This window comes from Brassica napus, chromosome A9, assembly GCF_020379485.1.
Source record: "Brassica napus cultivar Da-Ae chromosome A9, Da-Ae, whole genome shotgun sequence".
NCBI lineage: Eukaryota > Viridiplantae > Streptophyta > Magnoliopsida > Brassicales > Brassicaceae > Brassica > Brassica napus.
The window spans coordinates 8,949,380-9,011,579 of NC_063442.1; the positions used below are offsets into that span (position 1 = coordinate 8,949,380).

The window sequence follows — 62,200 nt, forward strand, 5'->3', positions numbered from 1 at the left end:
AGGGAACCCGGCTGCCTGTAAAGTATCTTCCAAAAAATCCCAACGTATTTTGTCGAAAGCTTTTTCGAGATCCAATTTCAACAGCATCCAACCCTTCCTGCCCTTCTTCCGGCGCATCGAATGGACGGCTTCTTGGACTACCACTATGTTATCTGTGGTAAGTCGACCTGGAAGAGAACTTGATTGCGCTGGCCCAATGATTTTGTTCATGATCCCTTTCATCCTTCCCACCAATGTCTTTGTGATCGTTTTAAATAAGACATTGCAGAGGCTTATTGGTCTGAATTGCATTATTCTCTCAGGTCTCACAACCTTCGCGATAAGCACCAAGACTGCATTGTTTGTGTTCTGGGGTAATTCCCCCGTTCTAAAGAAGTCGAGCACAAACTGAATCACCGAGCTTCCAACCGTATCCCAACATCGCTGGTAGAACACTGGTTGAAATCCATCCAGCCCTGGGGCTTTGAAGCTTCCCATGTTTCTGATCGCTGTCTCTATCTCATCTGTAGTGAAAGGCCGCTGCAAATCATGTTTATCTGCATATGACAGCGTCGCGAAGCTCCCCCGAGGTAATGCTTCCACTGATTGTTCCACATCATCCAAAGAATAAAGTCTCCTGTAGTAGGCGATAGCCAACTTCTCTAGCTCTTCTCCATCGGACAGCCACTGCCCCTGCTCATCTTTTAGCATCTCAATCCTGTTCTTCCTCCTACGGATGATCGTGGAAGTGTGAAAGAATTTTGTGTTGCGATCTCCTTGTGTAAGGAGCTTCTCACGAGATTTTTGATACCAAATAATCTCCTCCTGCTCCAACACTACATCAAACTCATTTGTCAAACTACTCTCCTTCTGTATTAGTTCATTCGTTGGATTACCTTTGATCCTCTTTTGAACTTCCAGAATCTCACTCAAGAGCTTTTCTTTCCTCCTCTGAACATTACCAAACACTTCCTTATTCCATCTTTTCAGAACTCCTTGTAACTTCTTTAGCGCCAGTCTCGTATCCAGATTACTATCCCACGAGGCTGTCACTAGATCCTTAAACCCCTCATGAGTTAGCCATGCCGCCTCAAAGCGAAATGGACGACGACTCTTGTTCGTCTGTAGTATGGGCTCCAAATCAACGTACAATGGAGCATGGTCAGACGCAAGAAAAGGTAAGTGTGTTACTGTTGCCTCCAGCCATTTGAGTCGGGCATGAGGGCAACAGAGAACACGGTCCAAACGTTTTCCAATGAAGAGACTCTCCGTTCGTCCTCTCTTCCATGTAAATTGCTGACCTCGAAATCCCATATCGATGAGTGAACTGGCGTTTATCCAGCTCCCAAACTCCAAGGAATCTTGAGAAAGTCGTCCGCTTCCGCCCATCCTTTCATCCAGCCGAAGGATCGTGTTAAAATCCCCACCAATAACCACTGGCTCGCTCGCAGGCTGAACTACTTCCTTGAGTTGTTCCCAGAGCCCACTGCGCCTGGTTGCAGTCGGTGCTGCATATACAGCCACCAAGTTTAGAGTATCCACTCCCTTCCTGATTCTGGCATGAATAAACTGATCGGAGTGTTTCACGATTTCGACATCTCCCACATCAGATTTCCACAACAACCATAGACCTCCACTCTGGCCCACCGAATCCACACGAAAATTCTGATCAAACCCTAAGTTCTTACATATGCGCCCGGCACGATCACCTCCGGCGTGGGTCTCAAAAACTGCAAGAACATCAGTGCTATATTTCTTCAATAAATAACGGATCGGACGTCGGAAATTGGGTTTATTTGCCCCCCCCCGGCAATTCCACATAAGAATCTTCATCATTAACAAACACGAAATAGTAAGAAAAGCCGGGGACAACTGTTACGCCTCCTGAGACTCCATTGTCTCCGATGGGGCCTCATGCATACCTGCATCGCTTCCCAAATTCGCATCCACCACATCCAAGATCGGGTTCGACTCCGTACCCTTATCAGCCAATTGGGGAAGAACTCCATCTACTCTAACGGGGCTATCCTGTAGAAAGAGACCACCGGCTCTCCCCAAATTATCTTGCTCGACTCTCAATCGTTTTCCATTGCTTGACAGCTCGATCCCTCCCCCGGTTGGACCAAACACGAGCCCTCTCATGGGCTTTGACTTCGGGACTGGTTTGGGCCTTGTGTTTTTGTTTTCCGGGCCTTTATATCCTCCTATTTGCTTCTTTATTATCGGTGGGTTTGCTTTGGGTCGACTCCCGTTTGAATTTCCCGCCGAAAAAATCACTCCTGATTCGCGATTCACACTCTTCGTTTGATTTTTGTGAATCTGAATATTCACATTTCCCTGAATAATCTCATTCTCCTTATTCTCATCTTGCCCAACCACTTCTTGCCTTATCTCCGGGGATTCCAAATTTTCCATCAACCTTCCAAAACTGTTCGAAACCATAATATTCGAGGTTTCCTTAATTCGAGGGATCTCCCGGAGGTTTCGGCCAGAACTCTCTCTCTGGTTCCCTGTCACCGTCTGACTTCTCGAACTTTCCCCTCTCCTACCGGAATGACGTACCAGCGTAAACCCGTCCTCCTCCTGGCGTGCTTGACCAGAGTTACCATTAGAACCTTGAGGTGCTTCCGCCGGATTGGTTCTCTGAACTCTAGGGGTCTTGTCAATGGCCGTTCGCTCTTGGATTATACTCGGACACTTATGCACCAAGTGGCCAAACATCCCACAGCTAGAACAGATTTGCGATAGACGTTCATATGATACAAAGTATCTGTCTCCGTTTATCACAATCGAGCCTTTCAAGGGTTTTCTCAGGTTCACCTCGACACAAATCCTGGCGAATCTGGCCCTTTCGAAGTTCAACGTCGTCAAATCCACTTTGACCGGTTTTCCTAGCCCCTTAGCGATACCCATCAAGATGGATTTGTGATAGAAATTGATAGGGATATTTGCCAATCGTATCCACACGGGGTCGTTACGATATCATCATTTAGGGGATCGAAGGATGGTGTCCATGCTTGAACCACAAGGTAACTCCCGAACACTCTCCAAGGCCCCCCTGCAAGCGCCGCCAAATACTCATCTTCATCTCCAAACCTGATCATAAAGTATTGTCGCGGGAGGTCCATTATTCACATCGAGCCCTTTGGCTTCCACATCTCCCGAAGCTTCCGGGTTAATACCGCAATGGGAGTAACTCGCCCTAGAACTTTCACAATCATGCAGTGTTTCCACAGCCCGTTCATGGCTTCTAGCACCTCTTGTTCAATCGTGATCACCGGTTCCCCCTCTTCTCCATTCGGAAGTTCCAGCCTGACTCTTTCTGAAACAAAAGCCTCGTCAATCAACTCCTCCGGATTTGGCATCCCTCCGGCGCTCGAGCCCGTAACCTTCCTCACCCACGAGCCCGACATGTCCGGTGGATCCCCCGGAGGACGTCCTTGCTCCACGAAATCATCCATGGCCGTATCGTGCTCGCCGCCCCCCAAAACCCTAAAAACGCCCTTTTCGCTCTCCATCTGCATTTGCGGGATAGTTATGACTGGTTAATTACCAAATACAACAACGGTTAAATAATAAATTAATAATAATTATATTTTATATAATTATAAAATATCAAAAATCATAATATTATAATAAATATAAAAATTATTTTATTTTAGAAAATAATTATAGAAATATTTTTTATTTTAAAATTTTATAATTTCAATTTTATAATATTTTTATAATTCCAATTTAAATTTTTTTATTTTTATATTTGTATTTATATATATATATATATATATATATATATATATTTTAAATTATATCATCCCGCAACCGCAAACGCAAGAAGAAACCAGCTTTTGAATTTATAAAGTTTATAGCGGTTTGAAGCGGTTTAGAGCGGTTTGAGTGATTGTTGAAAAACATCAACAACCGCTACCAACCGCAAAAGCTGCGTTTGCGGATGGTAGCGGGGAAACCAATCATACCCTAAACGTGCATGTGTAGACACGTCGTATGATACTGATGGAAGTGTACACATCTTTACATTACTAAGGGTCTGACTGGTTCAAACGTTTGCGGATGCGGGTGATTGCGGTTTCTTGCGGTTTTTAGAGATTTATATGACTCGTTCTGTGGTTAGAAATTGTTGCGTTTGTAGGATATTTACAACTGGTTAACTATCAAATACAACAGCGGTTAAATAATAAATTAATAATATTTACATTTTGTATAATTATAAAAATGTCAAAAATCTTAATATTATAATAAATATAAAAACTATATTTAAAAAGTATAGTTTTAAATTTTTTTAAAATTATAGAATATATTTTTATTTTTAAATTTTATAATATTAATTAAAATATAATAGATATATTTTAGTATTTTTATAATTCCAATTAAAATTTGTATTGAATATTTTTATTTTATTTATATTATTAAAAAAAGGAAAAAAATTATCTTCCCGTAACCGTCCGCAAACCGAAAACGCTAGTTGAAACCAACTTTTGAATTTATGAGATTTGAAGCGGTTTAGAGCAGTTTGAGTGATTATTGCAAAACGCCAACAACCGTTACCAACCGTAAAAGCTGCGTTTGCGGATGGTAGCGGAAAAACCAGTCACACCCTAATTTATAAGATTAGTCTGAAGAAAATAAGACTAATAGAGTAATAGTAATATTTATGTACTCGGAACTAATTGGTAAACGTTCGAGAAGACATGATACAATAGAAAGCTACATAAATGTAAACTTTATTTTAAAACAAAAAAAAACTTTTAAACAACTTTTTTTTCAAATAAATAAACACATGATAATAATAAATGTAAATAATTATCTTTTTTTTTATCAACAAATAATTATCATTAAAAAGCCACTGTACTACTTATTTCAACTAGGGCCGGCGTCCGCGCTGCGCGCGGATTACATGTTTAATAAAAATCAGGTGAATTAAAATTGTTTTGTTTTTGGTTTCTGAAAGGATAAGTTAAGTTTTGTTTTTTTAGACAGGGTAGAAGTTCAGTGCTATTTTTTTTTATTAAAAAAAACAACTGTAAGAATGAATAATAAATAGTTTTGAGGAATTCGATACTTGAATGAGAAAATAATCTTTGTGTGTGACAATTTAATTAATGAAGGAAGTTGTAACGTAAATGTTTTAAAAGTAGACTGGTGGCGTTTGCTATGAGGCTTAGGATAGCAGTTTATTCCTCTTTTGGAAGCGCTGGATGATTTCAATTTCGTTGTTAAAGTAGAAGCGCGTTCCAGGTGTTGCTGTGAGTGATAGTTTTCCTGAAAAAGGTGAAATATTTGTTAGCATTTTGTTTTTTGTGAAGTTTATGTTTAGTTTATTACCTTCATGTATCCGTGGAATGATACTTGTGATGATTGCGACATGGTTTTTCCTTGTTGATATGCCATTTAACTCCCTAAAATTAGACGCCTCCTTGTCCCATAAAGTTAGACGTACCAAATTTGATCTACAAATAATTATTGTATTAGATTTTGTTTAGTTGTAAACCAATTATTACTTTATTAAAAGTTTGTACCTGTCTAAACGCAATCCAATGATGATTTTTGAATCTGTGTAGTGGTTATATAAATCACTACCTTGGATGAGGCAAATGCGGCCGACAACATCTGTAGGAATAATTTGGTTGTTTTTAAAAAAAGTAGGATTTATTTTTAATGTGAGAGAGTTTTTGTGGTTTTTTTTTACCTGGTAGGAAGCCGGTTTCACTTGCTGAGCTGAACAACTGGGTGTAGCGTTGGGGGTGGAATATGTATGAAGGGATCGGTGGAATGTTTTCTTGAATCAGTGTAATAGTTGTTGTTTCTTTGATATTGATTATGTATGGTTGATCGGTAAGCCTGTAACGTTGGTTATTGGGGAGGAGATTAAAATAACTAATGTGATAAATTTTCCCTTCCTCGAAGCGTTGGTACATTGTGTCAGACGTAGAAGTAGGCACCCTCCCCTCCATTTTTTGTTCCTGTTGAGTGGTTAGAAGCAATTATTTGAAATATAGTTGGAATAATTGAAAATATGAAATTTAGACAAACCTGGATGTCAAGACAGATGAAAGTTGTTCCTAGGAAAGCATCTTTATTTTTGTGATTTGTGATGGGCCAGACCCTAAGGATCCTAACGATTATTGGATGAGGTCTGAGGGTGTTGCTCCAGTTGCTTTGATCTTGTGCTGGATGTGCTGCATAGATAAGGATGAGAATTATTTTTTTTTGATCAATTTTTTTTAAATTTTTTTGAAGTGAACATAGTTAGGGTGTGTTTTTTTTTTTAAGTATTGTCATGGTTTTTAAAAAATTTTAAGTAGGCCGGGCAATAATTATAGGTGGTAGTAGTAAATTAGTTTGGTGTGTTTGAAAGTGTAATTTAGTTATTTTTAGTAATTTACAGGGACTATGTGAAATGAGGAGGTTTTGTTATCTTGGACGTACTAATTTAGTTCGCACATTGTTATAGAAAACAATTTAAATTAAAATTGTCTGAAATAATAGAAAATGCAAAAGAAAATAGTTCGACAGTTGAAATAAGTAATTCTCTGAAGGAAATAGTAATTGGTAGGTAACGAAAAAGAAATAAAATAAGATAAGCCGTAGACGATGGCTTGTAGGGTTATTGTGGATGGTCTTGTAGGGCGGCCACTTTCTATTGCGGGCGGACCTATAGATTAAAACAATTTTGTTAGCACAGGTTCATTATTGGGTTTGAAGAGTTTCAGACCGGAAGACTTACTGGTAGCTTGCATCTTATGGTAAAGGAAGTTGTTGAAGATTCTGGGAATCCTGCTCTGGGTGATCATCGGATCGTGATTCTGGAGTAGAGAGAGAAATGAGGTGAGTATTTATGGATGATGTTGCGAACTGGGTTGCAAATAATATTTGATTACCTGGTAAACAGTTGTATATTTCTTTGTAGACAATGTTTTTGACCCTTCCTATCTTTTGATCCTTTCCTTGTATAATTTTGAGGCCTGACTTGGTAGTAACTCGGGAAAGACCAACATAGAGCTGCCCATGGGTGAAAACGGGCTTGGGCAAATACAGTACGACACCTTTCAAACTCTGACCCTGACTTTTGTTAATTGTCATTGCGTAACATAGCCTGATCGGAAATTGCCGCCTTTCTAGAGTGAACGGATGTTTAGTTACTGATTCCGATAGTATGATTCTTGGAAGGTCCACTTTATGTCCAATATGGGAGCCTGTAACTATTTCACCTCTAATAACACGCTCACCTAGGTAAGTGACAATCAGACGTGTTCCGTTGCATAACCCCTTCTTCTGATTTAAATTCCTTAGGAGCATGAAAGGGGCACCCACTTTCAATGTAAGCTTATGTGCAGGCAGGCCTGGAAAGCTCAGTGAGTTTAAATACTCTACTGGGTACAATGTCTCGTTGTTCGCAGAGTCGGTGTCTATTATACCGAAGCTATCGGAACTGAGATATTCCTTTGAAACACCGTCAGCTTCAGATATCATGTATTCATTGATCTCATCCACCGTTTCGTTCCTTGGTGTGAGGATAGCCCTTTCTGTATAGTCTTGTTTGGTTCCTTTCCACTGGTCAGTTCTCCCGTAAGTAGCTTCTAGAATTTGTTTGAGAGGATCTGAGCTGACCTCCTCGACCAACGTTCGGTCAATAGAAATGAGCTGATCTTCTTCATCTTCATCAAATTCATTGACCTCAGTAGGTAGGGGGTTCCCATCGCCAACTCTTAGGACGTAGTTGGAGAATTCTTTCTCATCTTCGCTGAGGCGCATATTCTTCTGGAGGGTGAATTTGTGGCATGATTCCCATAAATATGAATGACTTATGGAGGCAGAGACAATTTCAGCTCTGGTGCCTTGTGGGATGACTGGTAAGATCTGTCTGAAATCACCTCCTAGAAGAACAGTTTTTCCGCCGAATGGGAGAGTTTTGGCTTTGGGATCATGTAAAGAAAGAATATCTCTTAAGGATTTATCGAGGGCTTCGAAAGCATGCCTGTGTGTCATAGGTGCCTCATCCCATATGATTAGAGCTGCCTTTTCTATTAACTCTGCGAGCATAGTTCCAGGTGTAATGTGGCAGGTGGATGTGGCCTTTAGATCGATTGGGATATTGAAACGGGAGTGGGCAGTCCTGCCGCCTGGTAGTAGTAGGGCTGCTATTCCAGATGAAGCAACGGGAAGGACTATCTTTTTCTCTGACCGTAGTCTCGAAATGATTGTCTGGTATAAAAATGTTTTGCCTGTGCCCCCAGCCCCATAGACAAAAAATAGCTTCCCGTAGTCTTCTTGAGTCGACTCGATAATAGCCTGATAGACGTCCAATTGTTCACGGTTGAGCAACGTGTACTGGGTGTCATGTCTACTCTTCTCCTCGGCGACATTATACTGTAGCTCTTGCTGCCACAAAGTATTACCTAGCTCTTTAAGTAGGAGAGGATCAGGAGTAGGCATTCCTGGAAAATCCGTAAGGGTGTGTTCTTGGTTCCGCAAAGCCTTCTCGAGTTCAAGTAATGTATACAGCTCGAGCTTAGCATCATCTATTTCTAGCTGCGGGTGTTTGAATTCCTTACGTTTCTTGTAGAGGATGTCCTCACTCAGGGTTTTCCAGCACTTATCCCACAATTCCTTAGGGTTAGCAACATGACAGTAGATAAGCAACGTGACAAACATTTCTCTTAACTGAGAAGGTGTACCCCATGTGTTGAGTTCGGCCATACTTTCGTGCCATTCAGCATCGTTAGCGAGAAGACCTCGTGCGCAGCAGGTGCTTTTGAAATCGGGGTATGTGACACCGTTGAAAGTTCTAAGCTCTGTGTAACTTCTCGGGCCCTTCACTTTGTTTATTAGTATCCTCAAATAGTATCGATCCCCTGAAGCGGGATGTACAGTAACAACCCGACCAATTGAAGTTCCTCTCTTTCTCTCTGACCAGACTTTTGAGCTATTGTTCCATGTGAAGAACTCAGGAATCTGGACATACGTTAAGGTGCGGGCGAATGCGGATGTTCTGCATAGAACCATCCACTCGGTGAACATAGTCTTTTCGATGCCTGGCTTCTGTATAACTCTTCCTAGGTTATCCGTATCTTTGATAGTGATATTATGTTCACCTTCCAGATGGACAACCAACTTCATGACGGATGGTTGGCGTTTATGTATAGAATAAGCGAAAGTCCTCCACATGGATTCGCAAGCGGATAAGTATCGACAGTCCTGATACTCTTTTATCTCATTCCTTGCCTTCTTGACCTTTTCCTTGCCTTTCTCGGATGTCTGGGGGTCGCTTCCATTCTCGGATGGCGGTGGGTCGGGGCCTTTCTCAACCAGAACTGTCGCCCTGTCGACTCCTTTTGTGATGTATTTGAAAAGGTATTTGATAGCGGATGTCCGATTGCACCATTCCACGTTTATATGAGCTGCATACTTCTTCAGGATTTCTATGTTATAAGGGATGACAGAAGCATTGTCTAGAAGAATTCCATCCTTTAAAACATTCGCATTTTCGTTCTTCCGGCGACGATATATTATGTACCCAGACTTATCAATTGATGTAGACTCAGTAAAGGGGCGGGGAAATTTCTTCGCACATACATGATTCTCCATACATGGTGATTGAGGTCTATCGAGTCCACATGGCCCATGGATCATGTGCTTTGCAACCAATTCATAGGCTTCGGGGTCTTTCTGCTTGTCCGGAAGCTCCGCCGAAATAATCTTGTCGATTTCTTCTGGGCTGGGTGTCCTAGAGTGGTCTCCAAACCACAACAAAATATGTGCGTGGGGAAGACCTCTTTTTTGGAACTCAATCCTATGAAGAGCTGGTATAAAAAGAGTTTAATTATTTATATGAAGATTAATGTGAATTAAATTTTCCAATTAAAGAGAATACCTGCTGTGTATGGGGCGAAGAATGTACCCTTCTTAAAATCATCTAGCAGCTGGTCTAGTTTCATTTTGAAAACTCGACACTCAATGTCTGGTCTGTCATTCGGGCTATCACCACCGTATGCTGCTAGATGGTCTTTTATCTCCTTCCAATTTGGGTTTGCCGTCATTGTGATGAATAAATCTGGATTCCCAAACTGTCTGCATATCGCCATTGCGTCATGATATTTCTCAATCAGATAACGGGGCCCACCAGTAAAACTCGGTGGTAGAATAAACCTCTTACCAACCGTCCTTGCATCGGTGTCACCTTTTCCGACTGCATCACAAACATTACTGTATAATTCAGCCCTTAGAACGTCTTGATTGAGCCTATGCCATCGAAGACGATCTTCCTCGATTGAAGAATATACATCGACCACATATTGGTGGAGGAGGCGCCCAGACTTAATGAGTGTCATTCCTTCTTTTAACCGAGTTTGTATTTGAGAGGCATAAAATTGCCGTATACTGACAAATTTTCTTGTCCTCGAGCTTCCTTCCTCTAAATGCAACGGAATTTCGGTATTGAAACCATACTCACCATAAGGAAACAGAAGTGGGTACTGGAGGCTCATGTAGAGTGGATGATCATCTCGTATCTCTGTCAAATTAGTTGACTGAAACTTGACGACTATATCTCTCTCACATATAGTGTCTGACATTTCGCCGACAATTAGTCCAACAACCTCAGATGATTGGGGTAAGTCATATTGTTTGCCTTTCCCTTTATCAGATATGAGACTGATTGTAAAATCTTCTTCAGAGTTTGCCTCGTAACGATCTCGAACCCTCCTAAAAACTTTTGCAAGGCAATTGTTGGTATCCACCATTTCGATTAGGACTTTTAATGTTGCTTCGGTTGCTTTTCCTTCAGAGGTTGTTTGGCCCAAAGCTTCCAACCGATTCTTAACTTCGTTTGCCGTATCAAAAATATAGAGCTGCAGGTACTTGGGTGGTAAACCTGGCTTAGGAATGAGGGATCCGATACGGTGGTAAGTTTGCCCTTGAATACGGAATGTAAATGGCCCCCTCCCGAAAACAACACTGTAATCTATATTCGCCCCAATAGATGTAAAAGCTAGGAGGGCATTGTAGACTCGGATGGTCTCGCGAAATTGTTTACATTGCAGTAGCTTTTCTAACACGGGTGGAGGTTGTCTCATAGGCGGAAGCTTTATCTGTCCTTGGTTGCAACAAATGGTGAAGCGTAACTCCTTCGTTCTAGGGTCTCTTCCGGTGCTCTCGGATTGCCAGACCAAAGCACCACACGATGGACATTCTAAAATTGGGTTGTTTGTTGCTTCAGAGGAGGATGACGCATCTGAAGGGGCTGTAAAATTTAAATAGTCGAGACACGACTATTAGATGATTAATAATTATTGGGAATAAGTGGCAACTCCCTTATCAGGTAAGTGGTTAGTTGACCCATGAATTTTTTTTTTTTTTTTTGTGTTCAACAGATTTCTCTAAACGATTCCTTAATTAAAAAGAATTTGTACCTATCTTCATATTTAAATCACAGGAAAAATGTTTCATTAGAAAATAGGCATGTAAATATATTCATTGGGTAACCTAATTTGAAACTTATTGGTAAGAATCAAGAGGTCAGTATTGGGGATCGAAGTTTAAAATTATGTAAATTAATTGATAAATATCAATAGGTGGGAAATCAATATTTAAAATAATTTGTTAAACTATTGTCAAAGCGTCACAATTTACAATATATATATATATATTTTTTTTTTTGTAACTTCAAATATGAGAACATGTTATTGTAAAATAATGGTTTAAGATAATTTGTTTGATTTTTTTAAATAAATATTAAGGGTATTAGACAAAGTATGTAAGAGACATGAGAGACATAGGAGACTCCATGACTCTTGATGATATTTTGGTGATTTTCCTTGTGGGGTCAATTTTTGTGACCAAAAGTCGAAAATATTCTATATATGAGAATTGTCCACTTTAATTTACTTTAGTTGTGCTGGAGGTTTAATAGGTAAACATATAATGTATCTAAAGTAGGAAAATATGTACCTTTTCCTTTAGCTCTGCCGATTCGATGATTTCGTGCGGGCGTAGCTGCGCTGGGTCCTATTAAAAAAACTTGTTGTTGGTTACTCCACATAATTTATTTATTTTATTGTGAAGTTGTAGTTGTATTATTTTATGGTTACCTTCTATCCTTCTTGATGTACGTTTCGATAGTAATATTGCCCTTCGCATGGCACGGGCATTTGTTCTTGCCACTGCATGTATTCACATTTAAATTATGTGTTAATAATGAGATGGTATATTTAACAAAAAGGCAAATGTTATCATTTTGAATCTTGTACCGTATAACGCGCAAATGTCGCAGCCACCTATAGAGGGTAAAATGTTTACCCATAAAAGCATTGTTAGTAAAATATTTGTGTCAACTTAGCATAATCACAAACCATCATAAATATATTAATATAGAATTTGTTTTTTTGTGTGATATAGCTGGATAACTCACAGTCAAAGTATTGTGGGGCAAAATGTTGTGGCATCATTCCTGCAGCTGGAGCTGTTCGGGAAGAATAACAATAAATAGATGAAATCATAAAAGTTGGACCAAGTAGTCGAGACATGTCGCTATTATGTTTGGGGTTTTAATAAGTAAATTATATAGAACATTGATGAATTGAGTGTTTAAATTTTGTACAAACCTTTTACTTTGTTTCGTACTCCTAGCGGCCGTCCACGTTTACGCTTCGTTGTGTTTGAACTTGATGACTCTGATATTGGTGAGAAGATTATATTAAAATATTAAGTTATGATTATAAAGAGTACACAATATATTAAATAATTGTATTACGTACAGAACTTGATAAATTAATAGGATGTAAATTAGAATTATAAAACTAAAAACATCTTCTACGTAATAGGAAAATCTACATTTGCAAACACTTATAAACATCTTCTAGGAATTATAATACTAATAATTTTAGGAGTAATGTCAACATGTGTTAAAATAGTTATTTATTATTCATTAAAATTTAGTATTGTTCGAATAATAAGTTCTGATGATGTGTTATTTTGAAAATTAAAAAAATAAATAAAATTTTTTGTTGTAGGATTTCTGTTGTCAGTCTGAAAATATTTAGTTATTTACTTTTTAAATATTTCACTTCAAGACATCACCTTCATTATTGTTTATTTTTAAAGACTACGAAATTAGCAAAATAACTCTGCTATATTTTGTTCTGTAAGACAATATTTTTTTGCTCGAACAACACGTTTTTATAATAATACATCTACCAAAAATCAATACACTAAAACAACTTCGAGCTGATTAAAGCATTCGAAGATTATTTGGGAATATTTACTGACCTATATTCAAAGAGAGTAAATATTAACATCTTAGATCTAAATTCAAAGATTATTTGGTGAAAAAGTTTATTGACGTTTGGGCAAAAGGTGATAACCATTCGCATTTATATCATGATACACTCAATTATATATAAAAATACAAAGCCTTTATTTTGAGGTACACCGTAACATCATTTCATGGAGACTTGTAAAAATATCATTATAAAGAAAAAATTTAAAAACAATTCTTGTCAATTTGAAAACAGACAGACTATCTTGAAGCTTAAGTAGGAATTAATAACGTTTGTTAATGTTTAAAAGGTAAAAATGATATAGCAACAGTAACAATAATACACCATTTGTTTCAACCTCTATATTATATCTTAACAATAATACATTTTATTTGACAAAATCTAGCTAGCCTCGAGACCTATATGCTGTAAAGAAAATCCTTTGGTTATTATTAGAGATTTGGATTAAAGTATTAATTAAATATATCAATAATAATAAGGTCTTAATTCAAAAATGAATTTATAAATTCAAAATACCTCCTAGAAGTGGAGGATCTTTGGAGGTTGTTTTGCCCATGGTGTTGAGGGAACTGTTCCTTTAACAAAAAGAAGAATATCAAAACAAATAATCTTTGCACTTTCTAATCATCTCCTCATAAAAAAAAAATCACTTACGCGGATTACTTTTTGAAGATGAAGAACTTCCACGGTTTGATAGAAATGAATCTGCTTAGTGGGTCGTGAATTTTTGCAAAGTAAGGGGAGATGGACTTGTGTTTTTGAGATTAGAATAGTTGATGTTATTTTGACTAAGCGCCTAAACGAATCAAATAATTAAGCGCTTAAACGAATATCTCATATGTTAAATGTCGACATTGATTTAACTTAATGGCAGAATATATGAAATTAAATTCTTAATAAATGCAATAGATACTATTTGACTCATAACTGACATTCAAAATATGACCATACGTATATGAAATGTCAGCTAAAATTACAGTTGTCCTAATTTGATTAAAATGTAGACCACGTAGAAGAATAATATAACAATTGAGTATGGGCATTAAACAATCCATGATCCATGCATGCATTTGGTTCTTACGAACGTGTACGTATGAAAAATGCATGCTGACCAAACAACTCAAAAAAGTTAGGAATGAAAATCAAACCACTTTAATATGATAATGTTGATCATTCTTAAACTTCATAACGAAGTTGTGAATAAAATCCAAACAACTCAAATAAGAAAACCAAACCAACTCCAATACTAAACTGTCTCAGCAAGAAGCAAAAACAAACTGTTTAAAGAGAGATAAGTAGACTGTTATTAGAGAATCATCCTGACTGGGCAGTCTGTACCAGCCACTGATGGAGTACCAGTTCTGCATGTGATCTAGCCACTACGCTTGGTACGCTTTGCTTCCTTCTGGTCGTCAATAGCTGAAGGACCACCACCACTACTCTCAGCCAACTCTGTGTTTGCCACTTCAGTTACTGGTGGCGTCTGGAGTGGGGGATTCTTTGGTGGTAACTCTGCTGCTGAGATGATCTTGGTAGCTGTGAAAGACAGTTTGGTAGAAGTGAAGTTGTAGTCAGTCACCTTGATCCTGAATTTCTTTGTCTGGCCTATTGTATCAATGAAACACTGTGGAACGGGAACTTCAAGCTCAGCCGCAACTCCACCATTTTCCTAATATAACAGAACACAATCATCAACTTCGAAGACGTTATGATTAAAATAAGTGTCAAGACTATAGAAATTAACATTAATCATTAGAACAACCATTACCTGAACATAAGCGTCGATCAACTCTGTTGCTTTCCTGCCTGTGAGATCCTTCCCAGCATCTCCGAGAATGATGAACGTGCATTGCTCATCATTATCATAGACAGACAGCTCCACCCGATAGCTGGTTAAAACCAAATGCTTAGTATACACATTGTCGCTTGAAAACATATTTGAGGAGAGTAACTTACTTGGCTACTGCAGTAGCATCTTCATTCCTGCATTTTGGACAAACCAACGTTGTAGGCCCACGGTTTAACTTGGTCTGGCAATCTTTGCAAGCAATGTAGTACCACTCAGTGCCAAGCTTGACATCATCAATTGTGGCAATGCAGTCAAAGTAGGCAACCTGAAATCACATCCTAAGGATTGTTAGCAACTATATTGAGAAAAGCGTGTGATTGTAATGACCTAATGGGATTACCTGAGCAGGCTGATGCTTGAGGAAGGCGGCAATCTCACCTATGGTGAGAGTCTCAGCTTTGACAACCTCAACAGGGTTGACCAAAGAAGTTATAGAAGGGTTCGTGGCCAACCTTGCAAAGAATTCCAAAACAGGAGATTATCAAAGCTGTTAAACACTTAATAGTCTAAGGTATAGAGTGTTTATAAAAAAAAAAAATAACTAACCACGCCAAGTATTCCTTCGTGTGGTCAACCTCTTCATCCAAAAACACTCTTGAAGAGGACATTGAACTTAGGCACAATTTCCCTGTCCATATAGAAACAGTTAGTGGTAGGTTTATCAAAATGGGTGTGAGTCATGAGGAATTCGTATTTTGAGTGTGAGAGATTACCACCGAGCCTCTTAGGATTCACCGTTGTGACCAATAGAACAGTTGGAGTGACTGCACTTCCGTCAAACTTGAGGCGGAAACTTTCAGCGGCCTCATCCCATAGATAGACGTTCATCACTGGACCGCTGCATTTAACAAATAATTGATTTTTAATTTATGAAAGAGCATAAATTAGGAAATGAAATTTCTATATTGGTAGAACTACAATAGCTTACTCTTTAAGCTGCAGATGGACCATCACTTTCCGAGAAGCTGAGTCATCATTGGTGCACAAAACAGGACGCTCATGGAGAGCCTGGCCATCAACCAGCTTAAGGTGGCCAACCACATCTACAACAAACAGTTACACGTCAATCAAAGTTAATCGATAGTAATGGTTGAACATGTTAACAAAATATTTAAACCGTACCGTGAAGATCGCCTCTGAGATCGCAGTTGGCTTCAAATTCTGTGAAGGAACGGACCCTGAACCGCTGTCTCAAGATGCCTTCAATGTCTTTTTCATCCTTCGACAGGGCAGAAGCGTGTGAGATGCAAATGACCAGCCTCTGATCAGCAACATGGTACATCACCTTGTTGTTGGATGCATAGTAGTTTGTCAGCGTGTAGATGCTCCCACGCTGGAGCTCTTTCTCATACTGGTTGCGACGGTTCTGACCGATGAACCCCTGAGCCAAAGTACCCTACAGAAAATAGATACAATATCAAGTCAGAGTGATTAAGATTTAAAGCGTCTAAAGCAACAGAGCAAATCTCCAGTTCAAACGAATCAATCAATTTTTTTCCCAAAAAAAAAGATCTAAGTTTTTATTTCTTCAACCAACTTGTTTTACGTATAAGCTAAACATAGTATTTTTCAGAGTGATTAAGATTTAAAGCGTCTAAAGCAACAGAGCAAATCTCCAGTTCAAACGAATCAATCAATTTTTTTCCCAAAAAAAAAGATCTAAGTTTTTATTTCTTCAACCAACTTGTTTTACGTATAAGCTAAACATAGTATTTTTCAGAGTGATTAAGATTTTAAGCGTCTAAAGCAACAGAGCAAATCTCCAGTTCAAACGAATCAATCAATTTTTTTCCAAAAAAAAAAATCTAAGTTTTTATTTCTTCAACCAAGTTGTTTTACGTATCAATGAAGTTGTTATTTTAATCTAGCACTCTAATGAATCGAAGATACGCTAATACAGTTCAAACGAATCAAGCAATTTTTTTTCCCACAAAAAAAAACTCAAAGTTTCTATTTGTTCAACCAAGTTGTTTTACGTATCAATGAAGTTGTTATTTTAATCTATCCCTCTAATGAATCGAAGAAACCCTAATACAGTTCAAACGAAGCAATCAAATTTTTTCCCAAAAAAAAAAGATCAAAGTTTTTATTTCTTCAACCAATTTGTTTTACGTATCAATGAAGTTGTTATTTTAAAAAGATTGAAGATTTTAATTTTAATCAGTCAAGTTTCTTACGAATAAATTAATTTTTTATAAACAACCTAGTAAAACGATTCAATAATTTTTTCACCAAAAATAGATCAAGTTTTTTTTTTTAACAAACGTGTGTTCAACGAATCAATCAAGTTTATATTTTAATCAATCAACGTTTTGTTTAACATCTCAACCAAATGGACGCTAATCTAATTAAAAAAGAAGCCTTACCTCCGCATCGATCATCAGCATCTCGATCCCAAGAATGATCCCTGGTCCTCCTTTGACATTCTTCCGAGCATCCCAGAAATGAAGAAGACGAAACTGCAGGGTCGAATCGCCGGGTCCGGGTGAAACTTGTCGGAAGAGGAGGGGAGGAGAAGATTCGCCCGTGCGGATTGCGGTCTCTTTCGACATGATTAGGGTATTTTGCTAACGATCTGAGGTAAGAGATTTGAAGGGATGATATGAGGTAAGGGAGATCAGTATAAATAGGAAGATAGATTTAAGGCAGAGGGGATGTGGAAAGCCCGTCATGATATTGATTGGAGGCTTTAATGGAGAACATTGAAGTTCAAGCCTTTTCATCGGAGGCGTTTTGCGGGGAGATTTGGGGGAGATGAAGAGAATCGCCATGCGCGTAAGAGAAATGGGGGAGACGGGGTTAGGGTTAACTGCGAGGATGAGAGTGCTTAAGCCTTCGTAAACGGGTAATGGAATGGGCTTGGGAATTTTTTTAATCTGGCCCAACAGCAAAAAGACGGACACACTGCCTACAAAATGGAACAACAGAGAACTTTTAGATCCAAAGCTAATATGATGATAACAATCGTTTCTAACAACTAAAGGACACCAAACACATAACTAAGGGATAGGCAAAGACCCAGATTCAAAGCATCCAACTTTCTAGAGCTATATCAATAACTAACATTAGGCATGAAGAAACCAAGCAAATTACAGTATAATTCGAGCAGATTGATCCACGAAAGTGGGCTTTTCATGAATCAAAAGAGATAAGCTATACTTACTCAGATCACGAGCAGATGCAACGAACTGGAGATCTACGGAATCTGTATAGAATCAGCGAAAGATTGACACCGGAAGCAAAAAGTCGAGAGAAAGGTCGCGTGAGAATCTGATTTGGGAATTTAGGGTTTATGAGAGAGGATTAGATTATAACCGGTTGAATTTGTTCGGCCCGGTTTAACTCAAATTGAATCTCAATTATGTTTCGGTTTACAAAGATAGATACGCGTATATGCCAAAGCAAGTTGCAAGGCACGTGCTGGTAAACGGCGAGGATAATATTGTAGGATAAAAGCCTGTTAACGGGCTGGACTGAATTAACGATTTTCGCAAACGAAACCGGTTAACGGGCTGGGCTGCATAAACGATTTCCTGGTATGGGTTGCCAGTGACGTGGCCAAACGATTGGTCTGGAATTTTTTGCCTATGTGGCACTTTTTAAAAGCTCCAAAATTAGTCCCTATTATATAGTGGGATTATTTGAGTTTGATTCCAACGGTTATATTTTCTACAGAAGATAAATATACTGAGCAAAAAATTTGTGCACTGTCGATAAAAGGTACACTTTTATTGACAGTCCTTTTACTGTCAGTGATAAATTAATGTTCTAATCACATAAAACCCACTGTAATATTTATGTTTCACACACAGTCACAGATGACAGATACACATTATATATATATATATGTAGATAAGAAGATGACAATAATAAAAGCTTTATCTGAAAGCATTGTCTATATGTGAAACGATCTGCAAATTTCCATTGTCTCTTTCATTCTCACGTCCCTCTCCATCTTTCTCATTTCGCTTATTTATTTTTCAGAAAAAGTAATTTAATTGTATATTATTATTAAAAACAAAAAATACAGTATATCACTAAGAAAAATGTCTGATGATATAAAAAAGATCTATTTTAATTGGTCTTTTGACTAATAATTTATAAAAGTTTATTCATTCATTCAATCTTCTTCCTCTTCCCCCTTTCCTCCATAACTAATATAAAGCCTCTTTAATGACGAAAGGACCCATCTCCAAGAACAAACAGTAATCTAACAATACTAAAAGCAGTATATAGAGAGCATACAGAGTGCCACGTCAGATTTTTTATTCAAACCAATCAGAAGCGTTTTATGTGACACATCATCCCGGGCTCGCGGTGTGGGTTTCTGAGAAGTGTTGTGGGCTTCATCGAAGTGTTGTGGGCTAAACCGTAGCGTTCTGGGCTTCACAGAGTTTTGTGTTGTTTGTGTCGTTTTGATGAAACCTCGAAGAATCCATCGGTGAAACGAGATTCTCAGCGCCTCTCCCTCTTCGTCTTCTCGGATCGAAGAGCAGAGAAACCGCGATTTAATCGAGCCACTTCTACACAATCAATACCTCCATAATGATTTCGTTTCACCTCCCCCTTTTCATCCTCATCCTCCTTCTTTATATACTGATCTTCTTTATTTCGTATCATCCAAAACCCTAGAATCACTCAAATCTCGATCCATGGCGATGAAACGAAATGGGAAGTCTCTTGCCTCCTCCGGCTCCGATGAAGAGGTCATGTTCTTCAAGGATGTCTCTCTGGGTCCACACGAGACTCAGCTACGCTTCCGGCTAATCCATTTCTGGGAGGCTCGGAACCCGGTGAAGAAAACACTGATTGGCCTCGAAATGCTCCTCATCGACGAACAGGTGCGTCGATTATTCTAAAAAAAGTTTCCAGTTTGTCAGATCTATGTTTCTGGGAATTTTAAGCTAGCGTTTATTTTAGACGTTTTCTTCTAGGCTTGGTTAATAGTTAAAGTAGTGTTTGTTTTGTATCTGTTTTACTTCGGGTTTTATTCTTTCTGAGGTTTCATTCTGATTCTCATTTCACGGTTTGTAATTTTTTTGTTCCGACATCAGGGAACTGTTAGCTTTGTATCTGTTTTACTACTTCGGGTTTTATTCTTTCTGAGGTTTCATTCTGATTCTCATTTCACGGTTTGTAATTTTTTTTCCGACATCATGAAACTGTTAGCTTTGTATCTGTTTTACTACTTCGGGTTTCACTCTTTTTGAGGTTTTTTTCTGATTATCATTTTTTGGTTTGTAATTTTTCCGACATCAGGGAACTGTTAGTTTTGTATAGGTTTTACTTCCGGTTTCGTTATTTTCTGAGGTTTCATTCTGATTCTCATTTCATGGTTTGTATTTTTTTCCCGACATCAGGGAACTGTTATTCAAGGATTCATCCCACCGGGACGAATTAAGAAGTACTTGCCTGATATGAAACGTGGATCAGTTTACAAACTCATCAACTTTTACGGGTCGAAAAACAAACCGGTTTATCGCGTTGCTGATCATGTCGCAACCGTGTCTTTCACATGGAACTCTGAAATGTCGGTTCTTCACGAGATTCCCATCTCTTTTGGTGAAGACCGTTTCAGGTTTCATTCATACGAAGATTTTGAAGCCAACTGTGATCTCAAAGGTGACCTCTACGGTAAGCATATTGGTTTTACAAATCATCTCTCAGTTTCATTGCTTTGTATGTAGTTTGTTAGTCTATCCTCCTGTTTAGGTAAAGAAATCTAGAATTTTAGGGTTAAATAAGTAGTTGAAATATTTGGTTTATAGAGTTTTATTAGTCTTCTAACTTACTCTTTTCATGAAAATGTTATAGATGTTGTTGGTCACATGAAACTGGTCGATGGACAGACTCTTCTTGCACGTCCCAGCCTTGACGATGTGAAGATTGCTACCGCTCGGCACATTATGATTCATGTGCAGTCACATGAGTAAGTGTGTTCTTTATTCCAAGTAATCATCTCTCAGTAGTTCTTAAATCCCTATGAGTTTATTTTTGCAGTGGACCTGTGATGAAGCTCTACCTTTGGGACCAGGCTGCAGCAGACTTCTGCAAGAAATTCAACTCCAGTAAAAGCATTCCCACAGTGCTTTTGGTCACAACTGTTAACACCAAGCGTCTCGGAGGTAATTATTTAGCTTTTTAGACTCATTTTTTGAGTGATAATTGTGACATGTCTCTTAAGTGGTCAGCAACTTATTAACCATTCTAGCTTATTTACCATTCGTAAAATGTTTTTCTTCTTTATCATTAGCTTCTAAGTTTCACACAATCCTTTTTAATGGCGATGAACAGGTACCCTTGCCCTGGCTTCTATGTCCTCCACACGGGTGTTCATGGACTATGATGTCCAACCAACCAGGGATTATTTCTCTTGGTATGTATCCCCGTCTTCATCATCTATTCTATACAGTTTATCTGAAGCGTACACTTACACTTATAGGAGTGAATGACTAAACACTGCTTTACGTTTTGTTTCAGGCTGAGCTCCAACCCCGAGATTGCTAATCAGGTTATCGCAGACGTCATCACTAAGCGTGAGACACTGACTATAGCAGATATATTCTCATACATGACTCAAGAATCTGCAAAGGTAAAAGTAAAGCTATATTACTTTCTCATTTTGAAACGCTACTATATTTTAATCACATGATTATAAACTGATGCAGGATGCCTTTTTTGAGTGCACGGCTACAATTGATGATGTTGTGCATGGCTCTTCTTGGTACTATATTGCATGCAGTGAGTGCCATTCTAAGGCTACCAAGGGCCCATCTTCGTTGATTTGTACAAACACAAAATGTGAGAAGGTTAACACAGTTGGCATTCCACAGTATGTTTTCTCTCCCTAATATTGAATTCTTCTTTCACTGGTATTAGTTTTTGGTTATTACATTCGTGACGTTATTTTCTAATTCTAACACAACAGGTACCGTGCAAAGATTTCGGTTTATGACAAGACCGAACAAGCTTTTTTTGTCCTCCTTGGAGATGCTGGGCGTGAGTTGACTGGGAGGCACGCATCCGAGTTGGTTAACAGCTACTTTGAGGTAACTGAGCATCAGTTTGTAGTCTCAAATGATTTTTTCCTTTTTTTTGTTGATATTCACTCAAGTCATTTGAACTGACATTATTATACTTGAACGTAAGGTTAATAAAAGCGAAGGAGCTGACCATGTGGTGCCTGTCCCGGAAGCTCTAATCAGCACCATCGGACAGACACATAAGTTCTGTGTGAAAGTTACAGACCACAACTTCTCAGGCAATACCCGAGCCATAACTGTCACCAAGATCCTCCCTCTAGACACACCACCACCCACAGAAGCCTCAGTTGGAAATGACATTGCAACAACCTCCGAGGAAGCATTGCAGTCTGGAAACGATGTCTGCGAACATCCCAAAAGCCGTGGAGATTCTCTAGATGAGGAGAGCAAGAGGACGTGTACCAGGACTGATCCAGAGACAGCTAAACGCCCAAGATGTGAGAATTAGAGCTTGAGTTCATTGGTTTTTGAGTGTTTGCTTTCCAGTTCAAGGATTGGTTTTTTTCTTTAAATTTGCTGCAGTTTAAGTACTTTTGGGTTTTTTTAAAGACAATGCAATGTCTGTTTTCTATTTAAGACTTTGTTTCCAAAGCAATGAAAGCTTACAGGTCTTTGACGCAAAACTTTGCTTTGTAGCAAGTTCATGATTTAGAACAGCAGTGCTGTTGGATAGACTTCGGTAAACAATCTGTGTAACAGCCGTATTGTTGAAGTCATTTGTGTCCTCAAACTGCCATAACCAACATAACAAAAACAAACCAAAAAACTTTAGGAAACTTGATTCACCCACGGGTGACTTTAGGAAATTTGCCAGATTTATGTGTATAAAATATTCTTTTGCTTATAAACAAGAAACCCACTCACCCTTGCTAATCTTCAACGCCTCTCTCATTCCAACGATTCTGTTTCACACCCACTTTGAAAAGGTATTCTTTGGCCACGCTCATTTTAGTTAGTATTGTGTAGATTGGTTTGGCCATAGTGTATTGCTTTTGATTGAATTTTATTATATTCTGCTCTGTTTATATATGCCTTTGGCCCCATTTTTCATTCAAGTTTGATTTGTTTTTATAATATAAAAGCCTTAAGCTTTCTCTGTTTTGGTCAGCCATTACTCATTATATGTTTCACTAGAGTGTAGAGATTTTGATGAAAACTTATCATATTTTGCTCTGTTTTAGTGGGCAAAATTATGATACTTCATTCCACTGTTCAGTTTTAAATAAACTTAAAGACTTTATTTTTGTCAGTGTTTGGTCCATTTACGTACAATTCAAGTGAAAAAAATAAGGGAAAAAAATATCAAGGATCGAGTAATTTTTTTTTTGATGTCTTTGTGGAGTTTAAGTTTCTCTTTGGTCAAGGAATTGGAATATCCAATCCAATCAAACCATGATTTAGTTTCTGTTAGCGGATTCTGCAAAAAAAATATAAAAATATAAATATGAAAAAATAGAATATCACAAAACCTAAAAGCTGAATATAATTTAAAATATATTTCAAAACTGGCCCAGATAAATGTAACATAAATGCCAAAAAATTAATAACAAACATGCAATGAAACTGAAGGTTTAATAAACTAATATCTATTGTAAACTTATATATGTGATAGTAATTATATGGGATGAAAGTAATATATTTTACTAATTTATGTTCACTTCTTTCTTAATTCCAGGCTCTCTAACTCAGGAAACAACATCACATCTACACCATTTTCTTCAAAAAGATTCACCATCTTATTTATGATTTCTGCTACTTTGTGTTAAAACTTTTACATCTCCTCTTACTAACGATAATGACTTCCTTCTGATTGTAAACATGGTTTATACCAAATTTTATTTTCTAAACAGATCTACTATACTCTGGACAACCTAAAAGCTTATCAAATCAAATTATTTAAACACATATTCCGCGCGTAGCGCGGACAAGGGATCTAGTCCTCTTTAATATCCACAATTAAAGATTAAAGATCCTCTTTTTATTAGACGGGTAGATGAAGAGACAAGGGTCCCTTTAATTATCGCTGAAGATCTTCAACCTCAATCATGTTGGGCAATCTTTTTCTTTTGTATGTAGAAACAAAAGTTTGCGGTTTTTAACTTCTAAAAAAAAAGTTTACCAGTCCATGACAAAGCTCAGTGCTTGATTGGCTCCACTGTCTCTGTAAAGAAAAAGTTTGCATTTTTTTCTGTCCCATTTCAACCTCAATTCTCAGTGGTAAGCAAATCTCTGACTCTGATATTCATGTAAATACTACATTATTAGACTAAAGGAAGTTTATTTTTTAACTGAGAACTTTTTTTTACTGAAAATCTCACTTTAGGACACAGTTATGTATCTAGAAGAATCAAATTTTCAGACACAACTAGAAGAATTCTCTGTTTTTTTTTTCCAGGTTTATTTGCTAATCAATGGAGAAAAGGAGATCACCAAGAAGCAGCAAGAGTCCTGGAACTGCAATTTTCCCTAAAAGCCCTCTTGTCTACGAGAGTTATAAGTCTGGTTGTGGTTGGAAACTGATCAACTTCTTTGATTTCAGACATGTTAAATCTGGTAATAAGAAACTGAGTTCAGACAAGAAACCCATCAGAGATTCTGCAGGTTAGTAGTACCAGTAGTGTGTTTCTTGGATCACTTCTTGTTCTTAGTTTTACATTTTTGATTCTTGTGTTTCTGCAGGTAATGTTTATACTAAAAGCCAGCTTGATCTGCTCAACAGACTTCATGATAAATGTCAGTGTCATGATGTAAGTTCTTTAAAAAATTGTTAGTTCTTGAGTTAGCCTTTTGTACTTATAAATGAATCTCTTGATTTGTTCAGCGGATTGTGGAAGGAGAGAGTTCATATAAGCCTACAACGAGGAGAAGATCTTTAAGTTCTGAAACAGAAGATGAGAGATATGAATCAAAACCTGCTCAGGGTTTCCTAGAGAGAGATATAAAGAGGAGAAAGAATCTAAGGGAGGCAACTTCTTTGAGTGAAGTTGAGAAGACAAATGATAAGGATAAGCAAATGGATTTGAAGAATGGGAGAGATTGTAAGAAGAGCTCAGAGATTAACCTTCAAGTTCGTGTGAATGAAAGGTTGATTAGTTCCAAGGCAGATGAGAAAGGAAAAGACCGGTCTAATCAGTTCATGGAAGCATTAGATATCCTAAGTTCCAACAAAGAATTGTTCATTACACTCTTACAAGATCCCAATTCTATCTCAGCCAAGAAAGGTCAAGACTTGGAGAGACCTCAGGTGAAGGAACTGCGTGATAAATCTCTTTCAGTGGCTGATGATTTGGATAACATTGTTCTCTTGAAGCCTAGATTCAAACATCTAGCCAAGAAGGTGAAGCTTGTTGCTGGATCTAACAAAGACAGTAACCACACAGAAACTACACCAGAATGTAGCGGTAAAGCTAGAGAAACTGAAGCTTTTGCTGTAAGAAACAGTGATGTTTCTACCAGTACAGTTGGCCATAGAAGCCCGGAGTCACCGGTGTTTAGACGCAAGAAGCGGGTTGAGTCTGATGTCTTCAAGCTAAGCCTTGAGAAGGATGTTTTGCCAAGAAGATTCTTGGTGGAAAGGCAACAGGAGAGATCAAATTCTTCACCGGTGTATGAAGTTCCTAAGGCATTGAGTAGTTTGGAGACAAAACTCAAAGAGATAAGACAGAAGCTGGAGAAGAGAAGAGAGAGCTTCAAGCTGTGGTCCGTGGACAAGGACTTGGAGGTTTTTGATCCGAATCCTCCCAACTCCAACGACAATTGTACAAACCTAGAGAGGATCCATTTGGAAGAAGAAACAGTAGAAGAGAAGATTGGATTAGTATCTTTTGATGATCTTCTAGAGAAATACTCTATTCACAAGTTTGTGAAGAAAGTTCTTGAAGCTTCAAGACTGAACTGGACTAATCTCATGGTGAGATGCAACGAAGAAACATCACTACTAGACGAGTTCTCACACGGCAATCACAACAACGGTCAGCTTCTTCTTGTTCTTGATTACACAGACGAGATTCTCCGCGAGATTAACCGTCAAGCCATCATCAAGTTTTGGCCTTTCTTACCATCTTCCTTTAGAGAAGAAGACCTGATTCAGGAGACGCTGAGACGTTTTGACTGGAGTTTGCTCTGCTGTGACACTCCAAGAAGTACATTGGATCAGATCATTGAGGCTGATGTGGTAAAGCCATCATGTCTTTGGTCGGGTATTCGTGATGAAAATGAAGGTGTTGTCTCTGATGTAGCTGAAAATATTCTGCAACGGTTGGTGCTTGACATCTCCCATGAGCTAAGAACAATGCATGATATGTAGATTAATCTGAAATTTGTACGTGCTATAAGCTATTCAACATTTTTTTTGGTATGTATAAAAAGAAATTTCAGTTGAAGTTTAAAGCCTCTGACTTGAAAAGTTTTGACTTTGACCAATCCGAGATTCTGAGTAGACCTGAGCATTTTAAGGTAAAACTAAAATAGCAATTTTGTTTCACAAACCCTTATTAATTTATATATTTTGATTGATTTAGAAATCCATATAGTATTTATAAATCCAAATAAAATATGCAAATTTGAAGGTTTTTTCTTGGATTTGAGACTATGTATTTTTAAGTAAAAAATCCAAACAAATCCATTCAAATCTATTCAAATCCATTCAAATCCATTATAAAATCAAATATATTAGTAAATCCGTACGATTGAATAACACTTGATTATGAGTCTGTATTGTTGATGACAAAAAAAAAAAAAAAAAAAAGAATAACACTTGATTTAATATAGAATTTATGTATCATTAAACCAATAACACATGATTTTAATACAAATTTTAAAATCACAGAACCAATAACACTAGATTTTGTTAGGATTTTTAAATCTATTAAAATACAACAACCAATAACCCCTACTTATACAAAAAAAATTGAATCGAATCTATAAACAAATGAATATTTTAATAGCCAAAATATTATTTATATACATAAATATTTATATATTATTTATATTTAGTTAAAATAATTTTATATCAAAAATTAAGAAGAAAAAGAATTCTCAAATAAAATATTATCTAAATTATCTGAATCATATGGTGATTTAATTTCAACAATTCGATTTGTCTAATATTTCGTCGAAACAACCAAAATATTTTCTTCAAATTATCTAATACTCCATCCGTTACAGTGCAACTGCCATTGTATAGTATAGTTTTTATTTTAAAACAAATATCGTTTTGCAGTTTCAATACAAAATTTATTAATAATATCATACAATTTATTTTATATTGGTTGAAATATGAGTAAGGATATATATATATATATATAATTGTGTTTTATTTTAAAAATATGTAAAATTAAATATTTTCTTAATCTATGTGCATAAACCTAAAATAACAATTAAAATAAGAAATATTATCCAAAAAAATCCAAACTGCATTGAACCACCAATTTTTTTGTGTGTATCAACAGATTTCTAATGAAAACTTAGAAAAAAAAAGAACCAAAACTGGAATTTTATTTGATAAATATTTAAACTTTGGGCTTATTGGCTTACTAGCCATATTTAAAAAGAAAATCAAGAGAATAGACATGATTTTGACAGAATGTAGTGACTGTCTTTTTACCATCATTCCAGCCGGTTATACCCTTGTTAGTAACAGGTATCCGGTTTCTTCACATAAAGAAAACGACGTGGTGATTTTGTGACCCATAGTAATAGTGAGCGAATTTTAAAAGCGCGTGAAATGAAACGGCGAAATAGAAGATAATGAAACGTATATTCTATACCGATTACAAGCGTTCCATACTAATTTGGGTAGAATAGTATCACTGTAAATCCAATTCCAATTGAAAGAACAGCAACACTGAAAATTTAGATATAAACTAATGAACTAAATCACTAAACCCAACTTAGAAATAGAAACCATTGACACAATCAATGTTTAAGCTAAAGAAAATGATAGTAGACCGTCTTATATTTCTAACGACTACAAAGAAAGTTAATTTCCATTTAACAACTACGAATAAAAAAAATTGAAGTATACTATTTTATTTAGCGGCGAACTATTCCATATGCTAAAGTATAAATGAGTAAGTTAATGATTATAAGTCTTATAGAGTTACTTACACAGTCGCACAATCTATTACGAGAATATTTCTATTCAATCTAACCCGTACTATTTAAAATGGTACTATGTACACAGTCGATCCATGTTTGACCAACATGAAATACAAAGCTAATGGAATGATAATAGAATACTTGACAGTAAACACTAAACCCAAATTAGGGAAACATAAACCCCAATCCACCTTCCATAATACTGGAGACATGTATTTACAGTCCTCATGAGCAACATGAAATACAAAGTTAATGGGGATGGTAATAGAACACTTGACATTAAACACTAAACCCAAGTTAAGTAAATATAAACCCCAAAACATAGGCAAACCAAACCTTCGGGAAATTAAATCCACGTCTTATAATACTGGAGGTATGTATTTGTGATTTTTTGAAAGAAGAAAAAGCCATCCACGTATAACTTTATTGATCACATACATAAGCATCGAGAGTTATATTCCATATCATCTAAGTTTTATTCTATATCAGATAAAAACTAAACCCTAAAATCTAATCACTAAATCCTAACCCAAATATAAACTCTAAACTCATATATCAAAATCTAAAAAATACATAATGGTATGTAATATTAAATTAAATTATGTTATATTAAATTATATTATGTAATATGCCAATTCTATATCACCAAAATTAGAACACATGATATGAAAGTTCAGAAATGTTCTATTCCATATCCAAACAAAATAGAAACAAGTAATGCTTTCCCAATATTCCAGAAACTAAACCCTATCCAATCATCACGAAACCCTACACGAAAATATAAACCCCAATTCATATATAAAAATACGCAAGTATTAAATTTGTATGAATTCAGAAGCAAAATAAAGTGATATTAAACGTTTCAATTTATAGCATGAATGCAAATAAGATGATTTTTCATTTTACATGATCAAAATATAATAGAAACATATAATAGGTGCTCTAACAGAATAAATGTGTTATGTAGAAGCACACGTGTGCGGATGGGCATGGCGATGACATAGGTTGAAATAGTTGTTAAAACTTTTGTTTCCAGTGGGTTCAAAGCCTGTCTCAAACAATCTACTCGCAAGGTTTAAATCGTCCATGCCAGATCTGAAGGATGAAGGTAGGAGGTAAACACGGTTAGGACAGAATACTTAATGCAAATAAATTAAATGGAATACAAAATACTGCAGTAGCAACCACTCAATTCTATCTCAAATAAAATATGTTTACATACAGTTATACTAGACCATGTCGACTAGAATAGTAATGAATGATCTCGTACTATGTTCACACGCATGCTAACCTATACCATATCAAATAGAATAGGAACGAAAGATATCATACTATGTCAACACAGACAAACCTATCTATCGCAGATGCTATTCGCTAGGAAAACAAAATTCAAATTTAACAAAGACTAAGAACAGCTGGGGAAACCCCAACCCCAAATCACCCAACCCCTAAATCAATTAGAGAACTTCGCAACGGCAACGAGACTGTAGATTTACTAAAAGAGTACCCTAGTTCTCAGTATAGCGCAAATATGAAATAAAATTACAGGAGATGAAGAGAATCGAAGGTTAAAACCTGAGAACGTAACGTAACTAAAGAGATCTGAGAAGAATCGATGATTGGAATTGGAATGGGTATGGGCGTGCACTATTCACCAAGAAGCAAAATAGAAGACGGAGACGATCTGAAGCGAGAACGACGGAGATAGAGACGAGCGGGTGGAGGAGATTTGCGAAAGAAGTGTATGGAGGGGGAAGAACCGTAGATGAAGAAAGTGAGAATGGAGGTTGTGTGGAAAGGGAAGAGACACGTTTTATTTGGGGGTTAAAAGAAAATGATTTATAATTTTTTTTCATAGCAGGTGAGCCGGTAAATTAGAGAGGGTCTTACAGTAATATTATGTATATATCACGCCGTATATCGATCCGTTAGGGTAAAGCGCTAGTCCTTTAATTAACGTTTTTTTCATGGCTATAGGCCCCAATTCCCCTTAAACTTTCTTATTTACAAAAAAAATTAAAATCCACCCAAGCTTAAATGTGGGCACAAAAATTCAAACATTTTTTAAACCTGAGTGAGAAAAACCCTAGTTTGCCTCTCCTGTCTCTTTATAAACCCTCTCCTCCACCACCACCACCACCACCACCACCATAAACCCAAAACAAATTCCCATTTCCTGTCACTCATGGAGACTCCCACGATGAAGCCCGACACAGTCCTCATCCTCGACTTCGGCTCCCAATACACCCACCTCATCACCCGCCGCATCCGCTCCCTCAACGTCTTCTCCCTCGTCCTCAGCGGCACCTCCTCCCTCACTCAAATCTCCTCCCACAACCCCCGCGTCGTCATCCTCTCCGGCGGCCCCCACTCCGTCCACGCCCCCGACGCCCCGAGCTTCCCCGACGGGTTCGTCGAGTGGGCCGAAGGGAACGGTGTTCACGTTCTGGGGATTTGCTACGGGTTGCAGCTGATTGTGCAGAGGCTCGGGGGTGTGGTTGTGGAGGGGGAGAGTAAGGAGTATGGGAAGATGGAGATTGAGGTGAAGCGTGAAAGTGAGATTTTTGGGAAGGGGAGGGTTGGGGAGAAGCAGGTGGTTTGGATGAGTCATGGTGATGAGGCTGTTAAGCTTCCTCATGGGTTTGAGGTTGTGGCCCAGAGTGCTCAGGGTGCTGTTGCTGCTTTGGAGAATCGGGAGAGGAGGATTTATGGTTTGCAGTATCATCCTGAGGTATTAGAATCATTAAAGTTTGAATCTTTAGCTGCTCTTATGTTAATGATTAGTTAAGTGGATGTGATGTGGCTTGTGAAGTATCGGTTAGAGTCTGGAAAATGAAATGGCTTTTGTTGGATTTTTAGTGGATGATGAAAGTCTGTATCTTTCACATTTTTTATTCATATCTTAAAGCCTCTCAAGAGACTTGGGAGCATTTAGTAAGACTTTTGTTGATGATTTTGGTACTTTTTGATTGAGTGTCTGGTCTGGTCCAGTTCATTAGTGTTGTCGTCTGGTCTCTAATTCATTGGATTATTGCTAAGGAAGTTCTTTAAATGGATGTGGTGGAGATTGTTAATTTCTAGCTGTTTACTTAATGATTTTCTGTTTGATTTTGGCAGGTGACGCATTCACCAAAAGGAATGGAGACACTTAAGCATTTTCTTTTTGATGTGTGTGGGGTATCTGCGGACTGGAAGATGGAGGATCTGATGGAAGAAGAGATCAAAGTGATTAACAAAACCGTCGCAGCTGATGAACATGTCATCTGCGCTTTGTCAGGAGGTGTGGACTCTACCGTTGCTGCAACTCTTGTTCACAAGGCTATTGGAGATAGGCTTCATTGCATCTTTGTTGATAATGGGCTATTGAGGTCAGATAACAAGCTTGTATTTTTAGTCGTGCTGCACACTTTTAGTATGTTCCTTTTTCAATTTAGAACTGTCTGTTTTATAGGTATAAGGAGCAAGAACGTGTGATGGATACATTTGAGAGAGACTTGCATCTACCTGTTACTTGTGTAGACGCATCTGAGCAGTTTCTGAGTCAACTCAAAGGCGTAGTGGATCCAGAGGCCAAGAGGAAGATAATCGGAAAGGAGTTTATCAACATTTTCGATGAGTTTGCCAAGGAGCTAGAGAAGAAGCATGGGAAGAAACCCGCTTTTCTAGTTCAAGGGACTCTGTACCCTGACGTGATTGAGTCGTGCCCTCCCCCAGGTACTGACAGGACACATTCTCACACCATCAAGAGTCATCATAACGTAGGAGGGCTCCCTAAAGACATGAAACTCAAGCTCATTGAACCACTCAAGCTTCTCTTCAAGGACGAGGTGCGTTTGAGTATCCTTCTTTCCTGCAACTGTCAAGTGTTTTACTACAGTTTGTTTGATCGTTTCTTTGTGCTATAAAGGTCCGTGAGATGGGAAGAATCTTGAATGTTCCTGTAGGATTCTTGAAGCGTCACCCGTTCCCTGGTCCAGGGCTCGCAGTTAGAGTCTTGGGGGATGTTACTCAAGGAAACGCCCTTGAGGTTCTTCGTCAGGCAAGTTTATTTAAAACCTTAAGCTGGAACATATATTCTGCTGTTCCTCGTTTACCAAACTCATTTTCTGGCGGTTTATTTTAGGTTGATGAGATATTCATCCAATCAATCAGAGACGCGGGTCTCTATGATTCGATCTGGCAAGCTTTTGCAGTGTTCTTGCCTGTAAGATCAGTTGGAGTCCAAGGTGACAAGAGAACACATTCTCATGTGGTTGCTCTTCGCGCAGTTACAAGCCAAGATGGAATGACTGCAGACTGGTTAGCTTCTTACTTTTCTTTATAACCGATTCATATAGAATCCGTTTGGTCTTTTGCTACTTGTGTTGATACGAATACTTGATGTTTTACAGGTTCAATTTTGAGCACAAGTTTCTGGATGATGTCTCCCGGAAAATCTGTAACAGTGTCCAAGGAGTAAACCGTGTGGTTCAAGACATTACATCAAAGCCTCCTTCAACGATCGAATGGGAATAAAAGAATCAGATCAATTGGGTTGTTTGGTTTATGGATATCCACAATTTTTAGACCATTTTATAAAAGATTGTTGTGGTCATCATCTAAAATTGATGCTTATTACTATTATGAGCAGAATATAGTTTTCTCATAAAATATTTATTGATCTAAAACTTGCATGAACCAGGTCGGTCAATTAGCCCACGTACTACACAATCAAGCCAAAACGAAAAATCCAGTGCGACCCATCCAATTAGAGGATCAAAACAAATTTTAATGATTGATGTTATATTTTTGTCGATTGTTATTTTACAGTGCTAAACGAAATATTAGCGAAGGCAAGAAAAAAAATCTAAAATTGAGGGTGGTGAGAGAGATAGAGTTTAAAGAGAGGATGTTCTCATTGGCTTCTGGCGTCCCCTTTATAGAAAGTACCATCTCTTTTCTCTAGAATTATAAGTTTGTAATGCTGAGATGGATGATGAAGATGTCAATTTAAATACAGATGATGAGCATTTTAAAGAAGATGATTCAGCTTTTGATCTTATGGATTCTGGAAATTGGAGAAAATTTGACCAGAAGTTAACAGATTATTTGGGTGAGAAAGGTCCTCCTCTCTCACCACCATTTGAAGACTATACTTCTCCAAAAGATAAAAGTGTACCACTTTTCTCATAGACATTACAAAAGGATCATGAAGAATGGAGATATGCAGCAGAGGCGTTGGTTAGTTTATTCAACAATATCTGCTGTTTTTTTGTTGTTCACTCTGTTACAAGGACACTACTAAACTAGCAAGCATTGGGTTTATGGATTGGAACAATACTGAAGTAAGGCTGAGCCAACATGAAACTAGTCATGATCACATTATGTGTATGAGCCAGTGGATGGAACTCCAGATAAGGCTGCAAAAGAATCAGACAATTAATAAGTGTGTCCAAGAGGAAATCAAAAAAAGAAAAAAGAACATTGGAGAGAGCTTTTACTCAGATTATTTACAGTGGTAAAGTATTTGGCTAAGAGTAATATAGCATTTCAGAGATCTCTGGGGAATATTGAGATGATTGGTGAATTTGATCATGTAATGAGGGAGCACATTAGGTGGATTACCAAAGGAGAAACCAATACCATTATCTCAGCTACAAAATTCAGAATGAGTTGTTTGGAATGTGAGTTCTTAAATCAAGTTTATGATCATCAAGAAGATTAAAGAGGCAAAACTATTTTCATTTATCTTGATTGTACTCCATATATTATCCACAAAGAGCAAATGTCTCTCATTATTCGATGTGTGAAAATATCAGTGAATCCAATTCAGAATGAAGATTTTTTCTTATCTCGAAGTTGAGGATAAATCAGGAAAATGATGTCATTGATTGGTCTAAATTTGGATATTAATGATGTCAGAGGACAAGGTTATGACAATAGATCCAACGTGAAAGGAAAAAAAAACAAAGTAGTGCAGAAGAGATTGTTGGATATCAATCCAATAGCGTTTTATACACCATGTGGTTGTCATAATCTGATTATGGCTGTTTGTGATATTGCTAAATCTTCCGATAAAGTGATCTCTTTCTCTGAGATTATCCAGCATTTATACGGGTTTTTTTTTCACCTTCTTCGACTAGGTGGGAGATGTACATGAAAAATGGTGGGAGGTTTTACGCTTAAACCACTATCAGATACGCGTTGGGAAAGTCACTTTGAAAGGGTTAAGGAAATATATTTTAAGGCTCTAGAAATTAGAGATGCCTTACTTGGTAGAAAACAGTGATGATCCGGGAGCGTGGAGTGATGCTGAATGTCTTGCGATAAGTTAAATACAAGGAATTGGTAGGTTTGAGTTTTTGTTTGGTATGATTATGTGGTATGATATTATATTGTTGTTAGTATTTTAAGCAAGATGCTACGGTCTGAAGAATCTCGATCATTCCATTGCTCAGCTAAAAGGGGTTGGTTTCTTTTTTTCCAAAAATATAGAGAAACAGGATTTAGAGAAGCAAAAGCTGAAGCCTCAAAATTGCAATTGCTATGAATACTGAACCCGCGTTTAACAAAAAGAACAAGTGTCTTATTAAAAGGAAAACTCATTTTGATGAAGAGCGAGACAAAGGTGATGATGTTTGTCAAGTTCTAAGTTTGAAAGATGAATTCAGAATCAATTATTTTATCAAAATGATTAACCAAGCTCTTGTTTCTTTCCAAACAAGGTTAGAACAATTTAAAGAGTGAATTTTTTTTGGGTTTTTGTTCAGTCTACAAAAGCTCAACTCAACAAGTGATAATAGTTTGAAGACTAAATGTTCTAACCTTGAAGCTTTTCTTAAGCATGGAGCAAATTCTGATATTGATGGGAATCATTTGTTCATGGAAATCAAATTTTAGAGAAGTTTTGCCAAAAGCTTTCAAGAATAATGTAGAAGTACTGGATTATTCGAAGATAATGAAGGATAGCTATGCGAATAAATGGAGTGCTTACAGGATAATGCTCACTATTCATGTTTCAGTCGCTTCAGCTAAAATATGTTTTTCTAAGTTGAAGTTGATAAAGTCTTATCTACGATCTACTATGTCACATGAAGGTTGAACAGATAGGCTATTTTATCGATTGAAAAATCTTTGATTCGAAATTTCAATCATGAAGATCTGAGGAATGATTTTGCTGGAAAACCCGCAAGAAGAGTTATTTTTTCAGAATCGTTAGAGAATTTTCAGAATACTATTGTACTGTCTTTTGAAGATAAATATGTTTAGATTGTTCTTTTTTTTTTGTTCTATGATTATTTTTATAGACCTTTTCGATATTGTTTTTAATTATAAAAATAACAGTAAAATTATCTTTATTTTGAATAGGATTCCGAAATTCTCATTTCCGGTTCTGCAACCATCAATACAAAACCTCAACTTCACCAACTGATGGATCATGTTAAAAGCCATCGATCTATCATGCCAACAAATCTCATGAAAAAATGCCACTATTATTTTGTTCAAAATCAAGAAATTGTTTAAAGCAATTTTCAAACGCCTCATTCTGTATTTTTGAATAAATTAACCTCTAACTAGAAAGATTATAATTTGATGCTACCATACGAAATCCAAATACAATCCAATTTCTTGTCATCTTGTGCTTAGATTTTCTTCCGTCATTTTATGGAAAAAGTGCATGTTAACGCATGTTCAATTTCTCAGTGGAGTTAGATGCAATTATTTGAAATGACATTACTTCTTTTTTAATAAGGCATTGTATTTTGTGGACAAACACTTTTCTAGCAGCTTTTGACCAGCAATCTATCTTTATATTTCCCAAATATATTTTAAAACATTCCAAAAAATTAAAGTACCAAAAGAATATCAAGATGGAACTAATCTTCTATCTATTTAGATTTTAGTATAAACTCTTGTTTGGTCGAACTTCAAACTAGTTAAAAATTGCACTTTTAATCTATTCTATTAAAACAGCAGTGTGACCCATTGATAAAAAGTTATGTCCAACTTAAAATTTTAATAATACGTACCTTTTTAATATAACTGCAATGAAATATATATATATATATATATATTATGTAACCTCCACTTAAAGTGCCTAATGATCGGCAACCACCACTTTTTGTAACTGTATCCATATATCTTATTTTTGTTATGTAACTACGATTATATTTATTGTTCAAATCCCAACAATTTTTTCGATGATGTTCATGTATTTCATTTTTCCGAACTTGCTCATTTTTTCGATGATGATGTTCACCGAAATTGCTCATTTTTTTTCATTTTTTCCGAACTTGCTTTTTTCTTCATGTGGAAATAATATCCCCATCATCTTTAATCTATCGGGAGAGCCTTTCATGGGTATTAGATGGAGCTTTTCTTATGAAGATTGAATCAAGATTGCTAAAATATAAATTTAAGCCATGTTACAAAAAAAAAGATTGAATCAAGAGATGTTGGGATTTCTTCAAATTCGTTTGCATGTATCTGGAAGAATTCGTTGGTGCCTCTGTGGAAGAATATTGCTGGCTTGCTTTGCTGAAGTCCGGTGGTGGCGCTGCAACGGTTCGTGAGAAGAAGGGCACAGCTTGCGTCTTTTTTTTGTACAAAAAAGGTTTTGTTTTTCTCATTGGATGACAAATTAGGTTTGGGCTTTTACCTTTAAAAGTGTATTTGATGATATACGGGGTGTCGTTAAAATGTCTAAATGCTTCTACAGTTTTGTATATGTTTTAGCATCATGAGATCATGTATATAAGTTTTTCTTTTTCTTTAGCATCGAGATCATGTGTATAAAGTTATCTTAAATTAGACGGCACAAAATATTATTTCTTTATGGTTTTACAAACCATTATATATGTATTTATAAAATTTATGTAATATTTTTCACCTAATAATATTTTAATCTAGCATTACAATCTACACTTTTTAATAGTACATGTAGTTGACTTGCCGTTGGATTTTAGTCGTTTAAATTTTTTATTTTAAATTAAACAATTTATTTACTGAAAATAACAACAATACGTTACTCCCTCTGTTTCATATTAAATGTCACTTAAAGGGCATATATTTTTTGTTTTACATTTTTTTAGAACTTTTTCATATTTTTGTTTTTCTATGTAATCATATTTGTGTATTTCATTGTAATCATATTTGTGTAAAATATTATTTAAAATGATTAATAATGGGTTTTGATAATTGTATTGAATTTATGGTGTTGCATAACTATACATCTATGCCATAGCCATTTCACACATTAATTTTGTACTTTATTCCTAAACAGTTTTTTTTTTAAATAACAAAGTATAGTTAAAATTTTTTTAGTAATCACAAAGTAATTAAATAGATAAAACTATATGTTTTTCATTAAATTTTCATGATTTGATTTCATATATAATGATAATAACGTTTATACAAATAATTTTTCGTGCAATTAAAAATATTTTTTGTAAATTTTGATCCAATGTAAATAAAAACCATGTTACCTTTGTAATCAGGAAACAAAAGAAACCAGTTATATAAGTTATTAAAGTAGTGGTTACAATATAACATAGGGGACCAGTTATATAAGTTATTAAAGTAGTGGTTACAATATAACATAAGGGATCCCGATTATTATGAAATTAAAGTGGTGGTTACAAATTTGTTAGACTAAACATATATCAATATGTCATAATATTGATTTTCTGACTGGTTTAAACGCAGCGGTTGCAGGAGTTTGTGGATCCGGGCAGTTGCGGTTTCTAACGGTCTTAAGAGATTTGTACGACTGGTATTGCGGTTAAAAATTTGTGCGTTTGCGGGTGACTTATGACTGGTTAACTACCAAATGCGGTAACAGTCAAATAATAAATTAACAATATTTACATTTAATATAATTATAAAAATATCAAAAATCATAAAATTATAATAAATATAAAATTTATATTTAGAAAGTTATAATTTTAATTTTTGAAAATTTATTGAAATTGTTTTTATTATAAAATTTTATAATATTAATTAAAATATAATAGATATATTTTAATATTTTAATATTTTCATAATTTCAATTTTAAATTTTTTATTAAATATTTTTACTTTTGTATATATATTGATTTAAAAAAAAAGAAAAAAAAATTTACCCTCCCGCAACCGCCTGCAACCGCAAACGCTAGGTGGAGCCAGCTTTTGAATTTATGAGATTCAGAGCGGTTTGAAGCGGTTTAGATCGATTTGAGTGATTGTTGCAAACCGCCGACAACCGCTACCAACCGCAAAAGCAGCATTTGCGGGTGGTAGCGGAAAAACCAGTCGCACAATTAATAGAATATATGGTATATTTGTATTTTAATATTTTTACATAATTTAAATGAATACCCATATTTGAACTGAACCCGTAATGATCCAAACTGAATCCGAACTAAAATTTATAAATATCCAAATAGGTTTTAATCTCTCATCTAAAGACCAATATCTGAATAGTCGGAATCGAACCCGACCTCTTACCCCTACATGTAGTCTATAATATGAATATATGATCACAGATAAAAACATAAATATGATTACAAACAAAATACATATATGATATAAGGAAAGACACAAATACATATGGAACTTGATTTATTTAATATACTTACAAAAATTATCTATTCTATTAAATTCATATCACACGAAAATATGATTCTACAAACACACAAACATATAAATTATATTAGACAAAAAATTTAAAAACAAAACATATACCCGCCCTCTCGAGGGCGGGGTCAATATCTAGTTTCTTTTTTAATTTGCAAATGTTACCTTTACGTGTTCAGCAAACTTCATTAGTATATTTTCCCATTAGGGTTTTATTTTCATAATTTAGTTTCATAGTATTGTGAAGTAAGAACCTCATATTTGTCTACGTTATGAACCAAAACAAATTCAATTTTACAAGAATTCAAAAGGATCTTCGAAAAATTCAAAATCACAAAATCCTGTTTGAATCACTGAGTTCATAAGATTGGAAAACGAAACCGAAACAAAAGCTAATTCTGTCAATCTAAAATGTGAGGTCTTTAACATATCCATGCAACTCTTTGAAGTGCCTCTTGGATCATTCCTGCTGTGGCGATATTTGTCCCTTTATGCTGCAACCAACATTGAACCATATACATATCAATTTCGGTTTACACATATTCCGGTTAAGTAACATAAATTAATTAAGCTTGTGTTAGTGATTGTACCTTGCAATTGACAGTTAGGCAGAGTAAACCGTCCCCCGTCGAGGACTGTACCGAGTGAGAATCCAAATTGAGATGACTAATCACATCCATTATCTCAAGCAGTATACCTTCTCTCCAAGCACATCTAAGCTCAATAACCACCTCATTGCCAAACGAACCGATACTTAGATTATCAGTTAAACCAGCATAACCGGTATCATCAGCTGGTTCATCTTCTCCTACGTTTACATCACTCTCCTTCCTCTTGGTGTTCAAACAATTAGCCGATGCTCTCTCATCGTCATCCTCCGGTTTCTTCCTCTTCATAGGCATTTGCATCTCTGTATCGGTATATTCTCTGCAAGATTCCAATTCTTGAACCCGTCTTTGCAGTTCTTGAAGATAATCAATCGTATCATCAAGAATCGACACTTTATCGATCTAAAAACCACAAGAGATAAGATTACTTCCTTGAAAACATAATATTTTATAACATGCACATGCAAAACATGTTAAGAGTCTATGTCCCAAAATTTTAGAAATGATTTAAAGTTATAAAAAAGAGTTATATAAATTCTTACTAAATCGATTATAGTCAGCCAAAATTTCATAACCAGATTAGTTAAATTTTGTCGTTAGAGTTAAATACAAAACACTATTAAAGCAAAAGTGTTGGATTAGGGTTACCTTACTAATCGAAGGAATGATTGATCTCAACGTCATGAACCGATCATTCAACTTCTCTCGGCGTTTCCTCTCGGACAAGGCATGGTTCCCGGTTTCATCCCCAATCTTAAACATGTTATCTTCGGGTGTGTCTGGTAACAACAACTCCTTCTGGTGCATCCGAGGAACCTCAAAAACAATCTTCTTTAACATGCTTTGCGACTTCTCTCCCAATGTTTTTGCTGACAATGACAACCGCCTCCACCGCGTGAAACTTGACCGCTTATCAAAGTTCTGAAACTGCGGTCCAAGGACTAGCTGATGCGCTGTTTTGAATATCGTCGAGATCACGCCTTGGTAATGAACATCATCGTCCATATTCAAACGGTTACTCTGTTCTTGGATTTGACCTAACCGTTGAGGCCTGCTCTTTCTTGGATTACAAGAAACTCTCCCGGTTGTTCCTCCAACAAACGTCTGGGAAACGCAATCGCTAGAATTAACCGGTTGGTGAACGCAGTTATTGAGTTCTTCACCCACAAACTGCCAGCTTTGTACCTGAGACGCACCACCACCGTTGATGAACGAATCATGATCCTCTAGTTCTTGTTCAAACACGCTTGTAGAAGTTGTCGGAAAAGCTTCAGTTCCAAACGTTGGAATGTACTTATCGCTGTTTAAAGGATCAAATATTTCTTGATAATCAGATCTCGTTGATATAGTTCCATAAGGATGAGCCTCAAGGAATAATGTCTTCACGCATTGAATCACGTTAAAGTCCTCTGTAATCTATATTAATTTACCAAAATAAAAAAATAAATATCTATTTGAACTTTTATAAATTACAATTAAACTTTTTTTAGAAAAATGTAAATAAAATTATTGGTTTACATGTTCAGTTGTGCCGATCTCAAGGACTCCTCCAAGAAATGGGAAGCAAACTACTGTCAGAAGCGAAGCACTCTTTAAAGAGCAAAAACGCCACATGAAAATGAACGGAAAATGAACGTTTTCAGTATAGCGTTGGCGTTTCCAATCGCAAAAAAATTACTCAAAAACTTACTTTAGCGAGAAGAGAGCGAGTGAAGACTTTGCTGTCGGCGGTATGAGCGTTACATAGCCATATTGGTTCTCCGTTCCCTAATGCTCCTCCGGTAATTCTACATTAGTAAAAGACGGAAATAACTTTTATGAAACAAATTAATAGGTCTGGACACTTTATCCGCTATCTGAATTCGAAATTCGATCCGAAAAATTTGAATCGACGTAGCACAAGAGCCTAACGGATATTGAGCTATGAGAGATTGGATATCCGAACTCGAACAAATATCCGAAAATAATCAATCCAAAAATAATCAAACATACATATATTTAACTTTATATTCTTAGTTTACTTCTCTCATTTTATTCAAAAGATTTACATTGATTTGTATATGGTTTAAGCTCAGATAATATACATATAGTTGCAGACAAAGTTGTTTGTTATTCACTTAAAATGCATGTCAAAGTTCTTGTTTCATGCATCAACAAAAGTTGCATCTAAATTCTCAAAACAACAATTAGATTAGTATTTTTTCTTTTTTTTCAAAGTTTGTTTCCAAACTTATAAATCATCCAACCTATTAAAAATATAAAAAATAGTTAAGTTAATTGTAAAATTTAGGTACAAGAAACTTTAGTAATAAAGAATTTGAATTTGTTTTTCAAAATCTAAAATATCTGAATTCGGTCCGAAATAAATGAACCATAACTAAAAATATCTGAATCCAATTTGATATGTAAAAATACCCGAATAGATTCTAGATCTTTATGAAAAAATATCCAAAAACCCGAATACCCGGTCCGAATCTAAACCGAACGCTCATGCCTAAGAACGAAATTGGTGTTTTGTTTTCGCGTTTCCATTATAGTTTATGAACCGTATTGAGTTTATTATTAAAGGTTAACAATTTTTAAACACACAAACATGTGCTCTAAGGATTGTGTTTGTAACAATCAAACTCTTCCAATGTGGGAGGAATACTCCCATGGAAGATGATAATTGAAAGAGAGACACGATACAAAAATTTTTTTTTGTCCTTTTTAATTTTTAGTAGACAAAATCAAATACTCTTTATTTTAATATTAAATGTTTGAGGTTGACAAAAATAAACATTAAATGTTTGCGACTTTAACAGAAATGACAAATCTTGAAGTATAGTTTTTCTTAGAACCAATCTAGAAGTATAGTAGTAGTTTACATCCACCCAAAATACATTTATATTAGTTTCTAACTATACATAAATACATTTAAAAATTTATATTAGTTTTTAACTGTACATAATTACATTTTTTTTTAACATATTTCTTTTAGGGGGAGTAGGGATGGATTGCAGAAAAGACGGAATTACCCTTCACCAATGTTGAAGACGAAAGACATGCATACTAGGTAGTACCACTCGGTGTCGGTGAGATCTTCCGGGGAGAGAGCGGTAGCGGAAGCTCGTCTACTGACCTGAGAGCCACCGGAGGCTGAGGATTCCGCGACCGAGAGAGATTCATAAAGCTCTCTAAGCTGCTCGCTTCTCTCAAGACCCAACTGGTCAGCTTTGACTTCCACTGCTTGAATCGTCTTCCTCGTCTTAATGTCTCCATTGTAGTATCCATCTCCCCATTCCAGCACTCTATTTATAGTAGTAACCCACAAAAAATACAGATGAAATAAATAAATAAAACTTTTACTTTAAAGAAAAAGGGTAAAGATTAAGAGATGTACCCTGGTTGAGAAGCAGAGATAGACCAAAATATTCCATAACTCCATTGAATGTTTCGAACTGAAACTGCGAGGTGTTTCTTTAGATTTTCCTGCACGGTTCTGTTTTCTCCAGTAGCCATTTTTTATTCATCTCTGTAGCATCCACACAAAAATAATAATCAGACTCTTGTTAAGAAAAGAAAAGAAGCAGAATGGATTTTCAGGTGATGACTTGCGACTTATGAGTTAGTGATTTTTACATGACACTGGTTCGGTTTGGGGAAGGAAGGAGACAGCGATACCCATGATATTTATTTTGAACCTTCTATATATGGGAAAAATATTAACAAGAATTAAATACTACTAGTATTTTGTTTTTTGAAGTTACTATTGTTGTGGCGGAATTGAGCTTTAAGTCAGACAGAAAAAGACTGTCCGAATCTCTTTATGGATACTTAGGTTAGGTGAATATACGCTGAGTAGTATCACATAATTCAGAAATTTACGAGGTGTTTTTCTTAAGTAGTTTTGAAAATGAGTGGAAAATAAAACAAAAGTAGTGTGTACCTACCCTGTGGTTGAATATTGTGTTCCAAGCAGTAAGCACCACTCTCTTTTTTTTATTTGTTTTGTTAAAAGAATTTATATATATAGTTTTTATCTTTGTACTATATATTTATAAAGTGATAAATACCAAACTAATGTATAGAAGAATTACAGTAGCTATATTTATATACATTTTTTACAAAAAATATATATATATATATATGTATATACATAAAATATGAACATGTTTAACCACTATCAATTGATTAAGAAGCATAACGTTTCAGCTATAACAGTATTACAGTAGCTATATTTATATATTCTACATCATTTTGGAATCTTAAGAAGCATAACGTTTCAGCTAGAGATGGCAAAACATGAACCTGCCCGCGGGCCAGGCCCGTGTAAACTTGCTGCGGGTCGGGATTGGTCACTAAGACTTAGGACCGAATTTCTAGCGGGCTTCGCGGGTTGAGCTTGTGGGGGATTGGGCCAGACGCGGGATGGGCTCAATGTGTACCACGGGACGCGCGGGGATCCACAAAGCCGATCTCTTCCAGCTCTAACGGTGAGAGAAATGGCGATTGGAAAGCCGATCTCTTCCAGCTCTCACGGTGAGAGAAATGGCTTGTCCTCTTCTTTGATCCGTCACAAAAACTTTGATCCACGAAAACAACTTCTCCATGCATGTTCTTCATCTTCTCGTTTGATCCATGTAGATTCTCTTCTCTGTTTCTTCTTATTTCTTTCCTTTTGAGCCACGATTCAAGAACTATGGGCCTTTTGAAGTTGCTGATGAACATCAACACGGTACATCTCTACTATAGTGGGGAATATGTCTCACGTGAATGATAATTCAATCTAGAGCTAGACTGCTAAATATATGTTCAACTAATGCTAATTAAGAAGAGTAGATGTCTTGGGGACGTAATCTAACCTTCTTTTTTTTGCTACCATGGCCAATACGTAATTCAATCTTGGGGACGTAATATAACTAGCATACTCTCAACTCAGCTTTGACTATACCTTTGTGTTATTCTTTTCCCTTCATTTATCTTTAGCATACGTTCATTTATCTTTAGCATACGTTATATGATTGTTGAAGAAAACCCAAGTTTTGTCATGTGTTCTTATCTATATTGGCCTCTTCTTGCAGGTGATATGCGCATGTGTTAATGAATATCGGAGTCCCGCGGGCCTGTACCGCCAAGGCTTGTGCAAGTCGCGGGTCGGGATTGGGCATCACTTCTAGGAACCACATCCCGCACGGACCTGTACCGCCAAGACCCGCAATGACAGTGTACCGCGACGGGGCGGGACAAGGCGGGTCGGTCCAACCCAATTGCCATCTTTCAGCTATAATTTGTAACTGCTAATTAATTAGTTGTCCACTTTTAATTTTGTTGCGAATTTCTTATTTAAGGCTGCAACTGGAATGTATATTTTTTGGAATTAAAACTTTTTGAATGCTTAATTCATGCGCATTCCAAAAAAAAATTGACCAGTTATAATTAAAAAATGAAATGTGTATTCCATTTCATTCCATAACATTTTATATTCCAGAAAAAAGTTAAATATCATTTGAAAAATCATTCCAATCAAAAACGTTTTGGAATAAGTGGAATGCTGATTCCATTCCATTAAATTCCAGAAATAATAATTCTTATCATTCCACATATTCCTTTTAATTGTTACCAGTTACACCCTTATTGTATTTATATGTGTACGAGTCAATAACAGTTTCATGCAAGTAAGACAATTATGGTTATCATGAAAGACTGAAACTTGGATCAAAGACAACGTTGAGGACTACCTAGAGTTGTGAAGAGAATCAAATGAAGTTAAGTGAATGTTATAGGTTTTTCACACTTATTAGAAAAACATATCAGATTTTAATTACTAATGCATTATTTTCAGTTATTAACTATTCCCCACAACTTTAACCAATAAAATCTTTATAAACACCACTATATTTTTTGAAGTTTATAATTACAATTAATTTATGCATTGAAAATGTAAAACATATATCTTTTTGAAACAATTTTCTTATAGTAAAAATGTAAAGATATTATAACTAAGTTTTAGATTTTTGACAGAAATACAGAGGAAACAAGGAGCAGATAAAAAAAAAAAACCTAAACACATACTCAAACTAGCCTTAGCAGGGGCATACACTACAAACTGAAACCCCTATCCAGGAGCTCGACTAAATCAGCACCATCCGCTTGCCGCAAAAAGAGGAGCCACAGTTAATCCGAGAGCCGAAATCCAGTAATTTTGGCCTCCCTGATGATCTGTTCTTAAAGATAAAGCTCAGCCGAGAACAGCTTGTGGAGGACTTCGATAGCACCGCCCACACTAATATAAAGCTCCAGCAGAGGTCAGACACACCTGATTCAACCAGACCAAGCATTTATTTAACTCGGAGCCAACCTATACAAAATGCTGATCCGAGCAAAGTAAGACTGTAAACTTTGCATTTCCTGACCTGAAGCCCCAAACCTGCACAAAAATTTGTCACGCTCACCACCACAAAAGCTCAAGTGAGCCTATGAGGCGCTGGGATGTGGGCGAAGACCAAGCGCGAAAACAAGCAGTCAAAGACACGAGAACAGCAACGGCGCAAGAAGCCATCGAGAACCGATGAACTAAAATATGTGCTGCTATTAACCGATTAAAATGCCGGCAAGACAATCAAGAACATGTCACTCTTCAAACAAAGACCGTCGCCTTCTGAAGATCAAACAAGCCAGGAATCTAAGAAGAGAAGATCCGAAGTGAGGAGGCATTGCAAGTGGCCACTCAGGAAGCATAGACAACCGCCGGTTAAACCTCTTACAAGAGCATCACGAGTCGGAACAGAGCTCCAGCACCATCAGTCCATCACACCTGCATACTCAAACACAAGACTCACCACCGTGGTAGAGAGACCCACCGGAACACACTGAGACTAAGGAAAGGGGAACCTATCGCTTGTCGACACCGACTAGAACCGAGAGACACCAACCCGAGTTGATTGACATCCTAAATCGAAGCAGAAAACCACCGACGACCATGAAAAATCAATCCGTCCCTGTGGTTGAATATTGTGTTCCAAGCAGTAAGCACTACTCTCTTTTTTTATTTGTTTTGTTAAAAGAATTTATATATATAGTTTTTATCTTTGTACTATATATTTTATAAAGTGATAAATACTAAACTAATGTATAGAAGAATTACAGTAGCTAGATTTATATACATTTTTTTCAAAAAATAAATTTATATACATAAAATATGAACATATTTAACCACTATCAATTGATTTATGCGTATTCTAGACATTATGCATAAAATATAACATGGAATCAAAACAATACCATGTATAACTGTCTTTATTCAATAGTATAAAAGTTAGATTTGACCTTTAACTGTTAGTACTTTAGTAGCTCTTGTATGGTTTCTTAATTTTATTATATGAGTGACTAAGATATTATTATTATTATTTAATAGTCCAGGTGTGGCGGATCGAGATCTAACCAACTAATCTCCTCGAAATCTGTCTACATACAAATTTGGTTACTCGCAATAAAAATTAGATATCTATGTTGTATGACCGCACATGTTTAGTTTTATGGAATTGTTTCGAAACTGAATCCCTGAACTTATCTGAATTCTTCTATTACTATATCGCTCATGTGTGGTTAACTAATAAATTATTTATAATAATTATAGTTTTATAGAATAATAATTAGTTTTAAAAAGGAGAGACAAAGAACTACTATTTTGAAAAAAAAAACATGATAGAAATCTCACCATAAAATATGAATAAAACTTAACAGTGAAAATATATTCCCTTCGTATTTAAATTTTTTATTTTATTATTTACATACATATTAATAAAAATTAAATATACAATTTATCTATTAATTTTAGTTTTGCTTATATTTGTTTAAAAGTTTTATTTACTTTCCACTAAAATTATCACTGATATTTATATATTTTAATTTATGTTTTAGTTTTAAAGCAAAGAGCATTAATAAAATTCCAAAAAATTAACCTCAATACAAAAACAAAATCTAAAACATCATTGTTATAAATATGGAGGGGGTATATTAGAAAAAACATATTGAGTCATAAACACAATACAAAAAAACAAATAAAAATAGCAATTAATAAAATCCAACCTAAACCTGTTTTTGCCAACCATACGACAAGCAATTGTTAATTGCTATGAGTGCAATAAATTCACAAGAAACACGAAGAAGGACACGGAAGTTGAGGTTATGGCCTCGATGAGCTCCCGGCAAAACAGAAAAACAAGCTTGCATTTCCGAATTTATTGATGTTTTAATAATATACTACTATACTTTTCGAACGTGATGTTTTTTGAATATATTCTACATCATTTTGGAATCTTAAGAAGTATAACGTTTCGCTATAATTTGTATTTCTAATTAATTAGTTGTCCACTTTCAGTTTTGTTGCGAATTTTTTATTTTATTGTATTTATATGTGTACGAGTCAATAACAGTTCCATGCAAGTAAGACAATTAAGGTTATCATGAAAGACTGAAACTTGGATCAAAGACAACGTTGAGGACTACCTAGAGTTGTGAAGAGAATCAAATGAAGTTAAGTGAATGTCTATGTATGAAGTTTGACAAAAGGGCATTGAAATGAGATATTTAATACTATAGAAGAAACCAAGAAGTTATTTTTTTCATAATTATATAGTACTAGTAAGTTTGTAATTAAAGCTTCTCGTCTACCAAAATTATCACCGCTAACTAGGATTACTTGTCGTGTCTGAACGTAGAAAAAAGGAGTAAGACTTCGTTTATTTTTTATTTTTTTACTGTACGGCCAAATATTTTATCGTTTAATTTATAACTACAATGTATTTTGAAGTAAAATAGAAAATAATATATAGACAACTTTGATTCCAAAAATATATATATACAACCAATAATATGTTAAAGGTTCTCAGACTAATGTCAGCCACATTTAAGCGCATGATAACACTGATTTAGATGTATAAAAAGATGTTATATGTTACATATGTTTTCGGTAATTTTCTAAATAGTTGATCTATTATTGTTTTCTTTCTATGAAGCTGTCACCTAATGCTATTTGTGCATTGTGCTTATCGTGAATGCTTCTCATTTCTTATAAATATTTTTTTATAAATTATTATTTTACTATATTTTTTTTTCGAAACACTATTATTTTACTATATAAATATTTAAAGGAATGAAATTATAATCTAAAATATTTAAAGATCCAGTTCCTAATATTTAAAATAGACAATAAATAAACGAATTAATTTTACATGTGATATATTTTTATTGGGTAAAATTCAAATAATAACTCTTAGCACATTAGCAGTGGTCTCTTAGAACATGTATCAAACTATTTTATTTTTAAGATTTCTTAACCTCAAATTTGAGATCTGAGTGTATTACTCTCTATTAAACCATGTATCGTTTACATACTTAGATTATCTTAAACTATTAATATAGTAATTTTTTATAACTTAGTATGAACTCAACAATAATGATGTTTTCTTTATTTTAGCCTATCTATAATCCCCCCTCAAAAGGGTAATTTTAGTTTTATGATAAGAAATTGGACTAAAGATAATTCCTAGATAACTAAAAACATTTATAACGAACAGTTTTCAACATGATTTTTTTTTCAAATTAAGTGTATATATACGAAGTATTTATTAATATATCAAAATCATGAAAAATATACTTCAAAGTATCTTATAATTTAATATTTAAAAAAAGTTTGAAAACTATATTGAAAATACTTTAAAAACATATTTATTATTAGCATAAAACAGAATTTCAAAATTAAAAATATAGATGATAACTAAATATAAGATGTAATTTTTAAGAATCCATATAATATTTAATTAAATTTGTATTTTAGTAGTTTTGAGAACTTTTTTCATAGTAGCAATGAAAGTGCTTTAAATAAACCGTTATTTGTTGCACATTAACCATAACCAGCGAAGAGAACAATTATTTAGTAATACATAACAAGGGGTAGATATATATGAAGATAAATAAATTCTTCAAACTTCGGATATAAAGAAGAAATATGTGAAGAAAAATAAAATAAATATTAATTGCGTGGAACAGAGCCTGGAGTATTATTTTAAAACAGTGATCGAACAGTCCATTTTGTGTGGTCCACTTTATTAAATTAGCATTGAATAATATTGTCAGCACCAGCCGGTCCAGCCCCTCCATTTGATTATATCGTAGGATTCCGAATGCTAACTGCGGTTTGAGCGGTACAGGATAAGCGGTTTAAGTGTGGTGTGGTTTTAACAGTTATAAAAATGTATAGATATATGATGTATGTAGAGATTTTTGTTACAGTTAACTACAGTGCGGGGCAAGGCGGTTCGTAACATTCGAAGTATAAATTATAAAACCAACCAAAAATTTTACCAAAATTTTGCTTGTGCTAGTATCATCTGACCTGTATTGGATTTATTTAGTACATAGAATCGATCAGTGATAGAAATATAGAATCGATTAGTGATCGATCGAAGTGGTCTAGATGGGTAGATGAGTTTAAAGAGTCAACAAAACATCGTTAAAAGCCCTTTTACAAAAAAAAAAAAAAAGTCGTTAAATGTACCTTTCACGTAAGTATGCATAATGCACGTAGTCTTGTGTTGTGTCATTGTCCTGTTGTCTTATTGTCTTTTTGCTTATACGTACGCCAAAGGCAAAGACAATTCACAATTTGAATGAAACATTATAAAAACCAATACATGTCTAATTTAGACCACTCAAAAACAATCATGACAATCAATAGTAGCTAATAGATATTTTATGTTTTTTGAAATAGTATTTTAGAGAAAAATATTATTTTAGAGAGACAATTCGACATCATACTCATCAAAAACCTTTTGTTTTGCTTCATAAGAAACAGCCGGATAATCAGAAACATGCATATTGAGGATATTTTAATGGATATTTTAATTCAAAATGATAAATAGAAACAAAATATAATGAAATGAAGTGTGAAATGTCTATGAAATACTTGTAAAGTGTATATCGTTTATAAATCTCTTAATTTTATTTAGAAATACAATTTAATTGTATTATTAATTTATGATAAACTATTAGAGTTTTCCACAAAGATGATTTTTATTTGTGCACATATATTAAAAAGCACATTAAATATCATAATTGCATCATTTGTGAATATTTAGTTGTAATAAAGTTAAGCCAATATAAATTTAGTAAATTAAATTAATTATTTTTAAATTTACAATGTATAATTATTAAATTATAAAGGTTTATAGACAGTCAAAAATTATACTTTTGTGGAACAAAACTTTTAGCTTGGTAGAACGGAGGAAGTCATATTTTGTTGATAAATTGATTCTTTTTGTGAGTGGAAATGCTCTAACGTTGATTTGTTTCACAAATTAATTTCCGTTAAAACTACTGTCCACGTGACTAGTACTAAAAATTCTGAACTCGTGGTTTTGATGAATATGACAAGGTGTTGTAATCAATTCGAAACCAAATTATTGTATTTTTTATCGCATTAAATTATAGTCTTATTAAATGTTATTTTACTCACCTCTCTTTTCCACGTTGTATGGATGTGACAGTGGCACCACGTATGAACATGGCAAAGATAGAATATGCACATGGCAGTTTATATAAAATACGTACATACATTAGACCTCGAGAAGTATCGATCAGGTACAACCTAGCGTCCAAAGAATTTTTTTATGTTGGGCTCTTTGACTATTCCTTTGTCTTGTTGGGCGTTTTTCTTGTTGGGCTCTCTAACTATCGTTTTACCTTCAAAAAACTTCTTTTTCTATCTCTTAAGATTCGAGGAACCCAAACAATCTGCTGATTAATGTTTTTAACCATCTGGTTAAATATACTAATAATAAAAAAATATTACATAAAAGATTCTAGAACCACTCTTGACCATCCTATGAAATCGAAGATCTCTTGTAATATTTTTTTTATAATCTGTATAATTTGTATTCATATCTCGTGGTATAAAAGAATTAATTAATGTTTTAGTCAAACTATTAGAATAAAGGGTTTTCATAATTTGACCATTGTTAATTTTGATAAATTTAGTGGCATAAACATATTTATAAATAGTAATCTATTCAATTAAAAGTATAGTTTTACATAAATATAAAAATATTTATAAATAGTACGTGGGATATGTAAGCAAGTTAGGACATCTGCATCATTGAAAAACTAAATAAGTCTCTTAGCAATATTATTTTAATTTTAGAATTTCATTTATTTACTTTTGTAAATAGAGCCAACAAATAGTTAACGTGTGGCATTTGAGTCTTCTAATTTGTTAAATAATCTTATTAAAAAACCATCTCTTATCTCTCTCTTTTTTTTCATTTTTTCTTGTTTGTATATTCATAAAAGACTACGTGATATTCTCGTTGCAGATGATCTTTTTTGAATTCGAAGATGATAAAACATAATAATAAAAATTCTCAATGGATGAACATGAAACCTGAAGATAAAACAATACACTGAAGAATACATCATGATTCATTAAGACTATTTCATAGTTTTTGTCTAATCAAATATATCAATTTATTTAGGTTTTAATCTAAACCAGTATTTTAAAATAGGAAAAATTACATAAGAAATTCTCAAAATGACAACCATTGACACTTTAAACTTGTAAGGCTTTCAACTAGCAATGCCTTCGAGTGGGCAAATTTAGTAATTCAAAACTTCAACTTGATAATATTTTTTTACACAACCATTTTCATTAACGGAACAATTAACTCCATAAACGGGTTTAGTCAACTCCGACATTGACAAAACAATGTTTTTTTGCTTAGTTAAAACGGCAACGTTTGAATTAAAAAGAGGTTTTCATTTTAAAGGTGGAAATTGATAAACAAAATCTCCAAATTTAAAGCTAAAATTAGGGTTATTTACAAATCGAAAGAGACAGAGAAAAACGAGGGTCATATATTTTGTTCGTCGAGAATAGTTGGAGTTGATATGAGGTATGATTGTTTCAGCTTTAATGGTATTCGAGATGATGATTTAGGAAATTTCTTGATTGTTCTGAGATGTTATGCTTCATGATATTGAGATGATTTTGATTTTGAAGTTTATACTAGTCTTTCTTGTTGCTCTGTTTACACGTTCAAGCCAGTGGGACTGAAGTGAAGACAGATGCAACTTATCATTATGTTCGCGAACTATGTTGTAAGGAGAAGCTTTGGAAGCCTTATGAAATTGGATGGGAGAATTTTAAAGCCTTCATTGTAAATAAGAAAATTATGTCGTCAATTGCATTGATTTGGTACAAGCTTCCAAGCAAAGAATTAAAGGATCTAAAGTATGTGTTTGACACGATGAATGACGATATGGTTGAGCACAAGCTGCAAGGAAGGAATGTGGTGAAGTAGATGTGTTTTTGGAACAAGACTGCTCAGCTCATTCGCCAAACACCATTGATTTTTTGCCAAGTAGCCAAAGAGAGGATAAAAGAGGTGCAAATTTGATAGAGAGAGGGATTTTGAGCATGATGATTAGAACGAAGTAGAGAATGGTGATGAATGTGTAAATAGGCTGAGAGAAGATGATGACGGTGAAGAATCCAAGGATGAGCAACCAGTAGCTGAGGAAGAAGATGAAATTCAACAAGAAGCAGATTAAAATGACGATGGAAAGGAAGTTTTAGTATACGCATGAGATGATGCTAATGATGAGAGGTTTAAGAGTGTCTTTGAGGAAAGTACGAAGTCAACAGCTGATTTTAAGGCATCACAAATGAGACATAACAAAGGAATTTGAGAAGAAGCAAGGGAAGCAGCAGAAAGAGATGAAGAAGATAGGTTTGGGGATGTGAAATATCCAGATACACCATTAAAATCACAAGAGGAATGAGATCAAAGGATGTCTAAACGAAAGACTAGAAGTAAATCTAAGTTTCATGGACCTTTGGATAAAGAACCCTACATCTGGTTGTTTCAAAATTTTGATAGTGGATTGGAGTTTAAGGATCAGCTGCTTCAATACTCACTTAACACACAATATGGTGTTAAAATGGCGAAGTCAGAAACAAGTAATATGCAGTTTGTTGTGTAGAAAAATGACCTAGGAAAATTTTATGCTCAGTTAAAATATCTATCAATAAATGGTGAATGTGTGTCACAAAAATCACAACCATGAGAAATCAAGTAAGGTCTCAATACTGAAACAAGGAGAGATTGCAGCACTGTTCAGAGAATAATTAAGAAGAAATATAAACATGTAATCAGCTGAGATAAATGACATTATAAAGGAAAAGTTTAGCATTGTAGTACCTATTTGAAAGTGCTAGAGGAAGACGGATTGTGTTGCACACTATCCTTAAAGCACAAGCCATTCAATTTGGAAAACTATGGGATTATGAGGCTGACCTACGAAGAAAACATACATGTTTCATCACAGAGCTGAATACTACTAATATGAATGGTTTGCCTCCATTTGACAGCTTCTACATCTGTTTTTAAGAATTTCGAGAGATTTGGAAGATATGTTTTAAGTTATTAGACTAGATGGATGTTTCTTGAAATGAGAGTTGAATGGAGATTTACTCTCAGATGTTGGTAGAGTTGCTGATAATAGGATGTACCCTATAGTATGGGTAGTTGTTAAGGGAGAAAACAAAGACACTTGTGGTTGGTTTATAAAGCGGCTGAAAGCGGATCTTGGGTTAGAGATAGGAGACAATTACACCTTCAATTCTGGCAAGCAAAAATGGCTTGTACTTGCAGTCGGAGAAAAATTACATAATGCATCAAATGTGTGCACATCACATATATGGAATTTGGAAAAAAATCATTCTCTAGGTCTGAGTACAATAATTTGTTATGAGGAATTGCTTACAAATACAATGTTGGTGAATATAAAGAGAATATGGGGATGATAGAGGTATATGACAGTGCAGCTCACGCCGCACAACGAAGAACTGAACTAGAGAAGTGGTGTAGAGCTTTCTTTTGTATCGATTCTCGCTGCTATGATGTACACAACAACCTCTCTAAAAAGTTCAACATGACAATAAGGATTGCGAGATCAAAATATGTCCTTTTTTTGTTAGAAGATATTAGAAGACAAGCTATGCGAAAGATATCACGAAGATTTCTTAAAGCACATAGGTTTGATACCATGCTAACACCAATTACTATGGTATTGTTAGAGAAATCAAGGGTTGAGAACAAATTCTGCACCACTATAAGAAGTTCTTCCACATTGTATGGGGTGAATGAGTTCAACCATGGCTACATGGTTAGACTATCAACACACAAGTGTGCTTGTAGGCGCTGGAATTTAGCTGGTAAGTTGTTGATGTTTTTTCCATTTTTCTTGTGTTGATGTTGTAATAATTCTAGTTGTTTAGTTGTTAGGTGTACCATGCAGGCATGCAATATTGTGTGCTCGGTTATAATAAGGGATAATCCTATGAAATATGTGTTTGCTTATTACCACTTAAGGGTCATGAAAGACACATATGCTGAGAATATCAAGCCGATTAATGGTGAGAAGCTGTGGAAGAAAACATGGAAAACACCAGTAAGAATTTTTGAGTTTTGGAAGCCTTGAGGTCGACCAAAGCTGCGTGATAAAAAAAGCCATTTGAGAGGCCTGGAAAAATTATAAGACATGGTCGGGCAGTACATTACAATAATTGTATACATGTGGGACATATCAAAGTGGAACCAGAAAGTTGCAGTAGAAGGTCCAAAAGACAAAAGTGTACGACCTCGTAAAGCTCCAAGTGAAGTATGTCGTTGGTCATATATGGTACTGAGGTTTTTATGATTCAATATTAATTTATCTTCTTGCATATTAGGTACCAAAACGGCCTACTAAGCCAAGGAAGAGGAAAAATCCAACAACTGTAAGCAGTCTTCAACCAGTATCATGTGCTGAATCAACTTCCACATATCCTACAACATTAAGTGCGTTTGAACAGATTAGCTTATCAGTGCAACATGTGAAAAATGTCAAACATAGACTATCGTTGAAGATAAACAAAAGTGGACCAATTCCAAGAGGTGTTGGCGTACTATATTGTCTATATACATGGATCGCATTTTTGATATCATAAACAACAGAGCTTATGATACCTCAGCTCTCCCACCTGAACCCCCAAAATTATCATAACTTATGTTTTTGTACTTCTTAAATCTATTTTTGTGTTTGTGTGCTTTTAAGATTTTATGTGTTTGTATTTTCTAAATATATGATATTATGTTATTTGTGTGCTAAGTTTCTTCTTTTTCTTTGAGTATCAAGAAACATTAAAACATTTCTATAAGAATATTTCAAATAACCACCAAACATAAATGTAGTTTGACATCTATCCTATACTAAAAGGTGAATATGGAGTGTTTCTAGCCTGTCCACGTAAGCTAATATATTTGACCAATCAAACACAAGTTTTATGACATGTCATTAGGTCAACACATTAACATTTGGCAAAATCGATTCCTTTCTCTTTCTTCTCAGTTTCTCTGCAAAACCTATTCTCAACTTTTGATTTTCTATTCAAGAGTCCACCTATTCTCAACTTTTGATTTTCTATTCAAGAGTCCGCTCATTGATTCCTCTTCCTTTCTTCTCTCCTTCTCTACAAAACCTTTACCATACCCAAGAGTCACTTTTTTAAAAAACTTCAGGCATGTGAACTCTTATTATGTAGTCGACTTTTGTGTGGTTCTCTTAGAAATCCTATTTCTGGATTTATGATTCTGGAAATTGGAATTTTGTTTTTCGTAGTTGTAAGATGGCGAACAGATGAGAAATCGGTTATAGGCGTTTCAGACAAAAAAAAAGAAACAAGAGAAGGAGAATCACGATAAGTTACAAAGAGATCTACATCTCCTTATTTCCCATGTTCTCCTTTAATACCCTTTGAGCTTCATAATTCCTCTGTCAGGACAGAGACAAGAAAACAAAACGGGGTTATCTGGGAAACATCTTGAGTTTACTACAACCAACCGCAAATGAACATTACTGGTCACATCGATCTCGGTAGAGTCCTGAGAGGCCATCGCCGCGAGGTCATGGGGAAGACGAGGTGCGAGGAGTGGAAGCTTCGAAGATTACCACAGCGGATTCGTTCGGTGCAATTGTTTTGGGTGGTACCTTTGATCGATTGCACGATGGGCATGATCAGACTTCAAGGTTAATTGTTGTTTTCTCTCTGTGATTTCTGCTTATGAATCAAAACTAATTTATTGACAATATTTGTTTGTAGGGATGGAGAAATTAGGCGGTTGAGCTAGCCATGGATCGAATAGTAGTGGAAGTATGTGACAGTGCGATGTTGATGAACAAACAAGTAAGCCATCTCTCCCTCTCGAATCTGTTATCATCTTTCCCTTTTCGCCTAGATTAGTTTAGCAACCTACACCGTTTGATATTAGCAACTCATTCGAGAACAAGGAATAAGCAACTTATGTGAGATTCTGCGTCTCTCTATTTTTAGAATTGATTGTATTTTGAGTTTTTATCTTGGTACTGAAAGTGTCTGTGGTTTAAAGCTGAAATTGTTACGCTTTGTTGATGAGCTCGAAAGTTTCAAGGTCTCAAAGGCATTATTAAAGAGTTCAGTTCCACTACTATGTGAGATTCGAGTCTAAGTCCAGTGGCCTTAGTTCTTATCATGAGTTGAAAAGATGTGTTCTTGCCGTTGATCTTGGTGCCATGTGCTTATGTATTCTTTTCACTGTGTTTGCTTTTCACAATCTTCTCAATGCAATTGCTTTTGTTAGAGAGAGATATAGTTGCCTGATTGCTCTGCCTATAGTTCCCTTACTACATTTTCTAAACCACTGAAAGGTGGAGTTTTCATCAAGTATGAATGAGTTAAATAGCTGCATTTGGGTTTGCTATGATAGATTTAGCCAAGTTCATGGTAATCCTACTGGTAACATGAAAAAAATAAATATGAATACTAATTAGCTCTTCGTAAACCTTATGTCTGTCAATTCATGGTAATGTCGATTGATATACTCCTTATTGTGGCTTTCATAGGAGAATGTGGGAGAGTTTTTTTTACTTAGCCGTTGATCTTGGTGCCATGTGCTTACGCCTGTAAAGCTCTCTTTCGCATTGGATGTGATGTGATTAAACACTTCACTGCCGACAGGTAATGTAGTTCAATGATGCCACGTAACTCAGTAGAAACATGTCATTGTTTTAGGAATACAAAATCTGTTTATTCACCAGTTCATACTGCCCATATTTTTTCAGTCCACGAGTCAATTGAGAGGAGCACCTGCTTCTAGGATTGTGTTTTACCCGAATGTCATAGTCAAGGTGACATATTTTCATCCCCAATGCATCGCCAAGAGCTATAAGAGACCTTTCGCGAATGGTTTCGATCAACACTGCTGTTAGCCATTGTCTTCCTCTATCCAGAGAACTAAGGCTTTTTTATTTATTTTTTTGTTTGGTTTTTTTGGTTTTGTTTTTATCTTATTCATATGTAACAACTAACCAATTCTCGGTCTGGATTTGATTTTTCTTTTTTTTTAATCCAATATTGTTATAATCAAGCAAGCTCGGTAGGCTGAGAGTTATTACATGCTATTTTACATAAATTATGCATGTTGCTTTATATGAGTAAGTAGTAGTTTTAACATATTAGTGAAAAAAATATTTACATAATAATACTAATCATAGGTTTTAAGGAACGGTTCAAATACTGAGGCCATATTGTTTTGTGATTTTATATTATTTTGACACTGGTGTTTTGTTGAAAATAAGACGATTTAAATAAATTTGATTTGAAAAATATACGTTCAAAATGAATCTCTCTTATCGAGATGCATAAAACTAATACGCAAATATTAATAAAATAAAAAAATTTTGTATTTATTCACCAGTGCCAAATAAAATAAGTTAATATTTTGGTGTTAATGTGTTGATAACGATTGATTTGTTCAACACCTTCTTTAGAAATCTAAAAAGTGGAGCGGTAGAGAGAAGATAAATTAATATATTTTCATTAAAATTATTGGTACTTAATTATTGAACTTCTGATACATTTATGTTACCAGGACAAGCTAACGAGTGACATACTGAGAACAATTAATAAATAATTATGTAATCGCGTCCAATTTTCAACCACACGAGACTAAAACCAAAAACATTCAAGCAATCACGGCCATTGTTGCACCCAACCTAAAACAAAAGCTGGTTGAAGCATGTTACAAGTTAGAATGCCAGTTACGTTAAGTTTCAGAATAGTAGAAATTATGAACATAGATATTGAACCTTAGATATAGACAAACGTTAAATTAAAAATACTTCGGTTTCATTGGATAACAATTTTTTTAAAAATAAATACTCCTAGACTGATGCTTATTCAAAATACATCACACTTGAACATAGATATTGAAGTTTATTACAAAACCAATTCATCTAAGCCACTTCAAACAAAGTAATGTACAGCTCTCGCTGACCTAAATATGATAAATTTGCAAGGAAAAAGATGAAGAAGATAATGAATGATATTTAAATTAAAAAGTCTACATTCAGGTAGGAAAAAAAAAACACAAAACAAATAAATCATCTATTTATTTTATTAATCGCACACTATAAAAATGTGAGTCAAACAATATTTGACATCCAACAAAAAAGAAAAAAACCAAGTTATTCATTATTAATTAGTCAATTAAACGTCAGTACAGTTAAAGAACAATATATTCCGTAATCTAATAGTTCATTATTATTTCACAATAAAAAAACTAAACCAAAAACATGAAATGCAACATAAAAAGCAAAAAATTAGGACTATCAAACAAGTAATAAAAGAAGGATATAAGCCTCAGATAGAGTGTATACGTAGGCGAAAATAATCGGTTTATGAGAAACTATATTTTTGCCATGTCACATCCTCTATTTGTTTTTACCAAATGATCCTTTAACTTTTTACTTAAACAATTATAACCGAAAATATTTTTGTAGTGAAATATATTATTTATATAAATAAAATTATATTTTTTTATATACATAATAGTTTGTAAAGAAATATTTAGTGTAAATAATATCATAATTTTATAAAACACTAAAATAAATTGGACTGGTTTTCAACTTTCACAAATAAAAAATATTATTTGTAAAGTTAGAAAATAATATATCAAGAATATTCTTTTTTAGTAGAGAAAATAGAAAAATACATCGGAGACAAATCCATCTCTAATGTGAAATTTCTCTATTTTAGAGAGAAAAATAGAAGAATACATTGGAGATGGTCTAAGGCATGACCGACATAAATGATCGAGGTTGAGATTTCAACTTTTCTGATTCTTAATATTCTAATGTTTCAATATAATTTGAATATTCCCATTGTTTTATAATATAATGGTTTAAAAATATTGTTTGTTTCACTATATAAATTTTTTTATATTTCAATGTAACTTTATATTTATTGGATATTGTGTCGCCAACTAAATTATGTAAATTACTGTATAATTGATTAAATTTATATATTAAATGACCGTTTTCTAAAGTAGTAATTTTTAAATATTACAGATTTTAATTAAAACTCATTACATTTTGAAACATATAGAATAATCTATAAACTAACTCTATATAGATATGAGGACAAAATTGTAAAGTGGTCTCACCTTGAATTTCTCTCATTCTGTGCATTTCTAATTAGAAGAAAATAACCAACATCTAATATTATGTTACTATCAGTATTATATTAGAAATGGTCGAACCGTAAACCAATTAAAGATGATCTAAGGAAGAAATAAAGATGTATTTCCAGTTATCACAAATATAGAATCAATTGACAACAACTTAATTATATCCAGCGTAGTACAACAGAGAAGAGTTTTATACCTTCTAATATTATAATATCTCACTATATTAGTGGCTAAATCAGTCTTCTCTAGCACAAATATTCACTCCATTCTTAGAGTTTAACATTTTCTATCTGGTGATATTAGTAGTTTGATCCCAAAAAAAAAAGGAACGGTCAAACTGTACTTCGCAATTGGAGAAAGAAAACAAACAAAAATCAACCGAAGACTTTTAAGATATATGAAACAAAAATTAGAAATAGCAATTCTCTGCAATTAAAGAATAATGCAATAAAATTGTAAGAATACAAAAAAAAAATATACACAGAAAGAAAGATTTAGTAAAATAAAATCATAATATAGTTTTCATAATTGATAGTGCTCAGTTACACTAAAAAGTCTAAATCTACAACATACACAGTTTTATTTACATCTTTAAACCTATTATCTAATTAAAATGATTCTAAAAAAATACCAGCATGAAGAGTTAGAAAATATACGATAAAATATAATACATAACGTTAAAAAATACATTATCACTCATCACTAAAAAATTATGTTATTAGTGATAAAAATAAAATGACAACACATTTATTAAAACCATAGAACGGCACGCAACAAAGTGTTATTAAATATACAAACTACAAATTAAATATGTTTAACGCAAACACACATAAAAATGAGACAACATATTTGGATATATTTAAATAAATAATTTTAAATATATTATATTCTTGATAATTTTAAAATTACTTAAATAGAAACTAAATTATTAAAAAATTAATATACAAATAAAACTAAAGCAATATTTTGTAACATCAAAATAATAAGTGAATAAAAAATATATTATGTTAATAAAATACATTTTAGATTTTAAAGACTTCTAATTCATGTAATACTACAAAATTCAAAATTTGTTTATTACAATTAATATTTTACCATTAGATATATTAAAGTAATATTCTAGATCGATATTCAATTGTCAGTTTTCAACTATTACATGTAAACAAAATATTATTAAGTACGCTTTTTTTTTTAAAAAGAGGGTTTTATATTTTAATTAGGTTATTGGAGTATTTTTTTACTTTTCGTGAATTTATTCGAGATGAGATTCCGATCTTTTAAACTAAGATAATTTATGTTCTATATATAATTATACTTTTTTACATAACTTTAAAATCTAGGACTTGATTCTTCATATTTTATGAGGTAATTGTGTTACATAAAATAGAAATACTTACTTCAAACTAAAAATATAAAAAAAAATCAAATTTAAAAATTAGTATAGAAAATTTAATATACAAAAATTCACATACAAATAAAAATGATAAATCTAACGAATTTAAATATATTATCCGCGCGTAGCGCGGAGAAAGGATCTAGTAACATTAATATAGACAAGCAAAGACTCTTTATGAGACAAACAAATACTTTTTGTAAACCAAATATAAACACAACTGCAAACAAAGCTTAGTTGTACCATCAAAATACTACTTTCCCATCGACGTCTTCATCAAAACACTACTAACCCCATCAACATCTTCATCATAACTCTACTTACCCATTGACACAATCACTCCAAGAACCACAACAAACCTGACAGTTGAAGATATCAGCAAATTTCAAAATACCATGCTCCTCGTTTAGTATCAACACTTCACGCTTCAGAGACTTACATTCTTCAGGGTTTAACTTCAGCTTTTCAACAATTGAGCTTAGATTTACAAATTCTCTTTTTTTTTTCTTATGAGTATGCGTTTTAACAACATATCTGAAGTACTTAATCTCTTCTCCCTACCTTCGAATGATATCCTTTGCCTCGCGCAAAACCAAATATTACCATCCATGTGTGGTTCTGTTGGTTTGGTTTTAAACCAAACCGAAAAACCGAAGTGTTTTTTAATTGAATTAATTAAATATACTAATAATATTAAGATTTAATACATTTAACCGTTTAACCTAAATAACTAAACATAATTTTATATATTTTACTTTTAAA

The 62,200-nt window shown here is 34.8% G+C and overlaps 6 protein-coding genes and 1 pseudogene across 9 annotated transcripts; 3 read left to right on the forward strand and 4 right to left on the reverse strand.

Moving 5' to 3' along the window:
* Window positions 1–1,814: 1,814 nt before the first annotated feature.
* On the reverse strand, window positions 1,815–3,440 carry LOC106362817 (annotated as a pseudogene).
* A 981-nt stretch (window positions 3,441–4,421) lies between these two features.
* Window positions 4,422–9,627, reverse strand: LOC106362818 (ATP-dependent DNA helicase PIF1-like). The gene is made up of 2 exons (XM_048739756.1): window positions 6,876–9,627; window positions 4,422–6,800 (listed from the first exon to the last, which is right to left on the reverse strand). The coding sequence occupies exons 1-2, from the start codon at window positions 9,625–9,627 to the stop codon at window positions 6,736–6,738; spliced, it is 2,817 nt and encodes a 938-aa protein (XP_048595713.1). The 3' UTR covers window positions 4,422–6,735.
* A 1,737-nt stretch (window positions 9,628–11,364) lies between these two features.
* On the reverse strand, window positions 11,365–22,098 carry LOC125577833. The gene is made up of 9 exons (XM_048739757.1): window positions 17,487–22,098; window positions 16,243–16,516; window positions 16,049–16,163; window positions 15,834–15,958; window positions 15,667–15,748; window positions 15,461–15,572; window positions 15,228–15,385; window positions 15,040–15,160; window positions 11,365–14,940 (listed from the first exon to the last, which is right to left on the reverse strand). Exons 1-9 carry the CDS (start codon window positions 17,670–17,672, stop codon window positions 14,644–14,646), a joined length of 1,470 nt encoding a protein of 489 aa, XP_048595714.1. The 5' UTR covers window positions 17,673–22,098; the 3' UTR covers window positions 11,365–14,643.
* LOC125578032 lies at window positions 19,773–22,611 on the forward strand. The gene is made up of 9 exons (XM_048740303.1): window positions 19,773–19,961; window positions 20,481–20,754; window positions 20,935–21,049; window positions 21,121–21,245; window positions 21,415–21,496; window positions 21,601–21,712; window positions 21,789–21,952; window positions 22,049–22,169; window positions 22,270–22,611. Exons 1-9 carry the CDS (start codon window positions 19,773–19,775, stop codon window positions 22,609–22,611), a joined length of 1,524 nt encoding a protein of 507 aa, XP_048596260.1.
* A 1,313-nt stretch (window positions 22,612–23,924) lies between these two features.
* BNAA09G12400D lies at window positions 23,925–26,545 on the forward strand. 2 transcript variants are annotated; one of them, XM_013806116.3, is made up of 4 exons: window positions 23,925–24,380; window positions 24,559–24,764; window positions 24,843–24,910; window positions 24,985–26,545. In XM_013806116.3, the coding sequence occupies exons 2-4, from the start codon at window positions 24,575–24,577 to the stop codon at window positions 26,467–26,469; spliced, it is 1,743 nt and encodes a 580-aa protein (XP_013661570.1). In that variant the 5' UTR covers window positions 23,925–24,380; window positions 24,559–24,574; the 3' UTR covers window positions 26,470–26,545. The 2 variants fall into 2 exon arrangements, with proteins under 2 accessions (XP_013661570.1, XP_022548178.1); XM_022692457.2 differs by lacking the exon at window positions 23,925–24,380 and having other exon boundaries at window positions 24,581–24,764; window positions 24,843–24,896.
* Window positions 26,546–30,339: 3,794 nt separating this feature from the next.
* On the forward strand, window positions 30,340–32,929 carry LOC106366512 (GMP synthase [glutamine-hydrolyzing]-like). Its single transcript, XM_013806119.3, has 6 exons — window positions 30,340–30,993; window positions 31,380–31,630; window positions 31,714–32,089; window positions 32,170–32,301; window positions 32,386–32,561; window positions 32,654–32,929. Exons 1-6 carry the CDS (start codon window positions 30,448–30,450, stop codon window positions 32,775–32,777), a joined length of 1,605 nt encoding a protein of 534 aa, XP_013661573.1. The 5' UTR covers window positions 30,340–30,447; the 3' UTR covers window positions 32,778–32,929.
* Window positions 32,930–39,128: 6,199 nt separating this feature from the next.
* LOC106366513 (transcription factor EGL1) lies at window positions 39,129–43,301 on the reverse strand. 3 transcript variants are annotated; one of them, XM_013806120.3, is made up of 8 exons: window positions 43,085–43,301; window positions 42,846–42,977; window positions 42,481–42,753; window positions 41,154–41,250; window positions 40,982–41,053; window positions 40,112–40,879; window positions 39,446–39,865; window positions 39,129–39,349 (listed from the first exon to the last, which is right to left on the reverse strand). In XM_013806120.3, exons 2-8 carry the CDS (start codon window positions 42,962–42,964, stop codon window positions 39,278–39,280), a joined length of 1,821 nt encoding a protein of 606 aa, XP_013661574.1. In that variant the 5' UTR covers window positions 42,965–42,977; window positions 43,085–43,301; the 3' UTR covers window positions 39,129–39,277. The 3 variants fall into 3 exon arrangements, with proteins under 3 accessions (XP_013661574.1, XP_013661576.1, XP_048595715.1); XM_013806122.3 differs by having other exon boundaries at window positions 43,057–43,150; XM_048739758.1 differs by having other exon boundaries at window positions 42,846–43,091.
* Window positions 43,302–62,200: the final 18,899 nt, after the last annotated feature.

Coding starts and splice junctions, on each gene's coding strand:
- LOC106362818 (XM_048739756.1), bottom strand. CDS start 9,627: ATGATCCATGGGCCATGTGGACTCGATAGACCTCAATCACCATGTATG. Junction 6,801..6,875: donor AATATACAACTGTTTACCAG/GTAATCAAATAT, acceptor TCTCTACTCCAG/AATCACGATCCGATGATCAC.
- LOC125577833 (XM_048739757.1), bottom strand. CDS start 17,672: ATGTCGAAAGAGACCGCAATCCGCACGGGCGAATCTTCTCCTCCCCTC. Junction 15,749..15,833: donor GAATCCTAAGAGGCTCGGTG/GTAATCTCTCAC, acceptor CTATATGGACAG/GGAAATTGTGCCTAAGTTCA. Junction 15,161..15,227: donor GATGCTACTGCAGTAGCCAA/GTAAGTTACTCT, acceptor GGTTTTAACCAG/CTATCGGGTGGAGCTGTCTG.
- LOC125578032 (XM_048740303.1), top strand. CDS start 19,773: ATGGCGATGAAACGAAATGGGAAGTCTCTTGCCTCCTCCGGCTCCGAT. Junction 20,755..20,934: donor TCTCAAAGGTGACCTCTACG/GTAAGCATATTG, acceptor AAAATGTTATAG/ATGTTGTTGGTCACATGAAA. Junction 21,050..21,120: donor ATTCATGTGCAGTCACATGA/GTAAGTGTGTTC, acceptor TTATTTTTGCAG/TGGACCTGTGATGAAGCTCT.
- BNAA09G12400D (XM_013806116.3), top strand. CDS start 24,575: ATGGAGAAAAGGAGATCACCAAGAAGCAGCAAGAGTCCTGGAACTGCA. Junction 24,765..24,842: donor ACCCATCAGAGATTCTGCAG/GTTAGTAGTACC, acceptor GTGTTTCTGCAG/GTAATGTTTATACTAAAAGC. Junction 24,911..24,984: donor ATAAATGTCAGTGTCATGAT/GTAAGTTCTTTA, acceptor TGATTTGTTCAG/CGGATTGTGGAAGGAGAGAG.
- LOC106366512 (XM_013806119.3), top strand. CDS start 30,448: ATGGAGACTCCCACGATGAAGCCCGACACAGTCCTCATCCTCGACTTC. Junction 32,090..32,169: donor AGCTTCTCTTCAAGGACGAG/GTGCGTTTGAGT, acceptor TGTGCTATAAAG/GTCCGTGAGATGGGAAGAAT. Junction 32,562..32,653: donor GATGGAATGACTGCAGACTG/GTTAGCTTCTTA, acceptor GATGTTTTACAG/GTTCAATTTTGAGCACAAGT.
- LOC106366513 (XM_013806120.3), bottom strand. CDS start 42,964: ATGGCTACTGGAGAAAACAGAACCGTGCAGGAAAATCTAAAGAAACAC. Junction 41,251..42,480: donor GTCTTCAACATTGGTGAAGG/GTAATTCCGTCT, acceptor TTACTAATGTAG/AATTACCGGAGGAGCATTAG. Junction 39,350..39,445: donor GCCTAACTGTCAATTGCAAG/GTACAATCACTA, acceptor TGTTGGTTGCAG/CATAAAGGGACAAATATCGC.